The 71,005-nt window shown below is 48.3% G+C and overlaps 6 protein-coding genes and 1 non-coding gene across 7 annotated transcripts; 6 read left to right on the plus strand and 1 right to left on the minus strand.

Moving 5' to 3' along the window:
- Positions 1-1,201: 1,201 nt before the first annotated feature.
- LOC126543615 (solute carrier family 22 member 7-like) lies at positions 1,202-3,055 on the plus strand. Its single transcript, XM_050190722.1, has one exon. The coding sequence runs from the start codon at positions 1,202-1,204 to the stop codon at positions 3,053-3,055; it is 1,854 nt and encodes a 617-aa protein (XP_050046679.1).
- A 10,381-nt stretch (positions 3,056-13,436) lies between these two features.
- On the plus strand, positions 13,437-15,275 carry LOC126543616 (solute carrier family 22 member 7-like). The gene has a single exon (XM_050190723.2). The coding sequence runs from the start codon at positions 13,437-13,439 to the stop codon at positions 15,273-15,275; it is 1,839 nt and encodes a 612-aa protein (XP_050046680.2).
- Positions 15,276-27,020: 11,745 nt separating this feature from the next.
- Positions 27,021-28,895, plus strand: LOC129388064 (solute carrier family 22 member 7-like). The gene has a single exon (XM_055078089.1). It carries the CDS (start codon positions 27,021-27,023, stop codon positions 28,893-28,895), a length of 1,875 nt encoding a protein of 624 aa, XP_054934064.1.
- A 9,280-nt stretch (positions 28,896-38,175) lies between these two features.
- On the plus strand, positions 38,176-39,411 carry LOC129388065 (solute carrier family 22 member 13-like). The gene has a single exon (XM_055078090.1). It carries the CDS (start codon positions 38,176-38,178, stop codon positions 39,409-39,411), a length of 1,236 nt encoding a protein of 411 aa, XP_054934065.1.
- Positions 39,412-51,481: 12,070 nt separating this feature from the next.
- On the plus strand, positions 51,482-53,335 carry LOC129388066 (solute carrier family 22 member 7-like). The gene has a single exon (XM_055078091.1). It carries the CDS (start codon positions 51,482-51,484, stop codon positions 53,333-53,335), a length of 1,854 nt encoding a protein of 617 aa, XP_054934066.1.
- Positions 53,336-58,485: 5,150 nt separating this feature from the next.
- LOC129388067 (solute carrier family 22 member 13-like) lies at positions 58,486-60,324 on the plus strand. The gene has a single exon (XM_055078092.1). The coding sequence runs from the start codon at positions 58,486-58,488 to the stop codon at positions 60,322-60,324; it is 1,839 nt and encodes a 612-aa protein (XP_054934067.1).
- An 8,288-nt stretch (positions 60,325-68,612) lies between these two features.
- Positions 68,613-68,705, minus strand: TRNAY-GUA (transfer RNA tyrosine (anticodon GUA)). The gene is made up of 2 exons: positions 68,669-68,705; positions 68,613-68,648 (listed from the first exon to the last, which is right to left on the minus strand). It is a non-coding gene; the product is annotated as a tRNA-Tyr (tRNA).
- Between the last annotated feature and the right edge of the window lie 2,300 nt (positions 68,706-71,005).

The raw sequence follows: 71,005 nt of genomic DNA on the forward strand, positions 1-71,005 counted from the left end.
TACCAGACCTTCAGTGCGTAATGAAATGTCTAATGGACATAGCAACAACTCATCTTTAAGGTTAATTTTTGTGCTGTAAACCTCAATGCAGTACAGCAGGCCTACTAACTTCAGCTTTAATTAATCTCTCTCTCTCTGTTTCTCTCTCTCCCATCATACGGCAGACATACTGATCAAGCATGTCTGCCTGGATCAACATGAATTACGTCAGCATGGCCTTTCCTTTTCCCACTTTACCCTGCGCAGAGTAGCAGGCCCCAGGCAAAGCTTTACCGAACGTCTTCTCTGCTATCTCACATTAGGAATGTTCCCTCATCCCTCTTGGCTGCTGGGTATGTGTAGGTATGTGTAGTAGGCCGCTTGGGCCATTTCGTATGTGCCACTGGGTATGAATAGACATGTGCAAGAATAGACAACTTGGGCCCCTGAATATGTGCAACTGGGCATGTGTCACTGGGTATGTGCCCGAATATTCCGCTTCGCCCATTCGGTATGGGTAAATGCAAATGTGAAACTAAGTATGTGAACATCCCCCAGAATGGGTATGCGCCACTGTGCAGGTTCCCCTATAGACAAGCAAAAGAGGAGCCAAGGGGTTACTTATCGCCAGCATAAAATTTGAGGGGTCAGCTACAGAGAAGCGGAAAAGCCCGCATCAATAACAGTCGAGTGTGAAGAAAGTAGTGTAATGAATGGGGCAATAGCGCTCATTCAGTGTGGATCGTTGAGCAACAGAAACGTGAAGATGTCCTTACAAGAAAATTGAGCGAATCGACTACATAGAAGGGAAAAATCAGACAAGACCGCGTGTCCCTACACATCGCTTCAGTTCTATTCGCATGAACGTCTGCATTAATCATGAAAGGAGCTCCAACGGATATTTTTTTAGACAATCATGGGATAGTTCTTAGATAGCAGCACACCAGACTAATAGGACAGGTTACTATGATAAACATGGTAATCTAATTATTAACGGATAAAGTGAAATCAGCAATCTTTGGTCGCCAAGTAGTAAACGGAGATGCCAACGCCGTGCAAAGGCGCGCGACAACGTGACAGGTTGTATAGTGCATGCGCTGAAGCAGAAGAAGAAGAAGCCTTCTTTTCGGCAGGTCCGCACAGCTGGCGTTTAGTGAAAATCTTCAATTCCAATACTGTTCAAGACTGCTAAGCCCGGAGAGCCTCACCTGAGAACTGGGCGATGGACGTCCTTCTACCTCACCGACTGGCCGGCGCCGATCTCCGAACAAGCGAGTCGTTTGACTGCGAGGAAGCGTTTGGTCACGGCCCTTTCCAGAAGAGGATGCTCGTCCTCATTCTTCTAGGAGTCTTCTCGGTTAATTGCCATACCTTGGTGATTTCCCTTATCACCGGTGACGTCGACCATTGGTGCAAGCCGCTCGCTGGTTTCAACATCTCTGCAGCCGATTGGAAGAATGTTGCCATACCGATCGAGGCGGATGGACGCTTCAGCCGCTGCCGCGTTTACGAACGCTGCAAGCCACCCGCCCAGCACGGCGATTCCGCTGAGCCTCACAAGATCGGCGCTGTTCTAACCGGGGCCGACGAGTGGTACAACCGATGTGTACAGGACACCAGCGACACACGCGTCGTGCCCTGTAAAGAGTGGGACTACGACGTTAGATCGGCCGAGGCCAGTGCGGTGAGCTCTTGGAACATGGTGTGCGACCAACGTTTGCTGCCGGCCATCCTTGTCGCCCTGCAGAACGCCGGCGGCATAGTTTCCCTTATCCTAGCCGGAGCATTCGTAGACCACGTCGGAAGGAGAGTCATGCTACTGTCCTCCGCCGCAGCGGTAGTCACCTGCACGGTGTGCACCTTCGCGGCAACAACTTACGTGCGCTACGCTGTGCTGCGCATCCTTACCGGGGCCATTGTCGCTGTACACACGATTTTTACCTGCATCATACCGTTCGAGGTGATGACGCACGCGCACAGGCCGCAGCAAGTGCTCCTCCTGGCGGCTCTGGGCCTGACGTTATGTGAGGTTTGGAGTGTCATCATCAAACCCATGGTCATCGACTGGCGTCTGAAGCAGGTCGTGTTCCTGGCCCCGACGGCTCTCCTGCTCCCGGCTTTGTCTATTGCCCGAGAGTCGCCTCGTTGGCTCGTCACGAAAGGAAGACTGGACGCAGCCGAAGCACTCATGATGGAGGCTGCCAGTACCAACAATGTCCCACTTCCTGTCACGGCCTGTCTCGTGGAGAAGCTGAGAGAACAGATCAAGAGCCACGCAAGTCTCGATGGTGCGGACATGGAAGGCTTGGTCGACTATCGCTCCCTCCGGCGTCGAGCGTTGGCGATGTTTGCCGTTTGCTTCTCCATATCTTTTGTTTTTTACCTCGATGCCTTCTCGACGGCGCAGTACAACGAATTTTGGATCCCCTGCCTCACGGTTGTCGTCACAATGGCCACGTACGCGGGGATGCACTTCCTGATGACCGGCGTCGCCCTCGTCAAAGTTCTCAGCATCTGCTTCCTGTTGACGGGCTTCATACAATGCGCGCTGAGTGTGGCGGTGGGCGCTGGATTCGTCATGATCAGCAAGGCCTTACTCGTGCTCTCCAAGGGCGTCTCTAACGTAATTTTTGTACATTGTTTCACCTACGTCCTGGAACTCTTTCCATCGGCAGTCCGCGCCGGTGTCGCATGCTGGGCGTTCGCCTTCGGGCGTATCGCGGCCATGTGCGCGGCAATGACCATCGTCCTGAAGCCAGCCGGACACGAAGACGTGGTATTCGCCGTGGCGGGACTTTTCCTCTTCGTCTCCCTTCTCGTCATCCGCGCCCTGCCACCCACGACAGTGGTCGAAGAAGCACGAATCGTGGCCAGGCGCGCATCAGACTCCACCAGGATCTCCATGGATCACATGAAACGAACCCTCGTACAGAGGATGGTACGCAAGAAGCCCAAGACCGGAAGCATGGAGAGCTCCAAGTCATCCAGCAGGAAGAGTGGGAGGAGTGGTGGCAGCAAAACTCCTGGAAGTTCTAAAGTGTCTCGTCGATTTAAAACCGAGCAAGCGCCGGAATGAAGCCACTGGAAGCTTAGTATCAAGTGACTGGGCATGGTGTCGTGTTGGCGGCTTCGAAAAGTCGCTTCTTGGATTCGTGTCTGCTATAATTATGCTTTTAAATGTTCTTTTGCACTTAGCCCAGTGAAAAACAGGAACTTTCTTATGTTCTAACCTCCTATCTGTGTTGTCTGCACAGAGTATCCTTCTTTGTTTCGTGCGCATTTTTTCTTTTACCTGGCAAATATAATTTCCATCATTTTGTTAGATAAACATTGGCTCTTTGAAAGTTTATGTGTGCCCTCGACCGCGAGACTACTCAATCTTACCTCAGAAGTCCAGGCTGCAAATTTGGAATGGAAAAAAAGGAGCATAATTTTTTGCATTGCGAATATATACATAAACGCATGCATACCTGCTTTAATGTCCACGCGCACGTTTAATATATATGCGCACTCCACTGACCAATATTACTTGGAGTAGGGATTGCCCCGATAGAGGCGACTTTGTTCCTCGGCCTACGAAGGTAACGTGAAATTGAAGACTAGAGTCCAAACTGATTTCCACAATGGTCGGACTACCACCGCGCTATAGTTCCCCTAATTACTTAAATATGAAACTGTTGCGCACCGAGTTATGCAATGAGATGCAGTGAAGAAGGTGCGGAGCTCATGTTTGTAGCCAGGCGCTTTCGAAATTAATGAAACCACGAATGAAATGCAAGGTCCGTACGCAACCGCGTGTTGTTTAAGAAGAGTAAGCGTATTAAGCATTTTCTCCACCGGTCGCTTTTAACAACCATGGAACAATGATAAATAAGATCGTCCCCTTGTTCTTGCCTGTACGTATTGTTGCATCATGGTACATAAATAATACACGTTTTATTGCCCTATTTGCCTTTGTAACCAGTACGCTGACTACTATGGCCAACATTTTGAATACAGCGAGTGCACCGGAACATTTGTTAAATTTTCTTTCGAGACAGTCGCACCGCCAGATAGCAAACAATTAGCTGCTTCATTTGGTTTATTTATTCACTTATTTATTTAATTTATTTATTTAGTTATTTATGCGCGGATCGTTTTCTTTGGCTTTTAACCCATTTTCTGGGTCAACGGGCTTTTTCCGCTGAAGGCTCGTGGTCTCACGGTACCGTGTTGCAGTACACGTTCAACGTCGAAAGTTCTTTTGAGGGCAACTCCGGCGATATTATTTTTACTGCAACAGGGTTACGGCAATTTCATGTTCCTGAGACCTTCCTGTCTAGTATGACGTATCAGATAGTGGAATTTATTAGCAAATTGGAAACTAACTTTATATAAGCAAAACAGCGCAACAACAAAATTTACATCTGGCCGAGCATTCGAGCGAACCCCTTCATGTGACGTAAATGTTAGTCAACGAAAACGGCGAAGGGCAGAGACGCTCAGCCGATTCGTGACCGTGCCGGACCATTGCCACAAGGTCTTCGGGTGACTTGTCAGCCGCACCAGCTTTTCAGAGCTGTCTGACAGTGACAGCTCCTATTCCGATGAAATCGACAGCCATGAATCGTCGTTCGCCTTCGACATGCCGCCAAACCACCAGCGTCAAGCGCAACCCATCGCACCGCGATGCAACACAAATACCTAGGGTAAGCCCTAACCACTGATTTGATGCGGGCTGCTTGCTATCTTAGGCGTTTTACCCCCTTCTCCGGGAATGGTTTCGGTGCGCCTTTTTTCATGTTCCTGCACGCGTCATTTTTTACGCGCTAGTGCAATGTCCCCTTATACGTATAGCTCAGGATCGTCGAATCAACTACGCCGTCCTCACTCGTCTGCGCGTGACGTCATTTCCGTCATAACAAAATGCAGTCAGTAACTGAGAGGAGGCGAGGCAAGTGGTCCGAGGCGACTGATGAAATCCATTTGTGAAACATCCGTGACACTCTGCCGCCTGCTGTTATTGAAGGAATTACGGAAGTGTGCAGAGAAACACACCCGTCCGTTGACCTTTTATATGCACGGCTTCTTGTTCGAGAGCTTCGTGGTGTCCGAAGTTTTAGACGCCACGCTCCCCCTTGGCGCGCTGTTTCGCGTTTCTGCGCCGCCTGTGCTAGAATGTACTAGAAAATACTGGGAGAGTGGCGGGATCGACGCGCGAATATATGGACAGAGCGTGAAGCCCTTGCTGCGAGCAGCCGCCGGAGGCTGTGCTTGGGTGAACCCGTGGGCTTTCTCTCCTCAAATAAGCGGCGGGCATGAGATACACGCGTGCTTTCGCCATTAACGCGATAACACCGGTGACGTTAAAATCGTACGACGCTGCAAAGTAATCCTGGAGGGACTAGCCACAGGAAAGTACGCGTTTGCTTCTTACGTGATGATTTATATCTTTCCCTTCCACGAGTGCAACTTTCCCATCACATTGGTCGTGTCGCGACTCACCATTCTGAAAGCCCCGATTCAGTGTGCCACGTGACTCGTGTCTCGCGAATTCGGGAGTGACCTGGCGCTAGCCCTGCCAGCTCCAACTGCGGCATGGGTTTCCATAAGACGTGGGTTCTCCTTGTTTCGTGTGTCGTGTTGCGTGGCTGTTCAACGCTGAAGTAAATGGCTTACCCATCTGCGAAACACCTGTCGAGTGTTCCTTCGCCAGGAAGAACGGACTACCTGTCGACAAGGTCATTTTGGGGGTGACAATGAGGCGGTGATAACGAGACGGAGGTAGAGTACGCCCCTTTCGGGCCACAAAGAATAGGTAAGAGTTTGAGCTCTGGGGAAAACGGAAGAATGCGCCCCTCATTCAAACATAGTGGTATGCAGCGGCCACGTCTGATGAAGCGCTGCTGACGTCAGTTGCTTTTTCTCCGGTCAACAGAAGCGGGCTACGCTGAAGAACGCTTACCTCCAACTGAGGGAAGGGAAGAACCAAAAGTGGTCGCCTCGGAGTTTTTCAAGAACCAAGACAGCGGTTCGTCTCCTGAAGCTAATAGCACCCACCGGCCGGGGGTCCGATGATTGCTTTCATTTTATTCTCCCTTCTGGGTTATTAAAACAGCCCCGATACGCAGCTTAATATGTCATGTCATCTGAAGCCTTCACCTTGTTCTAACTAAAACGTTCCAATTGTTGCAACGCAACGTCGTCATCTCTACTTGGTCGCCTTGTACGTCTGGCTAATGGCACGTTTAGCTGTGACCCCTACCATTTAATCAACGCCGGATGGGTATCCACCATCCCAACAATCCACATTCGTTGCGCGCGCAGTTATTCGTAAGTGGGATATTATAAAAGAGTGATCAGTGGTCTGATCAACGTGAGGCATGACGTAATGTATGATGGGAGAAATTGGGACGACGAGCACAACCAGCCCAACGTAGCAGATGTGTTTATAGCGAGCGTCTAGTTCACGTTGTCACTTGGCCCTTCATTTTTTTTTTCTCTCTCTTTTCGTCAGGACCGAAACACCGCTATAATGCAGCCCTAAGTGCCGCTTAGGTGTCATAAATGCGTTTGCTAATTAAAGGAAACACCCTATCGACGTTGTTAAAAAAAGCTTGTAGAAGCTAGACCGATCGTTTGAAATTGAATTTTTGAAAGTGCTGCCCTATGAGTTACGCTGGTGCATTGAAGCAAGGTTGAACAGATTGCCGAAGTGGCAATGTCCGAAATTCTTGGGTATGCTTTGAGCCAGCTCTTTGATCAGCTGTATTGGGATTTCCATCTGGTCCTACTGTCGTGGTAGAGATGTCTCATCTCTTCTGTTTATGTAAAAGCTTTCTAACTTAATTTTTTAATCGCTCGGGCTTCTCTGTTCCTGGAGCTGGTTCAGCCTGAACTACGATTTGTTGCTTGTCGAAGTTATCACCAATAACCTGTTGTCCATGTTATCGCCGAACCTTGTGCATTCACACTGTATTCGCGAGACGAATAGGTTTGCCAATTCTGGAAGGTACGCAAGGCACGAGCGATTGTACCCACTGAGTGTGTATCCGAAAAGACATGTTGGCCCATTCCGTATGTGTAATGGGCACGTAGCACTGGGTATTTAAAAAAATAGACAATATGGGCCACTGCAATTAGCATTCTTTCAGAACTAAAGGCATTCTTCAGTATGTCTGCCTGGATCGAACATCCTTTGCGTCAACTTGGTCTTTACTCTTCTTACCATTCCCTTCGCAGAGTAGCAGGACACACACAAAGCTTTTCCTGCCGGCCTCTCTGCTTTCTCACATTAGGAATGTTCCCTCATCCCTCTTGGCCCCTAGGTATGTGCGCCATTTTGTTATGTCTCCGAATAGGTAATGTTGGAGTAGACCGCTTGAGACATTGGGTATGTGCCCCTAGTTATGTGCAAGAATAGAGAACTTGGGTCACTGAATATGTGCAACTGGGCATGTGTCACTGGGTATGTGCCCGAATAGTCCGCTTTGTCCATTCGGTATGTGCAAATGCAAATGTGAAACCAAGTATGTGAACATCCTCCACAATGGGTATGTGCCACTGAGTAGGTGCCCCGATAGGCAAGCAAAAGAAGAGCCAAGGTGCTACATATCGGCATCATAAAATTTTAGAAGTCAACAACAGGGGAGGGAAAAAGCCAGAATAAAGAACAGCCGCGCGTGAAGAAAGTGGTGAAATGACCCGAATAGGACAATAGCGCGCATTGAGCGTGGGTGGTTGAGCAGCAAAAAAGTGAAGATGTCCGTACCAGAAAATTGAGCGAAATCGACTACATAGAAGGGAAGAATGCAACAAGACAGTCTGTCCCTACCTGGCTTCAGTGTTATTCGCATGAACGCCTGCACTGATCATGACAGGAGCTCACCGAATATTCTTTTTAAAGAAAATCACGGATTAACATTAAGATAAGAGCACACCAGACTAGTAGGACAGGTTCCTAGGATAATTATGGTAATCGCTTTATTAAAGGATGAAGCGAAATAAACTATTTTTGGTTCGCCAAGTATAAAGCGGAGATGCAAACGCTGTACAAAGGCGCGCGACACTATGATAGACTGTGAAGTGCGCGAGCTGATGAAGAAGAAGAAGTACTAAGTTCGGCGCTCCTGCCGTCTCCTGCCGTCTCCTGCCTGTCTTCCTGCTCGCTCGCTGCGGCTTCTGTCACTTGGCCAGGTTTTGGGTGATATTAGGCTTTACTAATCCTATTTATTGAGCTCTCACTAATTCTAACGCCACCTTCATCCTAGGCTGATGTCCATAAACTCCCCAGGCAGGGGTTTTTCCCCATGGGCGGCCTCTATTCCAACGGGTGAATTACCTCTAGATTTGTTCATCCGCAGTGGTGTGAGCAACATCCCGGTGGCTCTGGTTCCTTCAAATGGAGGCTTTATACGTCTGACCAACCCCCATGCGATCCAGAAATCTCTGCAAGCTGCTACCTCTTCATACCAGACCATCACGGAAGTGAGGCAGTTCGGCCGCGGAGGTATCGTGTGTCGATCGCCAGACCAGTCCTGTGTCGCGGATTTGCTAAAGTGCTCATCATTCGCGTCATTACCGGTGAGTGCCTTCATCCCTGCTCACCTCGCCTGCACTAAGGGAATAGTCAGAGGTGTCGATGCTGATCTTTCTCCCGCTGAAACACTTGAGAGATTGTCTGGGACTGGAGTAATCGCTGTTTACCGATGCAATCGAGTTGTAGACAATAAGCGGGTCCCAACAGAATCAGTGATAGCAACTTTTGCTGGAACTTCCTGCCCGTCAGAGCTAAAGGTGTGGCCCCTTGTGTTCAGAGTTGAACCCCTGGCGTCGCGTCCGATTCAATGCCGCAATTGCTGGAGATACGGCCATAGTATGGCAGGGTGTAAATCAAGACAGCGTTGTTGCGCATGTGGGGGAGAACACGCTCAAAATGATTGTAATGCCCAAGAAGAGCGATGCTGTCTCTGTGATGGAAATCATCCAGCCAATTATTTAAACTGTTCTGTTAGGGCTCAAGAATTACAGGTGATTGAAATAATTGATCGTCGACGCTGCTCTAGGATGGAGGCCGTAAACATTGTGAAAGAAAGGGCATCTGGCTATGCGGGGACAATAGGTAGACAAAATCTTACCACGGACCGATCACTTACTGCAACTATAGAGGCCGCTGTGGAAAAGGCAGTTGCTAAAGCTATGGAAAGGTTGGCAATGAGCCTTGGTGAATGTATCTCACAAGCCGTTTCTAGCCATTTATCTCATTTGATGCAAACTACCTGCCCAGCTCCTGCACCAACGCTAACAGTTGATCCTGAGCACCAAACTAACCATGAAAGATCAGACGCCAGTCCTTGCAATCATGATATTGGACTTTCACCTCCCTCTTCCGCGGGCCCTACAACTTGTCATCTGATTAATACAGATTTGGAGATGACAGAGGTTGAACAAAATGCTCGAGCATATAAAAGAACCATGTCTTCTATTAGTGAAGACTCCTCCCCCGGTCCTCACTCAAAAGCTAAGAAAAGTCAGTCCAGTGTTGTGCTAAAGGATAACATTCTACAGAAGGCCGTTTCGACTGCGGCACTTTCCAAAACATAGGATCACTAAAAGTGCTTCAGTGGAACTGCCGCTCTTTATACTCGGCATCAGTAGATTTAACTTGTTTAACTTCTCAATTTAATCCTGATTTAATTATGTTACAAGAAACGTGGCTAAATCCTGAGAAATCTTTTCAACTGAAATTCTACAGGTCATTCCGATTAGACCGTCCTACAAGAGGTGGCGGATTACTTACACTTATCTCATCTAAATTTTGCCATAAGGCTAAAATTTCATTTCAAGTTTGTACTCCAGAGTGTGAAATCCTAGCGATAGAACTGGTTCTCCCGGGATGTTGTCCTTTTACCGTAGTTAATGCATATTTTCCATCTGGCGTACAGGACACTAGCACACTGGATAGTGTTATTAACTCTTGTGGACGTGAAATTCTAATCTCAGGTGATTTCAATTCTCACCATATCTCATGGGGTTTAAGAACAGATTTGTGCGGCACCCGATTGTGGAACTGGTCGTTGGACAATCGACTCACGTGTGCAAACTCCGGATCTATTACGTTTGTTAGAGGCCGATCTTACTCTTCACTAGATCTTACATTCTCTGGCCCAAGTCTCTCCGTAACTTCTTGGTCGACTATTGATTGTTCGACAAGCAGTGATCACCTTCCAATAGTATTTGACGTTGCACGTCCGGTAACATTTATAAGTGACCAGGTTCGAACTTTCATAAATTACAACATTTTTAAAAAATGCTTACGAAATGTTCTTTCATCTCTGTCTGATGCACCTACAGAACAAAAAACCACGATTATCTGTTCCGCTTTGGAAAGTTCTCAAAAGAAGGCTCAATTTGAGATTACATTGAATAAAAGAAATTCTTACAGTCCTTGGTGGAATGAAGAATGCACTCGAGACTACAGAAAGAGAAAAGCTGCTTGGAAAAAATTATTGCATAACCAGAGTCCCCAAAATTGGAGTGACTATAAATTTTTTCGGGCTGTCTTTAAGCATACAGTTTCTAAAGCCAAAGATGAATTCGACTGTAAGCATTTTGATTTCTTGTCTAACAATAAAAATAAGCGTGCATTGTTCCGTTTTCTCCGCGGTAGAAAAGTTCTTCCGCGTCAAATTAATATCGACTCTATAATCTTAAGTAGCGATGAAATGAAACAATCACTAGAAGAAATCGCGAAGGGATTAGAAATTAGATTTTCTTCTTTCTTGCCAGGTTGTTCTCGCTTAGGAAGGGCATCAGATGATTTTACAGAAATCTCCATGTTAGAATTGGCTGAGATCGTGGAGCGACTTCCAGATTCAGCTCCCGGTGTGGATGGGGTAACATCTACTATGATCAGAATTTTATTTAAGGAAGCTCCTGATGACCTTTTAGCTATTGTAAATTACTCAATTCGCTTCTCATGGATTCCGTCTGCGTGGAAAATTGCTAAAATCATCCCTATTCTTAAAAATCATGGGGAAGGATATACAATAGATAACATTAGGCCATTTGCACTAACCTCAAATTTGGTTAAATTAATTGAAAGAATTCTATATGCCCGCATGATTAAATTTATACAGAACAAGGACTTGCTTAGCCCCTGCCAAATTGGATTCCGACCATCATGTTCAATTTGGCATGCTCACGTGGATCTAGAAAGCAGAATAAAATTAGCACGGCGACAGAGGCAAATAGGTGCTCTTGTGACATTAGACATTTCCAAAGCCTACGACAGTGTAGAACACTTAATTTTATTAGATATATTGCGAAATCTAGAGATTCCAAATTACTTTTCAAACTGGATTGGTGAATTTTTAAATGGAAGAACATTTTACTGCAGTCTGAGAGGCGTTTCCTCGAGTATATATAATCAATCGCGAGGTGTTCCACAAGGAGCTGTCACTTCCCCGTTACTATTTAATATTCTGATGTGTTCCATTTCTCTACATCAAGAAGTACACACATACGTATACGCGGATGACATTGCTTTCTTTGCATCAGACGGTGATATTCACTCTCTATATTATCGACTACAAAACTACCTCAACGCCATAGAAACCTGGTTAAACAAAATTCGCCTTTCACTTAACGTTAGAAAATGCTCGATATTGGTTTTCCCTCTTAACACTCCAGTTAATATATCGATATCCTATCGCCTCGAGACTATACCTAAAGTGGAGTCGGTGAAATACTTAGGTGTAGTATATGACGGTTCCCTCAGCTGGCTCGGCCATATTGACCATATAGTTAAAAAAGGAGTGCGAGCAGTTGGTATGCTACGTAAGCTGTGCAATAGTCGGTCCGGAATGCGGAGAGATCCACTTTTAATAATATACAAAATGTATGTACGGCCCATTTTAGAATTTGGATGTGTTTTATTTTCTGGTGCTCCAGCTTATAAATTACGTCCCCTTGTTCTACTTGAGCGGGAAGCCCTACGACTGTGTTGCGGGTTACCGAAATATGTTGCCAATAACATATTACACCAAGAAGTCAGGTTGCCCTCAATATTGTGTAGATTTCGGTTACTGACGGTGCAAACAGTATTAAAATTGTATGAATCCCCTATTACAAGATTGAAATGCATATTCATATCCGAGCCTGCACTTTTCTTCGGAGTACATTGGCATCGTTTTCATACACCACAGGTGGTCTTCGCACAAACATTGATAAATCCCTTAAATGTACGTCTCTGGGAGGTACCGCCTATTTGTGATGTGCGAGAGAACCTACAGATTATATATGATGACATCTACCGAAATAATGCAAAACATCTCCCTTATAATATATTAAACGGCTTATTACAGGACCATTTATTGAGTTTATCTATAAGTACGGTCATTGCGACAGACGCCTCACAGTGTGAAGAAAAATCTGGAATTGGCATTTTCTCTCCTGCTCTAGACTGGTCATTTGCAATCAGGATTCCGGACTTCTATTCCGTATTTTTGGCTGAATTTCTAGCGGTAGTTCTAGCCTTACGCAAACTAAATTTTTCAACATCGGCGGTAGTAATTATAACAGATTCTTTATCCTTATGTTCCTCGCTCACAGCAAATGGTGTCACTAACCTTTTACGTACATTTCATTTTCTAGTGCCTGCCCACATAAATTTAATTAGATTGGTTTGGGTGCCTGGACATAAAGGATTAGTCATGAACGAAATGGCTGACAGTCTCGCGAGAGAGGCCCTCAGTGGCCCTGTATTACCATTACTTCCTACAATAGCTTACCTGACGACCACAAGATTCAGGAGATACACAATTACTCAAGACTTTTTGAACCCAGCTGTAGCTAATTTTTCAGAATATCGACACCTCCTATTCCCTTGGCCCAAAAATTCCTTTCACACCAGAAAAACTGAAGTCATCTTTACCCGATTACGTTGTCGAATACCAAAATTAAACTTCTATCGTCACAGGGCTGGTCTGGTGCCCTCCCCTCTGTGCCCAGTCTGTGGAGAAGATGAAACAATAGATCATTTTTTCATATTCTGCCGCCGTTTCACTTCCTTAAGAAAAAATCTAGAATCAAGTTTTACACATCTTGGTTTGAGCTTTTCAATTATAAATATCCTTTCCCTAGGAGCCTCCTCTCTTGGAAAGTGCCACAGGGATATTTGCTCAACCGTGGAGGATTTTATAAGTTCTACAAAGAGATTGTCTTGAATTCTTAAACATTTTATTTTTGTTCATTTTCTCCAGTTAGCTTTACCAATTTCAGTCTTTTAATAAAGATAGCCTAATTTCACCCAAATCTTGGCCAATCCCCCACAGTGGGTGTGCGCCATCGCATAAGGAGTACCATACCATACCTACCATTCGGCCCCTCCGCACCGCTAGCTCTCGTCTCTTTGAATCGTCTCTTTGGATACCGCACAACACTACTGAACCCGAAGAGCGACATCTGAGAACCAGGCGATGGACGTCATCCTCCCCCAGCGACTGGCCGGCGCCGATCTCCGAACAAGCGAGTCTTTTGACTGCGAGGAAGCCTTTGGTCACGGCCCTTTTCAGACAAGGATGCTCGTTCTCGTTCTCCTGGGACTTTTCTCGGTTAATTGCCAAGCAATCGTGATACCCCTTGTCACAGGTGACATCGATCATTGGTGCAAGCCGCTCGCCGGTTTCAACATCTCTGGAGCCGATTGGAAGAATATTGCCATACCGATCGAGGCCAATGGACGCTTCAGTCGCTGCCGTGTTTATGAACGCTGCAAGCCGCCCGCTGACCACATCGATTCCGCTGAGCATCGCAAGAGCGGCGCTGTTCTAACCGGGGCCGACGAGTGGTACAGCCGATGCTTCCAGGACACCAGCGACCTACGCGACGTGCCCTGTGAAGAGTGGGACTACGATGTTCGGACGGCCAAGGCCAGTGCGGTGAGCTCTTGGAACATGGTGTGCGACCAACGTTTGCTGCCGGCCATTCTTGTCGCCCTGCAGAACGCCGGCGCCGTTGTTTCCCTCATCCTAGCCGGAGTCTTCGTTGACTATGTCGGAAGGAGAGCCATGCTGCTGTCCTCCACCGCAGCGTTAGTGACCTGCACGGTGTGCACCTTCGCGGCCACTAATTACGTAGGCTACGCTGTAGTGCGCTTCCTTACCGGGGCCAGTGTCGCGGTACACATGATCTTTACTTGCCTCATACCGTTCGAGGTGATGACGCACGCGCACAGGCCGCAGCAAGTGCTCCTCCTGGCGGTTCTGGGCATGACGTTATGTGAGGTCTGGAGTGTCATCGTCAAACCGATGGTCATCGACTGGCGTCTGAAGCAGGTGATGTTCCTGGCCCCGACGGCTCTCCTGCTCCCGGCTTTGTCTACCGCCCGAGAGTCGCCCCGATGGCTCGTCGCGAAAGGAAGACTGGACGCGGCGGAAGCACTAATGATGGAGGCTGCCGAAACCAACAATGTCCCACTTCCTGTCACGGCCTGTCTCGTGGAGAAGCTGAGAGAACAGATAAAGAACCACGCAAGTCGCGAAGGTGCGGACATGGAAGACTTGGTCGACTATCGCTCCCTCCGGCGTCGAGCGTTGGCCATGTTTGCCGTTTGCTTCTCCATGTCTTTTACATTTTACCTCGGCGCCTTTTCGATGGCGTCGTATAACGAATTTTGGATCCCGTGCTTCACGGTTGTCATCACACTGGCGACGTACGCGGGGATGCACTTCCTGATTACCGGCGTCGCACTCGTCAGAGTGCTCAGCGTGTGCTTCCTCTTGACGGGCTCCATACAATGCGCGCTGAGTGTGGCGGTGGGCGGTGGATACGTCACGATCACAAAGACCTTACTCGTCCTGTCCAAGGGTGTCTCTAACGTAGTCCTTGTACACTGTTACACCTACGTCCTGGAACTCTTTCCATCGGCAGTGCGAGCCGGTGTCTTCTGCTGGGCGTTTGCCTTCGGGCGTGTCGCGACCGTGTGCGCGGCAATGACCCTCGTCCTGAAGCCAGCCGGACACGAAGACCTGATGTTCGCCATTGCGGGACTTTTCCTCTTCGTCTCCCTTCTCGTCATCCGCGTCCTGCCACGCACGACAGTGGTGGAAGAAGCACGAATCGGGGCAAGGCGAGCTTCAGACTTCTCCAGGATGGCCATGGATCACATGAAACGAACCCTCGTACAGGGGATATTACGCAAGAAGTGCAAGACTGGAAGCCTTGAGAGCTCCAAGTCACCCAGCAGGAAGAGTGGGAGGACTGGTGGCAGCAAAAGTCCTGGCATTTCTAATGTGTCTCGTCGATTTCAAACCTAGCCAATGCTGAAGTGAAGCCACCGGAAGATTTGTATGAAATTACTGGGCGCGATGTCCTGTTGGCGACATCAAAAACTCGTTTCTTGAGTTCGTATCTATTATAATTATGGATTCAAATATTCTTTTGCACTCATAACATCGAAAAGCACGAACTCAATGTTCTAACTTATATTCCTTTCCGCTTCGACGGCACAGAGTATTTTTGTGTGTTTCGTGAGCGTTTTTTATATCTGGCAAATATAATTTTATCCTTTGGACAGCTAAAGCATTGGCCCTTTGAAAGTTGATGTGTGTGTTTGACCACGAGACTACTGAAACTTACTTCAGAATTCCAGGCTGCACGTTGGGAATGGAAAAAAGCATGATTTTTTTTCATTGCTAATATACACGTAAACGCATGCACACATGATATAATCACCACGCGCACATATATATGCGTAATACCCTGACCAAAATTACGTGGACTAGGGATTCCCCGATAAAGGCGACTTTGTTCCTCGGCCTACGAATGTAACTAACTTCAAATTGAAGACTACAGTCCGAAATGATTTCAACAATGGTCGGACTACCACCGCGCCAGAGTTCCCCTAATAAGTTAAATATAAAACTAATGTGCACCGAGCCATGCAATGAGAGAGAGAAACAACTTTATTTAGTCGCCTGTAGAACGACACCATGACTAAACGGCGCCGCGACGTGGGCCCGGAGGTCTTGTCAGCGGGTGGTCTCTACTCAACTCCAGCGCGTGTTACCCCCGCGGTCTGTCGCCCTGAGGGGGACAGACCCGTCGGTTTCGCTCGTCCTTTGTAATTAAAGAGCCGCCGAGACCTGCTAGACGGCTCAGGTTTGGATTTCGTGGTAGTAGCATTCCGCCGCAGCCGCGAGTCACGGCGAAATCGTTGAACTTGTCGAAACTTCGTCGGGGAACTTGGAGCAATACCATAGGATGTGCGTCAGGGTGGCCCTCTCCCGCTGGCACAGGCAGCACACATCACTCATATACTTTCGGGTACACATGATTCATTAACACTGGCGTGGGTAAGGAACCAGTTTGTAATTGTCTGAACAACACCACCTCCGCTCGGTTCAGCCCCGGGTGCGGGAATTGGAAAGTCCTTCGAGCCAGACGGTGAAACTGTTTCAGTTCGTTGAACGTCGTCATGCGGTCCTTGGCACTACACCGTGTTGGACGGTCGGTTGCAGCAGCGCGGTTGGTTAGCGCTCGCGCCAATACGTGTGCCGTCTCCTTGTGGTTATCGTGCTGCTACGACGCATCGTGGTCCGCTTGCGCCGGGAACCACTTGATTTTAACATACCTATTCTCTCGTTGCAGGTCAGTCGAACACAGAACGCGCACAGCCTCACCACAAACTTTGCCCTTCGCATAATTCCGCACTGCACTTCGCGAATCACACAACACCGTTTGGCACCCGGGGTCGGCAATAGCCAGGGCAATGGCCACCTCCTCCGCCTGACACGCCTCTCGGACTCGTAAGCTCGCCGCTGTCCTCGTCGAGCCGGACGACGCCTCGATGACGGTAGCTACGAACGCCGCGCTGTCTCCCTGGTATTCTGCCGCATCCATGAACCTTGCGTGCTCGTCCTTGGCGTGAAAGTCGATGAAGGCCTTGGCCATCGCCGCTCTTCTCTCTTCTTTAAACTCCGGGTTCATGTACCCGAATACGGCGTCGTGTCCCGTCCATGAAAGGAAGGTCGCTACTCGCCATTTTCGCCCCGTGCGTGAAGCCCAAATATTGAAGTATGAGCCTGCCGGCTTCGGTTATAGAGAGCCGCTGCAGCTGGGCGGGCCGTTGAGCTTCCACAATTTCCTCGAGGGTATTGTGTACCCCCAGGCTCAGGAGCTTGTTGGTGTTCGTACACTCGAATAGAGTGAGCGCCGCCTTGTAAGCTCGTCGTACCAGGGCATTGATCTTATTCTTTTCACACTGCAACCAGTTGTGAAAGGCTGCAACGTAGGTGACGTGGCTGACTACGAAGGAGTGCACAAGCCTAATTAAGCTTTCCTTCTTCATCCCGGCCTTGTGGTTGGCGACCCGTCTGATGAGACGTATTGGGTTTGTAATCTTGGCTGTAAGGCGGGAAATGGTCTCACCGTTGCCCCGTCGCTTGTCTATAATCAGGCCGAGCACCCGGATTTTGTCGACCTCCGGGATCACTTGGCCGTTCCTCGACACGATCTTGATGGCCTCGTAATCCCTCGCTTCACTCTTGTTAAGTCTGACGTACTTCGGTGGTAGCACCGGCAGTTCTGACTTGCTCGGTGATGAGATCAAACCGGAACCGTTTAGCTGATCTTCGATCGCGTCGACGGCTTCTTGCGGCGTGCTCTCATTGTGCAATACAATGCAATGCTCCTAATGCAATGCTTCATTGCATCTCATTGCATATCATGCAATGAGATGCAATGAAGAAGGCGCGAAGCTAATTTTCAAAGAGGGCAGAAATAAATACCGCAGTTTCCCCCGAAAGACGAAAGGTCGAGACGTCTATACGAAGTATGGATAATTGTTCTATCGTCCACATAAATGTGTCGGAATTTTTTGTAATTAAATTAACAAACATGGTGTCACGCGCGTACAGGCAAACGTGAACACAAATCGGTTCGATGACGGCGGACACTCGCTACCAACACTGTCGCGTGAGGAATCGCGGCAGCAGCCGGGAGCGAGTTGCCTGTCGTACTGCATCTCGCTTCAACGCGAACTAATGCCGAGAACACATCGCACATGCCTAAAGCGGCCAGCTACCCGCACGCGCAGTCCCGATTTACATCTTCACTTTCCACAGCTGCGGTCGTAGTAGCGTGAGCCATCGCTCCTAGATCACGACGCCGACTGTGAGCTATTCGGCGAGAACGCACGAGCAGCAGCAGCAGCAGACAGCCACGGTCAGCAGGAGATGCGCAAGGAAGGGGGTGGAGGGAGGCGATGCTGTAACGAAAGCTTCACTTTAAAAGAACTGTTGTTTGTCCAGCCATATGCGAACTAGCGATATATGAGTTTCCCCTCTGGGCGCAAGCTCTACAGCCGACCACTCTTACAGCTGAACGGTCGAAGGAACATCGACCTCCACAGTAAGCTATGTGGAGAGATATTACCACACTCAACCATATTATCTGGGACTGCTGGAAGGACCCTCCCCCCTACTCTCTCATGGCTCCTCCCTCTACGCCGTGACCAGCCAGGAGGATCAGCTCCAGGGCGTGAACCGAGCCGGGGAGGTGGCTGGCAGGCAAGATCTGACAGGCTACCCTCCCCCCTTGAACGACACCTTTTGCCGAATAAAATTTTGCCTACCTACTGTTGTCCCCGTACAACCAGCCCGGATTCCAAATCTACAAGATGCAGAATTCATCCTGCGAACGCCCTTTGGACAAACGCGTGGCTGCGCCGAAAGGCACAGCGCCTTAACGCTCCCTTGACAAGTCAAGATGCTGCGCCGCCAGGCAGCGGCGTCCTGTGGAGCAGCATCGGCAATCGACATGTCCAAACGTGCAACAAAGCACTAGACAGCCCGGCACCGTATTTCCTTCTCCCTGGAGGTCACCGCGCGCGGCAAACTTGAAGCGCGTGGCCAGCGCGGTCGCTGGTTGGACCCCTCGGACGACCGTCGAGTGCTGGCTTTATATTGGGCCGTTTGAGTGACAATCGTTTCTCGGAGCTTTATATAAGACCCAACGCCGCCGCCTGCATGGAGAACCGAATCCACCGAACCACCGTGAGCCGAGTGCAGCGCTCGAGTAGAGTGAGATGTTTTACGCGTTGGAGTCTCGCCGGACGTCGCCGTGCGGGAACAGTCGCGGTTGCTGTTAGCTCTCGGGCCCCGTGCCCATCCGATCTTGTCCTCTATAATGACCTGTATATAATGTATAAAGTCCCTTTTGTTATTCTCACCGACGCCTGACTCGGAGTCTTCGCTACCGACTAGAGACCTGGCAACGCTCTGTCACGTAACGGGTGACAAGCGCTACGGGAACACCTCAAAGTCGCAACACTACCGACCTGGCAACCAAAGTGAAATTAAATGTATAAATAGACAACCAGGAGCCATCAAAAAGAAAGTGAGAGAAGCAGAGACAATGGATTGGATGAAAAAAAATGGAAACAACAAGGACCATGGAGATTTACAAGAATCCTCATCATCAGCCTGGTTACGCCGACCGCAGGGCAAAGGCCTCTCCCATACTTCTCCAAAAACCCCGGTCATGTACTAATGCACTACCCCGGTCATGTACTCGAGGCGCAGGGAAGGCGGGCGTGGGCTGCAAAGAAAGCTTCGTTTTAAATCAACTGTTGATTGTCCAGCCGTAATCGAACTAGCGATATATGAATGTCCCCTCTGGGTGCAAGCCCTACAGCCCACTACTCTTCTAGCTGAGCGGTCGAAGGAACATCGACCTCCACTGTAAGCTATGTGGAGAGATCGCTACACTAAACCGTATTATCTGGGGCTGCAGGAAGGACCCCCTCCCCCCACCCCACTCTCTCATGGCCGCTCCCTCCTCACCGGGACTAGCCAGGAGGGTCAGCTACGGGCCATGAACAGAGCCGGGGAGGTGGCTGGAAGGCAAAACCTGACAGGCTACCTCCCCCCTTGAACGAATCTTTGGCCAATAGTTTTACCTACCTACCAACCTGGCGACCAAATTGAAATTGAAAGTGTAAATAGACAACCAGGAGCCATCAAAAAGAAAGTGAGAGAAGCAGAGACAATGGATTGGATGAACAAAATGCAAACAGCAAGGACCATGGAGATTTACAAGAATCATCATCTTCAGCCTGGTTACGCCCACCGCAGGGCAAAAGCCTCTCCCATACCTCTCCAACAACCCCGGTCATGTACTAATTGTGGCCATGTTGTCCCTGCAAACTTCTTAATCTCATCCGCCCACCTAACTTCCTGCCGCCCGCTGCTACGCTTCCCTTCCCTTGGAATCCAGTCCGTAACCCTTAATGACAATCGGTTATCTTCCCTCCTCATTACATGTCCTGCCCATGCCCATTTCTTTTTCTTGATCTCAACTAAGATGTCCTTAACTCGTGTTTGTTCCCTCACCCAATCTCCTCTTTTCTTATCCCTTAACGTTACACCCATCCTTCTTCTTTCCATAGCTCGTTGCGTCGTCCTCAATTTAAGCAGAACCCTTCTCGTAAGCCTCCAGGTTTTTGCCCCATACGTGAGTACTGGTAAGACACAGCTGTTATATACTTTTCTCCTGGGGGTAGCGGCAATCTGCTGTTCATGATTTCAGAATGCCTGCCAAACGCACCCCAGCCCATTCTTATTCTTCTGATTATTTCAGCCTCATGATCCGCATCCGTGGTCACTACCCGCCCTAAGTAGATGTATTCCCTTACCGCTTCCAGTGCCTCGCTACTTATCGTAAACTGCTGTTCTCTTCGGAGACTGTTAAACATTACTTTAGTTTCTGCAGATTAATTTTTAGACCCACCCTTCTGCTTTCCCTCTCCAGGTCAGTGAGCATGCATTGCAGTTGGTCACCTGAGTTACTAAGCAAGGCAATATCATCAGCGAATCGCAAGTTACTAAGGTATTCTCCATTAACTCTTATCCCCAATTCTTCCCAATGCAGGTCTCTGAATACCTCCTGTAAACACGCTGTGAATAGCATCGGAGAGATCGTATCTCCCTGCCTGACGCCTTTCTTTATTGAGATTTTGTTGCTTTCTTTATGGAGGACTACGGTGGCTGTGGAGCCGCTATAGATATTACTCAGTATATTTACATACGGCTCGTCTACACCCTGATTACGCAATGCCTCCATGACAGCTGAGGTTTCGACTGAATCAAACGCTTTCTCGTAATCAATGAAAGCTATATACAAAGGTTGGTTATATTCCGCTTATTTTTCTATCACCTGATTGATAGTGTGAATATGGTCTATTGTTGAGTAGCCTTTACGGAATCCTGCCTGGTCCTTTGGTTGACGGAAGTCTAAGGTGTTCCTGATTCTATTTGCAATTACCTTAGTAAATACTTTGTAGGCAACGGACAGCAAACTGATCGGTCTATAATTTTTCAAGTCTTTGGCGTCCCCTTTCTTATGGATTAGGATTATGTTAGCGTTTTTCCAAGATTCCGGTACGCTCGAAATCATGAGGCATTGCGTATACAGGGTGGCCAGTTTCTCTAGAACAATCTGCCCACCATCCTTCAACAAATCTGCTGTTACCTGATCCTCCCCAGCTGCCTTCCCCCTTTGCATAGTTCCCAAGGCTTTCTTTACTTCTTCCGGTGTTACCTGTGGGATTTCGAATTCCTCTAGACTATTCTCTCTTCCATTATCGTCGTGGGTGCCACTGGTACTGTATAAATCTCTATAGAACTCCTCAGCCACTTGAACCATCTCATCTATACTAGTAATGATATTGCCGGCTTTGTCTCTTAACGCAGACATCTGATTCTTGCCAATTCCTAGTTTCTTCTTCACTGCTTTTAGGCTTCCTCCGTTCCTGAGAGCATGTTCAATTCTATCCATATTATGCTTCCTTATGTCAGCTGTCTTACGCTTGTTGATTAACTTCGAAAGTTCTGCCAGTTCTATTCTAGCTGTAGGGTTAGAGGCTTTCATACATTGGGGTTTCTTGATCAGATCTTTCGTTTCCTGCGATAGCTTACTGGTATCCTGTCTAACGGAGTTACCACCGACTTCTATTGCACAATCCTTAATGATGCCCACAAGATTACCGTTCATTGCTTCAACACTAAGGTCCTCTTCCTGAGTTAAAGCCGAATACCTGTTCTGTAGCTTGATCTGGAATTCCTCTATTTTCCCTCTTACCGCTAACTCATTGATCGACTTCTTATGTACTAGTTTCTTCCGTTCCCTCCTCAAGTCTAGGCTAATTCGAGTTCTTACCATCCTATGGTCACTGCAGCGTACCTTGCTGAGCACGTCCACATCTTGTATGATGCCAGGATTAGCGCAGAGTATGAAGTCTAATTCATTTCTAGTCTCGCCGTTCGGGCTCCTCCACGTCCACATTCGGCTATCTCGCTTGCGGAAGAAGGTATTCATTATCCGCATATTATTCTATTCCGCAAACTCTACTAATAGCTCTCCCCTGCTATTCCTAGTGCCTATGCCATATTCCCCCACTGCCTTGTCACCAGCCTGCTTCTTGCCTACCTTGGCATTGAAGTCGCCCATCAGTATACTGTATTTTGTTTTGACTTTACCCAACGCCGATTCCACGTCTTCATAGAAGCTTTCGACTTCCTGGTCATCATGACTGGATGTAGGGGCGTAGACCTGTACAACCTTCTTATTAAGTTTCACAACAAGACCTGCCACTCTCTCGTTAATGCTATAGAATTCCTGTATGTTACCAGCTGTGTTCTTATTAATCAGGAATCCGACTCCTAGTTCTCGTCTCTCCGCTAAGCCCCGGTAGCACAGGACGTGCCCGCTTTTTAGCACTGTATGTGCTTCTTTCGGCCTCCTAACTTCACTGAGCCCTATTATATCCCATTTGCTGCCCTCTAATTCCTCCAATAGCACTGCTAGACTCGCCTCACTAGATAACGTTCTAGCGTTAAACGTTGCCAGGTTCATATTCCAATTCCAATTTTTCTCGTATATGCAAATTCCAGTTTTCTCGTATATGCAAATTAAAATCCGCCGCTATCACATCTGTAAGTTGTGTGTTTGTCGTACTTTGCGAATTTTCTGACGCATTTTACTTTGAGAAATCTAATCAGTTAAGTAACGCCACTGCGCCACGTGGAGGGCCTGCGTGGTTCGAGGGGATTTTTCTCTCACAGACAACGCCGCCAACGCCGACATCGGATTCTCTCCGACACGGGGCCCTAATGCTATCACGTCAATAATTTGGGGCAGTATGTTCTATTATATTCCATTACATTTTAACCGAAGTACTCAACTTCTCCCAGAATAAGAAAAAAATTCATTCGAGGTGCTGCGTATCGATCCCAGTACCTTTCGCATGCTAAGCGAGCGCTCCGGACAAGGAATACCGGTAACGTAACGCTTTTTTACTACGTACCGCTTTCAGCTAAAATCTACGTCAAGCGGAGAGACCGGAGACTCCCGGAGGCAACCGGCTCCCATTGGAACGACGTGCTGCATTCGAATCACTTCTATCGGCGAGAGATGTCAGTGGCAGCTGTAGTTCGGACGAAGCTTGCTCACCTATGGAGACGTTTGCAAACATTGGCGGGTAATTCCATGCAGCGAAAAGAAGGCTTTTCCTTCGTGTGGTCACTTAAGGGCGCGGTCCAAATCTTGTCCCTATTTGAAGTTTCCCGACGAATACAGGGATTAATTAATATAAAAATAATTATTAAATAAATAATAAATAATTAATTAACAATTTATTAATTGACTGGTTGATTTATTTATTTATTTATTTATTTATTTATTTATTTATTTGTTTATTGTGTTTATGGTCAAAAGCATCAAACAGGCTTAGAGGTATATGCGTGGTTGTTTGCGAGGTTGATTTGCCGGGTTTTCCTGCAACTAAATTTCAGTACCCGAGCGTTTCCCCATTCCTCCTCATCGAAATGCGGTGCCGCCGCAGGCCCGAACGGAACTCGCTACATCTTTCTCAACAGCAGAACGACCACCATATATATACCATATATAGCCACTAGGCAGCCGAGCCGGTCACTGAGTGTCGTTTTCAAACGGCTTATCACCCAAAACACGTCATTTGATGCAAGCGCATTGCAAGTGTGTGTGTTCTTGCCAGTCGGTGTCAGTGGACACCTCAAAGCGTCTTTCTCGTCCAGTGATATACCTTAGACTCACGCAACCATCCAGTCTCTGGGTGAGTAGGAGACAGGCTTCTGTTAAATTTCTCTAACGCTCACCCACGTCAGCTCCCCCCCCCCCCCTGCCTGACTCGTCCTTATCGCAATTTTGTCGTGGAATACGAGCACAGGACCACTAAAACAATGCAAGAAACTCTGCGACACTTCGCAATAGAGAGGTCGAGCAAAATAAACGATTGAAATACTCATTGAAGTTGCGCGAAATACTGCACTGCCTTCATTCTTTTCTTATTAAAACCGGAATCAATAGGATTCACCTGTTATTTGTTTTATTTTATTCATTCGTTTATTCATTCATTTATTTATTTATTTGTTTACCATAAGGTTCCGGGGGCTCGATAGAGAGGAGTGGGCAGTATATAAGTAGTCATTAGCAAACATCTCGAATGCTTTCGGCGTAGGTGATTACAGCAACGAAGGCAGCAAGGTGGCTCCAGTCGTAGGCAATTGGTGGTACTAATGCGTGAAAGTAAGCGCTGATGTGGCATGGCCTTACCAGTACCAGATCTCTAGTGCGAGATGAAATGTCAGATGGACGTAGGAACAACTCTACTTTAAGGTCAATTTTAGTGCAGTAAATCTCACTGCAGTACAGAAAGCCTAACATCTTCAGCTACCATTAATATCGCTCTATCTCTTTCTCTCTACCTTTATCTCTCTCTCTATCTATCTATCTATCTCTCTCTCTCTCTTTACGTTCGCAACAGTACATTACCCGCTGCGGTGCCTTAGCGGATATATCGTTACGCGTGGTGTGATAGCTAGAGCATGGCGGTGCTTTGCTGAGGGACGTGGGTTCCACACGAACTGTCGCGGACACATCACCAGCACGATAGAGGCTCTTTCTGAATTTGTAGCCATCTAAGGCATGTAGATACATATTTCCGCTCATTCACGCAAGCTTGTGCCTTTGGACATTGTCGCGCATACCTGGTTGTGATATTTCGAGGGACCGCAATTCACCCGCTGGAATATTGAGGTTACCGCTCAGCGCAGGACGCGCGTCCATACATCCATTGCAACTTTGTCTAATGTTATCGATGATTTTATATGTTGTCTATGTTATCGCTGAACCTTGTGTATCCACACTGTATTCGCGATACGAATAGGTTTGCGGATTCTGGAAGGTACGAAAGGCACCAGCGTTTGTACCGAACGAGTATGTATCCGAATAGACAAATTGGCCCGTTTAGTATGTGTAATGGGCATGTACCACTGTAAGTCGTAAGTTTGGTGAGTTCCCCTCGGTCAGTGTGAGACTGCGGGCCAGGAGTACAAGCTTACAAGAGTACAAGAGTACAAGGAGTTGCCTTCACAAAAGCATACTCTACATTAATTGCAGTGACCGACAGTGCAGCATGCGAGGTCTCTGGCACGGAAGAAAACATCGACCACCTGCTGGGCCACTGTCCACGATATGCCCCAGAGAGACAAGAACTTGCCAAAGCTTTCCAAAAACTAGACAATCGGCCACTTTCTGTACAGGTGCTGCTGGAACACCGCCCCCATCGCCCATCGGCCCATGAAGCGGTAAAGGCGCTCTTGTGCTTCTTAAGGACTACGGGCTTGTGCGACCATCTGTGACTATCGATGCAATTTCAGCAAGACCACACGCGTCAGCGAACTCACCGCAATTTCCTTCTTTCCTTCCCTCCTCTCTCGCCCTGTGATCTTTGTTTTCCACTTTCCCATTGCCCCGGTGTAGAGTAGCCAACCAGACGTTATTCTGGTTAACCTCCCACTCTTCTGCTTTTCTCTTTCCTCCTTTCCTTCCCATGTACCACTGGGTATCTGCAAGAATAGACAACATGGGCCCCTGTAAAGTGTAATTTAAATGCAATCAGCATTCTTTGAGAACTTCAGGCACTTTTCAGTATGTCGGCCTGGATCTAACATCATTTACGCCAACTTGGCCTTTCTCTCTTCTCACATTTCCCTGCAAAAAGTAGCAGGCCACAGACAAAGCTTTTCCGACCGGCCTCTCTGCTTTCTCACATTAGGAATGTTCCCCTATCCCTCTTGGCCGCTGGGTATGTGCGCCATTTTGTTCTGTCTACGAATAGGTAACGTTGGAGTAGACCACTTGGGACATTGGGTATGTGCCAGTAGTTATGTGCAAGAATAGACTTGGGTCACTGAATAGGTGCAACTGGGAAAGTGTCACTTGGTATGTGCCCGAATATTCCACTTCGCCCATTCGGTATGTGCAAGTCCAAATTTGAAACTAACTATGTGAACGTCCTCCAGAGTGGGTATGTGCCACTGAGTAGGCGCCCCAATAGACAAGTAAAAGAAGAGCGAAGGTGTTACATATCGACATCATAAAATTTTAGTAGTCAACTACAGAGAAGTGGAAAAGTCAGCGTCAAGATTAGCCGAGCGTGAATAGGTGAAATGAACCGAATGGAGCAATAGCGCGCATTCAGTGTGGATCGTTGAGCAAAAGAAAGTGCAGATGTCCGAAGCGGAAAATTGATCTAATCGACTAGAAAGAAGGAAAAACTTGACAAAACAGTGGGTCTCTACATTGCTTCAGTGTTATTCACATGAACGCCTCCATTAATCATGACAGGAGTTCCACCGGGTATTTTCTTTAAGAAACTCATGGGATAGCCTTTAGATAGGAGCACACCAGACTAGTAGGACAGGTACTAGGGTAAACATGGAAATCGCATTATTAAACGACTAAGCGAAATGTACTATTTTTTGTTCACCAAGTAGCAAGTGGGAATGCCAACGCCGTACAAAGGCCCCCGACACTGTGACAGAGTGTGCAATGCGCGCGTTGGGGAAGAAGAAGAAGTATTCGTTTCGGCAGGTCCACACAGCTAGCTCTCGTCAGGAATCCTTTCTTCCGAGACTGTCCAGGACTACTAAACCAGAAGAGCAAGACCTCAGAACCAGGCGATGGACGTCCTTCTACCCCACCGACTGGCCGGCGCCGATCTCCGAACAAGCGAGTCCTTTGACTGCGAGGAAGCGTTTGGTCACGGCCCTTTCCAGAAGAGGATGCTCGTCCTCATCCTTCTAGGAGCCTTCTCGGCTAATTGCCAAACCGTGGTGATTTCCCTCGCCACCGGTGACGTCGACCATTGGTGCAAGCCGCTCGCCGGTTTCAACATCTCTGCAGCCGATTGGAAGAATATTGCCATACAGATCGAGGCCGATGGACGCTTCAGCCGCTGCCGCATTTACGAACGCTGCAAGCCACCCGCTGAACACGGCGATTTCGCTGAGCCTCCCAAGATCGGCGGTGTTCTAACCGGGACCGACGAGTGGCACAGCCGATGCTTCCAAAACACCAGCGACCCACGCGACGTGCCCTGTGAAGAGCGGGACTACGACGTCAGGTTGGCCGAGGCCAGTGCGGTGAGCTCTTGGAACATGGTGTGCGACCAACGTTTTCTGCCGACCATTCTTGTCGCCCTGCAGAACGCCGGCGCCCTAGTTTCCCTTATCCTAGCCGCAGCCTTCGTAGACTACGTCGGCAGGAGAGTCATGCTACTGTCCTCCGCGACAGCGGTAGTCACCTGCACGGTGTTTACCTTCGCGGCGACAAATTACGTCCGCTACGCTGTGGTGCGCTTCCTTACCGGGGCCATTGTCGCGGTACACACGATTTTTACCTGCCTCATACCGTTCGAGGTGATGACGCACGCCCACAGGCCGCAGCAAGTGCTCCTCCTCGCGGCTCTGGGCCTGGCGTTATGTGAGGTTTGGAGTGTCATCATCAAACCCATGGTCATCGACTGGCGTCTGAAGCAGGTCATGTTCCTAGCCCCAACGGCTCTCCTGCTCCCGGCTTTGTCTACCGCCCGAGAGTCGCCTCGTTGGCTCGTCGCGAAAGGGAGACTGGAAGCGGCCGAAGCAGTCATGATGCAGGCTGCCGAAACCAACAGTACCCCGCTTCCTGTCACGGCCTGTCTCGTGGCGAAGCTGAGAGAACAGATCAATAACCACGCAAGTCGCGATGGTGGTGACATGGAAGTCTTGGTCGACTATCGCTCCCTCCGGCGTCGAGCGTTGGCGATGTTTGCCGTTTGCTTCTCCATATCTTTTGTTTTTTACCTCGATGCCTTCTCGACGGCGCAGTACAACGAATTTTGGATCCCCTGCCTCACGGCTGTCATCACGCTGGCCGTGTACGTGGGGATGCACTTCCTGATGACCGGCGTCGCCCTTGTCAGAGTGCTCAGCGTGTGCTTCCTGTTTACGGGCACCATACGATCCGCGCTGAGCGTGGCGGTGGGCGCTGGATTCGTCATGATCACCAAGATCTTACTCGTCCTGTCCAAGGACGTCTCTAACGTAATGTTTCTACACTGTTTCACCTACGTGCTGGAACTCTTTCCATCGGCAGTGCGCGCCGGTGTCGCCTGGTGGGCGTTTGGCTTCGGACGTGTCGCGGACATGTGCGCGACAATGACCCTCGTCGTGAAGCCAGCGGGGCACGAAGACGTGGTGTTCGCCATTGCGGGACTTTTCCTCTTCGTCTCCTTGCTCGTCATCCGGCTCCTTCCGCGGACGAAAGTGGTGGAATACGCACGAATCGTGGCCATTCGTGCATCAAACTCTACCAGGATGTCCATGGATCACATGAAACGAACCCTAATACAGAGGATAGTACGCAAGAAGTCCAAGACCAGAAGCCTGGAAAGCTCCAAGTCATCCAGCAGGAAGAGTGGGAAGAGTGGTGGCAGCAAAAGTCCGGGCAATTTAATGTTTCTCGTCGGCTTCAAACCGAGCGAATGCTGGAATGAACCCACCGCAACCTTAATATGAAATGACTGGGCATGATGTCCTGTTGGACAAAATCCCAAAGAAAACTCAGCCCAAGGAAAAGCTCAAACTTTCTTATATTCTAACCTCCTATCTGTTCTGTCTTCACAGAGTATTTTTGCATTTTATGCGTGTTTTCTTTTTGCCTCGCAAATATCGTTTTTTCATCTTCATAGATATACATTGGCTCTTTGAAAGTTGATGTGTGTGCTATACCGCGAGACTGCTGAAACTTGCCTCAGAATTACAGGCTGCAGGTGGAGAATGCAAAAAGACAGGAGCGTGATTTTTTGCGTTGCTAATTTATATATAAACGCATACATACATGCTTTAATGACCACACTCCCATATAATATTGTAACGTAGATTGGAGACGGAGTGTTACAAAATAGACGTTTCTCTTGAATGGCCGGCCAGAAGAAGAACGGGCAGCTTACGCACTTCATCGTCTTTCATGGCGGCGACCTTAGCGCGCGCCGTGTGTGTGTGTGTGTGTGTGTGTGTGTAGTGACTTTTGAAGGAGAGGAAGAGAGATGTGCAGTGCCGTAACTGTCTCTCAGTGGAGGACACCTCAACAGCACTGCACAGGGAAAGGGGAGTGGGGAGAAATAGATAAGGGAGAGAAGGAAAAGAAGGCGGAAAGAAATAACAAGAAGGGTGAAGAAGCAATGCGGGGCTTACAGCCGCGCTCTCAGCTGCGTGTCACAGCAAAAGTAAAGTAGGGCAGGAAGCACTTTCTTGACAGTGGAAGGGTGGGCTGCCGGAAAGAGAAGTGCTCCCTCCGAGTCACAGGGCAGTCCCACACGACGGTATGACGCCAATAGCGCAGTGCGCTCAACATCGAAGGCCGGGCAGCGGAGCAGAAGGTGCTCAAGCGTCTCCCCCTCGCCGCAGCCCAAGCACGCGGGGCTGCCTCTTCCGTGCAGTCTGTGCATTCTGGCGGCCGTGTTGTAGCAGCCGACGCGCAGCCGAAGGAGAAAACGAGCGGTCCCAGCGGGAGAGACACGCGTGGGGGAAGAGGCGAGGGGGCGTACCTGCAGCAACGCGCGGATCCGGCTGCTGCGCGCCGAGAATGCGCAGTATCGCCGTCTTGGCCAAGTCGAAACGAGTGACGGAGCTGGCGAGGGGCAAGCCGGAGGCAACCGGTTCCCACTGGGACGACGTGCTGCATTCGAATCACTTTTATCAGATAGAGATGTCAGTGAGAGCTATATGTCGGACGAAGCTTAGTAACCGGTGGAGAAGTTTGCAAACATTTGCGGGTAATTCCATGCAGCAGAAAGAAGGCTTGCCCTTCGTGTGGTCACTTAAGGGCGTGGTCCAAATCTTGTCCCCAGTTGAAGTTTTCCAAAGAATACTGGGATTGATTGATTGATTGATTGATTGATTGATTGATTGATTGATTGATTGATTGATTGATTGATTGATTGATTGATTGATTGATTGATTGATTGATTGATTGATTGTGTTTACGGCCAAAAGCATCAAACAGGCTGCGAGGTATACGCGTGGTTGTTTGCGAGGTTGATTTGCCGGGTTTTCATGCAACTAAATTTCAGTACCCGAGCGTTTTCCCATTCCTCCTCATCGCAAAGCGGTGCCGCCGCAGTCTCGAACGGAACTCGCGACATCTTTTTAAACAGCAGAACAACTACCATATATATACCATATATTGCCACTAGGCTGTCGAGAGGCTCAACGAGTGTCGTTTTGAAACGGCTTATCACCCAAAACGCGTCATTTGCTACAGGCGCATTGCAAGTGTGTGCGTTCTTGCCAGTCGGCGCCACTGCACACCTCAAAGCACCCAGTGCTATACCTTAGACTCACGCTACCATCCAATCTCTGGGTGTGTAGGAAGCAGGCTTTTGTTAAATTTCTGACGCTCACCCACGTCAGCTCCCTCCCCTCGCCAGACTCGTCCTTATCACAATTTTGCCGTGGAATACGAGCACAGGACCACTTAAACTATGCAAGAAACTCTGCGACACTTCGCAATAGCGAGGTCGAGGAAATTAAACGATTCAAATACTCATTGAAGTTGCGCGAAATACCGCACTGCCTTCATTCTTTTTTTATTAAAACCTGAATCAATAGCATTCGCCTCTTATTTCTTTTATTTTATTCATTCATTCATTTATTAATTCATTCATTTGTTTATTTCCTAGCTTTAAAGTTCCGGAGATTTGATGGAGACGAAAGGGGAGTATATAAGTAGTCATTAGCAAACATCTTGAAAGTTTTCGGCGTAGATGATGACAGCAACGAAGACAGGAGGGTGGCTCCAGTCGTCGGTGGTCGGTGGTACTAATGCGTGAAAGTAAACGCCGATGTCGCATGGCCTTACCAGTACCAGATCTTTAGTGCGAGATGAAATGTCAGATGGACGTAGGAACAACTCTACGTTAAGGTCAATTTTAGTGCAGTAAATCTCAGTGTAGTACAGAAGGCCTAACATCTTCAGCTGCCATTAATCTCTCTCTATCTCTTTCTCTCGATCTCTATCTCTCTCTCTCTCTTTCTTTTTACGTTCTCATCAGTACATTGCCCGCTACGGTGGCTTAGCGGATATGTCGTTACGCTTGGTGTGATAGCTAGAGCATGGCGGTGCTGTGCTGAGGGACGTGGGTTCTACACGATCTGTTACGGACAAATCCCCAGCACGATAGAGGTTCTTTCGGAATTTGTAGCCATCTAAGGCATGAAGACAGGGGCGTAGCCGGGGGGGGGGGGGCATATGGGGCTTCAGCCCCCCCCCCCCCTTGAATTTCCTTCGTGCTGTCATGCCCCGCCGACTAAAGCAACCTCGGCGCCGGAAATCATGCTCGATTTTGTCCAGAGTGTCCTTTTCACTCTCGAAAAGGCATTTCAGCACAAACATTACGACATTGGGGTGAAATTCGCGGCAACGCCAGTGCACCGGGAGTAACATCGTAACGCCCCCCCTCCCCCCTCCCAAGGAGCTCCATACGAGCAGTTTCAAAGGCGTTTTGATGGCTAGCGAGCTTGTCGCTGCATCTCGCGGAGGACGTGGAATCTACGGAGCGCTTGGATTTCAATTCTGAAACTTTATGTGTATAATGTTATCATAACATTTTTATGCGAAAGGTGCATTGAAAGTTCCAAAGTCGTGCTTTAGATTTTAAATTCCGGAACTTTGAGGGTTTAATGTTATAAACATTTCACGCCAAAGGTGCGTTAAGTTTTCTAAAGTCGTACCTCGGACCATACAATGAGACAGAGCAAATCAACACACTATCAGACAAATTTGCTAAGTACGCAGCGAGGTCCGATGAGTCGAAGCGTTGTAGGAGTTCATTTGTGCCATTATGCCACAGAAAAGAATATCAACATGTTTTTCACCTGCGCCAAAGCATCCATGTCAAGACACTAAACCCAGCGAAGGTAACTACGTTCTTATTCATTTTTCGACTTTTACTTTTATTCGCGAATACACATTTAGCCTCTTCACTTTTCTTGTTCTCGTTACCCGCGGGCTGCCAGAGCCAGCCAGAGCGCATGCGTTTTTCTCGTGTTGCCCCGACCACCGCGCGGCGCACTTCGGTGCGTATTCGTTTGTCCGACCGAGTGGCTTTTTGCCTGGCAGAGTTTTGGACGCTTTCTGGCTAGCAGACGAGTAAAAGAAACAATGGTCCCTCGCCACCATCACAGTGGGGACACGACGGATTGCAACGCGTTCGCTTGAGCGCAATCTGTCCGGAAAGTCCTGTCTCGCCGGTGTAGGATGCCGAGGAGTATGCGTATGGTTCTCTGTGGGTCAAGCGTCTCACGTTTTCTTCGATATTCATTCGGTAGCCACATGAGGTGCCCAAAGATGGCATTCGATTGTGGCCAACATGCTTTCCTTCGCGTCTTTTTTTTTTTTCATTTTGGTGCCTGCGCCCCACAAAGAAAAATAAAGACATATTTGCGGCGCAGCGCAATGACGCATGGTGAAAGTTCGATTTCGTTATTTCTCTTGCGGCGGATAAAGGGGCCATGGGACGCTTCAGTTGCCGGGTACTCTTATTATATTATTGCGATAGCAGTTATATGGAAGCTCCAGGCGCATTCCTGCCGTCGCCGTCGAACTCATGTTCTCTATGAAGTTCAAAGGCGATAACATCGTGACCGTCCTCGGCATGTTGCATGTGCGAGTGAAAGCAAAATGGGGTGGGGGGGCGGCATAGGTGAGCCGACGATGGTTGCTCAGTCTTGTGTGTGCAAGGGAGAAAATAGGGGAGGAAGCACGCCGCCTTCCGTCGCGCGCGATGCATCGGGGGATTGGAGGCAGGAGGGGGCGGTGATCTTTGAATCTGTCGTTGCGCAACATGCTTATTTGCCTTGGTTGACGCATCATATATAGTGACTTTTGCTTATATACGTAGGTTTATTGGATAGTTATACGTATATTTAAATATTTAATTGCGAGGTTTTGTGTATATGTGCAGTGAACTTTGTTTCCAGTTACACATTTTTATCATTTATCAAGGTGTATCTTCGCATTTGTGTATTCCATTGTATCTTCGTATTTCTAATGTACGTAGGCGAGTCAAATGAAAGTGAGCCAACTCACCTTGCGCAATATTGACTCGGTTCATTATCCGCGACGCATGCGCGAGGCACAGAGGCATCTCTCATTTACAAAAGTGACACGCACGTGTGAGGATCAAGGTTCTTTAATGCTCTCATACACTAGGTTGAACATGGTCGCGTCACGTAATGGACATTCCAAAGTTGAACGGTGGGGTGTCGTGAGGTTCGTGACAAATGATGTTTCCCAAAAAGAAATTAGTTGCCGTATGGCTGCCGTGTACGTTCAATATTGCATTTCATCGGCCACTGTAAAGCGTTGGAGCAAACGGTTCAAAGAAGGACGGGAAAGTTGCGAGGATGATCCAAGACCGCGCCATAGCCACCGTGCAATAGCCTCCAACACAATTGCAAAGGCTGATTAGAAAAGAAAGGATGATAAGCATCGAAGAATTTGCAGGGCGTGTGAACATCGGTCACGGTTCGGGACCTACAATAATTTATGAACAACTCGGTTATCAGCTCTTGTGTGCGCAATGGACGTCCAATATTTTGAACCACCGCTAGAATATGGAGAAGTTCGGCGCTGCCTTCACTCATCTAATCCGGTATCATGATGAGGGTGACGACTTTTTGTCTGCAATTGTGACCGGGGACGAATCATGGTGGCACTACTACGAGCCTGAAACACGACGGCAAAGCTTACTGTGGAAACATTTGAATTCACTACCCCTAAGGAAAGCAAAGGCCGTCATTTCTGTCGGAAAGGTGTTGTTGACTTCTTTTTTTCGATCGTCAGGGGCCATTATTCATCGAATCTGCTAAGCCTGCAGAGCCTATCAATCGTTTGCCATGTTATGCGACGTTGGATCGGCTGCGTGTCACAATCAAGAACAAACACCGTGGAAAATTGAGGAGTGGGGTCATCTTGCTCCATGACAATGCCCGTCCCCACGTCGCTGGTGTGGTTAATACAAAACTGGCAAAGTTCAAGTGGGAAACGCTGCAACATCCGCCATACAGCCCAGACCTCTTGGCTTGCGACTTCCACATTTTGGAGCATTAAAAAAACATCTCAAGGGAACCATATTTATGTCGTACAATTACGTGAAATAGTCAGAGACATTTTGAAGCAACAACCCAAGGAGTTTTATTAGAATCATGATACTAGTTAGTCAGTGGGACAAATGTCTAAATGCTCATGGAGGCTACTTTTAAATAAAGTACCCTGTTTGTTATATATTCGCATTGGCTCACTTTCATTTCCCTCGCCTTCATACATTTTGCAGAACTTCTGCTTTCTATATATTCCCTCTGCTTAGACCATAATTTTGGTGCAATTACTCACCATACACGACCAGTGACAGCTGCTTCTGCACAACACATTTAAACAAAGGAAAGCGTCATTGAGATTTTTCCCTGGTCGTTGCATATGTAGAAAAATGTAAACAAGCTTCTTGAATGACAGAGAAAGAGAGAGCTGCAACTGAGAGAAAGGCAGGGAGGCTTATAAAGTTTTATAAAAATATTTGTCCGCATCGTGTTCATTTCATGGCCTTTACATTTTTCATATCGGCGACATACACTGCTTTGCTGGTTTGAAACTGATATAGCTCTAAAGTTCGTGTGATATTTGCTTTACGTATTAAATATAGAGAAAACATGGAAGCATTGATATCAGTTATTTCCGGCACAATTTTTCAGACATACGTGTATATTCTCTTATGACCAAATACACATTTTACTCGTCCTTACAGTGCGTCGCGTTCAAGATGTCGTTTGCAGTATCTTTGGCAATGGCAACGCACTTATAATTTGTGTTTAATGTATGTGATCCCTGGAAATATTCTATAAGGAGGAGACCGAGCTTCATCGGCCCATAAAGCGGCGAAGGCGCTTTTCTGCTTCATAAGGACGACGGGCTTGTGTGATCATCTGTGACTACTAAGGCAATTTCAGTAAGACCACACGCGTCAGCGAACTCACCGCAATTTCCTTCTTTCCTTCCCTCCTCTCTCTTCCTGTGATCTTTGTTTTCCCCTTTCCCATTGCCCCGGTGTAGAGTAGTCAACCAGACGTTATTCTGGTTAACCTCCCACTCTTCTGCTTTTCTCTTTCGTCCTTTCCTTCCCATGTACCACTAGGTATCTGCTAGAATAGACAACATAGGCCACTGTAAAGTGTAATTTGAATGCAATGAGCATTCTCTGAGAACTTCAGGCACTTTTCAGTATGTCGGCCTGGATCTAACATCATTTACGCCAACTTGACCTTTCCTCTTCTCACATTTCCCTGCAAGAAGTAGGAGGCCACAGACAAAGCTTTTCCGACCGGCCTCTCTGCTTTCTCACATTAGGAATGTTCCCCTATCCCTGTTGGCCGCTGGGTATGTGCGCCATTTTGTTCTGTCTACGAATAGGTAATGTTGGAGTAGACCACTTGGGACATTGGGTATGTGCCAGTAGTTATGTGCAAGAATAGACAACTTGAGTCACTGAATATGTGCAACTGGGCATGAGTCACTTGGTATGTGCCCGAATATTCCGCTTCGCCCATTCGGTATGTGCAAATGCGAATTTGAAACTAAGTATGTGAACGTCCTCCAGAATGGGTCTGTGCCTATGTGTACATGCGCGGATATACAAGCCAGGAGGTATGTTTACAGGAGGCATTCAGAGACCTGGATTGGGAAGAATTGGGGATAAAAATTAATGGAGAATACCTTAGTAACTTGCGATTCGCTGATGATATTGCCTTGCTTAGTAACTCAGGGGACCAATTGCAACGCATGCTCACTGACCTGGAGAGGCAAAACAGAAGAGTGGGTCTAAAAATTAATCTGCAGAAAACTAAAGTAATGTTTAACAGTCTCGGAAGAGAACAGCAATTTACAATAGGCAGCGAGGCACTGGAAGTCGTAAGGGAATACATCTACTTAGGGCAGGTAGTGACGGCGGATCCGGATCATGAGACGGAAATAATCAGAAGAATAAGAATGGGCTGGGGTGCGTTTGGCAGACATTCTCAGATCATGAACAGCAGGTTGCCATTATCCCTCAAAAGAAAAGTGTATAATAGCTGTGTCTTACCAGTACTCACCTACGGGGCAGAAACCTGGAGGCTTACGAAAAGGATTCTACTCAAATTGAGGACGACGCAACGAGCTATGGAAAGAAGAATGATAGGTGTAGCGTTAAGGGATAAGAAAAGAGCAGATTGGGTGAGGGAACAAACGCGAGTTAATGACATCTTAGTTGAAATCAAGAAAAAGAAATGGGCATGGGCAGGACATGTAATGAGGAGGGAAGATAACCGATGGTCATTAAGGGTTACGGACTGGATCCCAAGGGAAGGGAAGCGTAGCAGGGGGCGGCAGAAAGTTAGGTGGGCGGATGAGATTAAGAAGTTTGCAGGGACGGCATGGCCGCAATTAGTACATGACCGGGGTTGTTGGAGAAGTATGGGAGAGGCCTTTGCCCTGCAGTGGGCGTAACCAGGCTGATGATGATGATGATACGAGCCAAACAAGAACCAAAGTGTTACATATCGACAGCATAAAATTTTAGAAGTCCACTACAGAGAAGTGGAAAAGTCAGCGTCAAGATCAGCCGAGCGTGAAGAAAGTGGCGAAATTAACCGAATGGAGCAATAGCGTGCACTCAGTGTGGATCGTTGAGCAACAAAAAAGTGCAGATGTCCGAACCGGAAAATTGATCGAATCGACTAGAAAGAAGGGAAAATTTGACAAAATGGTGTCTCTCTACATTGCGTCACTGTTATTCGCATGAACGCTTGCATTAATCATGACAGGAGTTCCACCGGGTATTTTTTAAAGAAACTCATGGGATAGCCTTTAGATAGGAGCACACTAGACTAGTAGGACAGGTTACTAGGATAAACATGGAAGTCGCATTATTAAACGACGAAGCGAAATGAACTATTTTTTGTTCGCCAAGTAGCAAGCGGAAATGCCAACGCTGTACACTGTGACAGAGTGTGCAATGCGCGCGTTGGGGAAGAAGAAGAAGTATTCGTTTCGGCAGGTCCGCACAGCTAGCCCTCGTCAGGAATCCTTTCTTCCGAGACTGTCCAGGACTACTAAACCAGAAGAGCAAGACCTCAGAACCAGGCGATGGACATCTTTCTCCCCCACCGACTCGCGGGCGCCGATCTCCGAACAAGCGAGTCGTTTGACTGCCAGGATGCTTTTGGTTACGGCCCTTTCCAGAGGAGGATGCTCTTTCTCATTCTTTTCGGACTCTTCTCGGCTCATTGCCAAACCGTGATGATTTCCCACGTCACCGATGACGTCGACCATTGGTGCAAGCCACAAGCCGGTTTCAACATCTCTGCAGCCGATTGGAAGACTATTGCCATACCGGTCGAGGCCGACGGACGCTTCAGCCGCTGCCGCATTTACGAACGCTGCATGGCACCCGCTGAACACGGCGATTCCGCTGAGCATCGCAACATCGGCGCTATTCTAACCGGGGCCGACGAGTGGTACAACCGATGTGTATAGGACACCAGCGACGCACGCGTCGTGCCCTGTGAAGAGTGGGACTACGACGTTAGGACGCCCGAGGCAAGTGCGGTGAGCTCTTGGAACATGGTGTGCGACCAACGTTTGCTTCCGGCCACCCTTGTCGCCCTGCACAACGCCGGCGCCGTTGTTTCCCTTATACTGGCCGGAGCCTTCGTAGACCACGTCGGCAGGAGAGTCATACTACTGTACTCCGCCGCAGCGGTAATGACCTGCATGGTGTGCACCTTCGCGGCGACAAATTACGTGCGCTACGCTGCGGTGCGCTTCCTTGCCGGGGCCAGTGTCGCGGTACACACGATTTTTACCTGCCTCATACCGTTCGAGGTGATGACGCACGCGCACAGGCCGCAGCAAGTGCTCCTCGTGGCGGCTCTGGGCCTGGCGTTATGTGAGGTTTGGAGTGTCATCATCAAACCCATGGTCATCAACTGGCGTCTGAAGCAGGTCATGTTCCTGGCCCCGACAGCTCTCCTGCTCCCGGCTTTGTCTACCGCCCGAGAGTCGCCTCGTTGGCTCGTCGCGAAAGGAAGACTGGACGCGGCCGAAGCAGTCATGATGCAGGCTGCCGAAACCAACAATACCCCACTTCCTGTCACTGCCTGTCTCGTGGAGAAACTGAGAGAACAGATGAAGAACCACGCAAGTCGCGATGGTTCGGACACGGAAGACTTGGTCGACTATCGCTCCCTCCGGCGTCGAGCGTTGGCCATGTTTGCCGTTTGCTTCTCCATATCTTTTGTTTTCTACCTCGACGTCTTCTCGACAGCGCAGTATAACGAATTTTGGATCCCATGCCTCACGGTTGTCGTCACACTCACGACATACGCGGGGATGCACTTCCTGATGACCGGCGTCGCACTCGTCAGAGTGCTCAGCGTCTGCTTCCTATTGACAGGCTCCATACAATGCGCGCTGAGTGTGACGGTCGGTGCTGGATACGTCACGATCAGCAAGACCTTACTCGTCCTGTCCAAGGGCGTCTCAAACGTAATCCTTATACACTGTTTCACCTACGTCCTGGAACTCTTTCCATCCGCAGTGCGCGCCGGTGTCGCCTGCTGGGCATTCGCCTTCGGGCGTGTCGCGGCCATGTGCGCGACAATGACCCTCATCCTGAAGCCAGCTGGACACGAAGACCTGGTGTTCGCCGTTGCGGGACTTTTCCTCTTCGTCTCCTTGCTCGTCATCCGGCTCCTTCCACGGACGACAGTGGTGGAAGAAGCACGAATCGTGTCCAGACACTCTTCATACTTCACCAGGATGTCCATGAATTACATGAAACTAACCCTCGTACAGAGGATATTACGCAATAAGTCCAAGACCGGAAGCGTGGAGAGCTCCAAGTCATCCAGCAAGAAGAGCGGGAAAAGTGGTGGCAGCAAAAGTCCTGGAAGTTTTAAAGAGTCTCGTCGATTTCGAACCGAGGAAATCATGGAATGAAGCCACCGGAAGCTTAGCATGAAATGACTGGGCGCGATGTCCTGTTGGCGACATCAAAATATAGCTTCTTGAGTTCGTATCTGCTATATTTACGATTTTAAATGTTCATTTGCACTCAGCCCAAAGAAAAGCACAAACTTATGTTCTAACTTCCTATCTGTTTTGACGGTACAGAGTATTTCTGTGTGTTTCGTGAGCATTCGTTTTTACCTGACAAATATATTTTATCCTTTGGATAGCTAAAGCACTGGCCCTTTGAAAGTTGATGTGTGTTTTTGACCACGAGACTACTGAAACTTAATCAGAATTCCAGGCTGCACTTTGGGAATGGGAAAAAAGGACCATGATTTTTTCCATTGCGAATATATACATAAACTCATGCACAGATGTTTTAATGACTACGCGCACGTATAGTACATATGCATGCCCCCCTGACCAAAAGTACTGGGAATAGGGACTTCCCGATAAAGGAGACTTTGTTCCTCGGTCTACAAATGTAACTTCAAATTGAAGACTACAGACCAAAGTGATTTCCACAGTGGTCGGACTACCACTGCGCCAGAGTTCCCCTAGTAAGTTAACTATGAAACTATAGTGCACCGAGCCATGCATGCAATGAGATGCAATGAAGAAGGCGCGAAGCTAATCTTCAAAGGGGCAGAAATAAATGCCGCCGTTTCTCCCGCAAGACGAAACGAAAGGTCGAGACGTCTATACAAAATATGGATAGTTGCTCTATCGGCCACATAAATAAGCTGTATCGGGCCTGGCAACCCGGGTCCTCAAGCTTGGACACCATGCTGTGTAAGCCTGTCAGCCGGGAGGCTGATATAAAGGCGCAAGCGTCCAATAAATCGGATTGTTACTCTTCAGCGCCGCGTAAAATAATTGACGCCATAAATATTTCGACCACATAAGGTTCCTTAACGTGTAGCTAACGAGCGTTTTTCCCTTCGCCCCGTTCAACTGCTGTCTCCGCGATGGCGATCAAACCCGCGACATAGAGCTCACCAGCCCAACGACCAGAGCCAGAAAGCTGTACCGCAACGAGAATGGCCAATCTGTGAGTGTGGCATCTCCATAACCTTTACAATACGAAAGTTTCTTCTAATGTATAGACGTGTAGCAGTAAGCACAATATGCGGCAGTTTTCAGTTGCATTGCATACAGAAATTCACCGTGACCTTCTGAGAAAACATCAGGATATATAGTTAACGAAAATCCTCTTGGAAGAAAGCAGCCCCCTTTAAGCCGATGCAAATTTACACTGCTCACTGTTGATTGCTGCACTATTGATTATCTACACGGAAGAAATTGTTATTGCTTAAAGAGTAGACGCTAATATCAAGGGTGGTTATAGTAATTACAGTAAACCGCAATTGCTGCTCTGCCTTCCTTCTCGAACATGTCAGAAATTGTCTCTTAATTCTTTAAGCAGGGAAGGCTCAGTCGCTCTAGTCAAGGGTTTCCCGGGGGGCACATGCCTTTAACCTAAAGTGTCTCCACGTGATTTGCACGCACTACCGCTTGCGAACAGTACACTGGGCCTATCCTGAAGGCATCGCACTGGGTGACATTGTTTGCGCAGGTTACTCAATATCAAGGAAGCAAAGGGCACTCAATGAACCCCATTATTGTTAATTAGGTATTTAAAATGTGTTCTGTGACGTTTTGAGGCTCCTCGTATGCATTCTGTCATATTGTGCGGCAGTAGTAATTATACTCCGGTCGCAGAAATGTGGGGAAAATGTTATGCGGATCCCACGCATCCCGGGAGTCAGTGGACAGTAACTTCATTTTTTTTTTTCTGACGTGGCTGCTGGCATTCTTGTTAAATCTGTTGACATTATACGTCGCTACAGTAATGTATATGATAGGTTACATTATGTAGACACTGTGATTATGTATTTTACGCTCAGTCATGCACGTTATCAAATTTATTGCAATCTCATCCTTTGACGTCTACGGTATTTCCGTTGCACAAACAAGGTGTTTCAGCGAACACTTTCAGAAATTGTTAAAGGTTTCCTGTGGCAGATAATACAATTCTGGTTCATTAGGTAGTGTAGTCGAACTGGCGGACACTACTTGCAGAAGAAATTGAAATGCATAATGGACTAATTAACATTCACTGAATAAGTTTTAACTAATAACTTTACCTTCCATATTGCAATTTACAGATTATAGCCGTGGAGTTTGCAAGGCGGGTCCAATTGGAACGAATTTACAGGATGACATAATTTTCAAGATATTAATTCCCCATCTTTACGGAGAAATGCATTGGCATTCCATTTACATTCTTATCAAGACGCGTCGTTTCATGCATTCAGGCAAAAACGATCTGGATGCGGACCTCTTGAAAAGGTTGTCATCATGATAATTCGTTGCAAGTGGATCTGCTTTGCGAACAACACGGCTAGAAAGTGGAAAATACAACTTGGGCCATAAGGTAATTAGTTCAAATCTTAGTTAGTGCCTTTTTAATTACTCTAATATGCATATACTTTTTTTGCACGTAATGTTTGCCTCTTTCAGTAGACCAACTCATGAGCTAGAATTGTGCTATATCTGCCACAGGGAACCTTTACAAATTGTTGAAAGTGTTCTCTGAAACACGTGGTATAACGGGCGACAGCATTTCTGCTGAAAGCGCCTATGTTTGCTCGACACGAATAGATTTTTATTTTGACTGTTACACAACGTTAAACAAAAGTCTGCAAGGTTATCAATAAAGAAAACAAATACGCTCAATCAGTCGAGCCGGATTCGAACCAGCGACCTATGGATGTCCTCTTCGGATGAAACCTCTACAGTGCGCCGCTCTAAAAACTCAGCTATCGACGGCACGGTGAGAACGCGTCTACCGGCTTGTCTGGACTGCACAACAACGTCGCCGAGTAACGGCATAATTCAGGCCTGGCACGTGGCACGCAGTGCGAAGGTGTCTCTTGAGTCGCAGCGTTTGTGCTTGAGCAGAAAAGAGCGATTGTGCGCCTTCTATGCGTCTTCCTTCCTTTGTATTCGAGGCGTGTTGTCGCTAACTGCAAAAACCACACGATTAAACGTAGCATAAACGCGAGTGTTGGCTGAGTTTCATCAACGAGTGCCTCGTTCTCACTATGGATGATTGACCAAGAATATAGGATCATTCTTGAATATAATTAGTCGAATCTAAAAAGAAACCCTAACATGAAATTTCGAATATATCAAGACAAGAGAATGAGTTTACATTTTAAAATATTCGAGAATTTACAGAGGAAGTCGTCCTGATTTAGTTATGAACCTCACTACATCTGCAACAACATCCGTACAGTAATGTCCTTGAGAGGAGGCTTTCAAATATCGAATATAGGGAACGGCTAGATTCGATCCAGCACCGTGAGATCGTCCCACTGAAGTATGCTTTCTTAATCGAGAGAAAGGGCGGCATGACAAGAAGTATTCTACCGTCTCATCCTCACCACAATAAGGAGGAGGGCGCTAGACCAGATATATGCAGAGAATAGATTAATGAAGATATTCGACAGATGAATTTGGTAAATAGGCGACAGTTTTGATTACTGTCGTCTTCCTCCTCCGTTCCTTCTAAATCTGCAATGAAAAACGCTAACTTGAAAAACGCTAAAAAGAAGAACGCACGCGTCATCCATCTATACACCCATAATGGTTGCCACTGTATACACAAAAGCGCAACGAGGATGGACGAGGCAAATTTAGGAATGCTTGCTTAATGCTTGCTTTCACGGAAATGAGTCCTGCTCCTGTTGAACAACAGCTGGAAGCTTTAGCGGAAAAATCTCAAGAAAAAGTGGATTATACTGGTTTTGTATAGATGTCACTCACCGCCCCAAGCTGGGACTACCAGCCCAGATCCAAAAAGTCAATCCTGGAGTTTTGTTCCAGCCACTCCAATTTGATCAAGAATGGTATTGCTCTCTCGAGCCTAAGGAACGCTTTGTGGAAGTCGTGCCTCCACAAAGTAGACGACAGCATGTCAGGGCAAGTAGCCCGACTCCAGATGGCGGCGTTCCCACTTTCCGTCATATCTTCGTGGGGAAAGAAAATTGCCCGAACGACTAAAGAAGCAGGCAGCGAGAAAGGGCGCACGTGAAGATATAGAGGGACTGAGAAAGAAAAGCTGGCCGTCATCCCTTATGCCCATTGCCTTTCGCATAGGTTGAAAAAGTTAGCGTATGGCTATGGCGCGGATGTCATTTTGGCTACGGAGAACAAGGTCGCCACCATTTCTTCAGCCGTGCGCAGACGTAGTGGAAGATCAAGCAGCTCCACTACAGATGTAAGCGATCGGTCTGGTTGCAGTGTTAATCACGCAAACGATTTCGTTTTATGCTCAACTTCAATGGTGTACTCTGTGTCTTTCTGGTGGGACAAAACGTATGTGGGCCAAAATTTCCGTTGTCTAAACGTTAGGCTGAAGAAGCGTTCGAATTCCGCAAGAGAGATTACGCACTCACATCTTGCAATGCATGTAAGAGACTGCAATTCACGAGGCAAATGGACACCCAAGTTTGAAAATACAATAGTCCTTTATAAGCAAAAAGACCGAACAACGAAAGAAGTTGTAGAGGCCCGCTAAATAAATAAAATGGGGGCAGGGTGTGTCAATCATGCTTCCATAGCGCTTCATGACACTGAAATATCTTGTCTTGATAGGGCCTAACACGTGGCAATTTTATTGGCGTGCTAACACCGATTTATATTCATCTTTCTCGAATTTTTTTGTTAATTTTTCTGCTTTTATGTCGTTTGATGATATCTGATGACATAGGACATGTTGGGCTTATAAAGCTTTTACTTTACGAATAAACGTTCAGTTGCAAGTACGTGCCATGTTCCGTCTTTTCTTGTGCCTCAACTTGTGCCCCATGCAGTAATTCGCACTCTAAATTTAGCCGTGCTTCGATACCAACTCACCCATTTTTCACTTTTGATCAGTTGCATGCAGTCGTGAGCAACAGTTAGGTGACCAATGATGTCAAGAAAGATGACTTTTTAGAGCGCAGCTCTTTGGCGTCCGTTCCTGGGTTTCGCGTCGTCGTCGGCGTTGTCGTCGGCCTCGTAACCAGCTCCGCCCCCCTTTCATCCCCCCAGCGCTAGCAGCGACCGACTGATACCGCTGGATGCCGCTGACGCCGCTAGAGAGTCAAGATAACGTGACTGCATAGAACACCGTCGCCGCCATGCAGAAAGAGGAGGAAAGGGTCCCCCCCCCCCTGTTCTTGTGTGGCGGATAGGGTGCTCTTCAGTTGCCGACGCGCCGGTTATTTCACGTAGGCCCCGGCACGTCGACGAATACGTGACCACCTTCCCACGGCTAGACCTGGTTCTTAGCGCTGCGGAAGCGAGGGTATCATATTGTTTGTGTCGGCATCGGCGGCGTTGTCCCTGAAACCAACTCCGCAGCTGGGGTTGACTCACTATCGGCGTCAGCGGCATCAGTCAGTCGCTGCTATCTCTTCCCTCCTCCCTTTATCGTGTTGTCCGCTTGCTGCGCGCGCTTCTGCCCCCATCGTTTGCCGCTGGGTGTACACGCCGCCCCCCTCCCCCCTCTTCCTGCGAGTCTCCGGTTGTCAAAGCGCCGGCTCGAACTTAATTCCTTTCTTCGCTCCTCCTCCAATGCAACCCCTGTGCGGTGGCAATCAGAGAGCCAGATCGGTGGCGGCGGATCTGTATATGTGCACCGCCCGAGCCGAAATTGCCGCTGCCGTTCGCCCTGTGCGGTGGCAATCAGAGAGCCAGATCGGTGGCGGCGGATCTGTATATGTGCACCGCCGGAGCCGAAATTGCCGCTGCCGTTCGCCACTGCGAAATTATCTGCCAGTTCTTTCTGAGCCATGAGCGAGACGACCGATGGAAGTCCTCCGTCTGCTGCTGCTGCTGCTGCTGCTAAACGAGCTGCCAGAGCAGAGGCCCAGCGCCGTCGCCGTCAGAATCCAGAGGTGCGTGCCGCCGAAGCAGAAGCTTACCGTCGCCGCCGTCGAGATGATCCAGGAGTACGCGTCGCCGAAGCAGAGGCTAAGCGCCGCCGCCGAGAAGACCCTGCCGTTCGCGCCGCCGAAGCGGAGGCATATAGATCTCGTCTTTGAGAATCAAGCATTGGTGTACCAAGTCGAACATATATCAGTCTATTTCTCCGACCACAAAGCTTCCTTCATGACTGTCAAGAACTGTTAGTGGAGTCTTTGTTAAAGGAATACGTGTGAAAAATAAAAAAAAAATTCTGTGATAGCGCATACATGTGTTGCTCGATTTCTTTGCCTCAATCTATCGAAAAGGTGAAACAGCTTATTTGCTGCGCTCAAATTTCGCATTAGGAAGTAACGTAATCGTCGGTAATTTTTTTCTTTGCCGCATAGATTGGCCAGCTGAGGATGTTGCACAGCCTATGTGTCTGTTCGTCCATTGGAATTGAAGGAATTCCATGTTGCAGAGCTGCGCTAGGAGAGATTTATGGGTTTTTTTTTTTTCTGCTCCGGCGGTGGGAATGCCATCTGTTGCTGTACCATTGTATTCAATTCAAGCGCAACGCGCGAGACGTGGCCGGAGCTACGCTCCATGAATAAAAAGTGAAGTGGGTGTCCCGGTTGCCGCAATGCGCACACCCCCTCCGTTCCGTCGCCTGGTTATTACACAGAGCCATAATACACTGGCCCGCCGAGCAGCTATCACTTCATCGGGACAAGCAAAAGAAGAGAAAACGAGAGTAGTATGGACTCTAGACCAGAGGTTCCGCAGTGGTGAAGCAAATTGCGCTAAGGGAGAAGGACGTCCGCGGAGGAGAGCCTCTTTGTCACATTTGACCCATCCAAAATGTCCCCAGAGAGATATCTTGGGACTTCCTGCTGTGGAATCTTGCCTTTGCGTCACCACAAAATATGGGGCTTTGCGTAAATACTAAGGAGGAACGACGACAACGTGAGCACTTCACACTCGATGACCGCGGACATTCGCTGTCAAAACGCTGCATTAAGGCAGCAGAAGCGAGCGAAGTGACCATCGTGCTGCCTATCCCTTCGACGCCAACTGTGCGGTGAGAACACAGTGTACACAAAGCTACGAACCGTCGCCCCAAGTAGAATGTGCCCCCAAACCGGACCGCTTTCAAGATAAAGCCCGCGCGACCACGTGGTCGAAGTACAACGCCCCCCTCCCTGCGCCGCCGCCGTGCGCCCGACGGAACTCGACGCGCTTCCTCCCCTTGCGCACGCGATATTGAGACGCCGTCGTCGGCTCGCCGCCGCACGCTTTCACTCGCACATACAGCGTACGGCGCGCGAAGACGGTGTTATCACGAGACGAACGCGGTACGTATGCACCGCACAACAAACCGGTAGCAACTGACAGAGCAAGTCAACCCAGCGTGACTCCGGCTACCTTCCTCTTCCGCGACGCTTCGCCTCGTCTCTCTATCCCCACTTCGCTCAGCGTTACCTAAACATTCCTCTGAGTGGAGTCATTGTGCACTGCGTACAGCGTGCTCAATTCCTGCTTGCCCCGGCGCAGGATTCTCTTCACCTACGGGCGCCTTGCTCATTCGCTTGCTTCCCGGTATCAGACAGACACCACCGATTTCACAAGCTGGCAAGTTCCGCTTGCGCATAGAAAACCGCGCCGTGGGAGACACTACGATGGTACCGCTGGCGGGGTGGCACCGTTGAGTACGGCATGGTGGCAGTGTGGTAAGGAGAGCGTCCTCGCGTTCTTCGCTCCCGCCAGCCAGCGATTTGAGGCGCTGTCGTTGGGACGTTGCGCCTTGGTCACAGCGTCTGTGATCGGAGGCGGTAGCTGACGCTGCAAGGGTTTCCGAATGCGTTTCTTGAGGAAGTGGCACTCGAAGCACCGGTTGCCATGGCTTCCGCGTACAGGTAAGGCATGGTGGCAAAAAGGAGCGCCGCCCACAACAGTGTTCAGTATATTGCCGCAAATAACCACCTCCCTCCACCTGCTTAACGTGTTCTTGAAAAGTGCTTGGGCTTGGTTCTTATATTTTTCTTCGTTATCCATTAATAGCAAACGTTTAGGCAGCGCAACTTCAGGCATATATGCGTGTCAGTCATTGTGTTCAGAGTGTTAGATTACCGATTTTAATTCTCAGATTTCAGTGTTGTGGTTGTCCATAGTGCTCATTAAATTTGAGAAGAAACGAGCAGACAAACCGGAGCCAGCGTGCAGGCCCAGGCGCCCTCGTCGTTCACTTGCTTCGCGGCTTCAGACAGACACCGCCGATTTCACGACCTGGCCAGTTAAGCTCGCGCGCTAAATGCGTGCAAAGTGCTGTGCTGTTGGTGCTGAAAACTGGCACGTAGCAGTTTCGGCCTTTCCTATTGTATGCCCATAGGCTAGAAATATTTTCCTGTTGAAAAGGTTATGCAGATCCCACACTCACACATTCACCCTTCTCGTTGCTGAGGCTTTCTAGCTCTGGTTGCTCGCGCTGATGAGCTCTATGTCACGGGTTTGATCCCCGTCACGGAGATAGCAGTTAAATGGCGTGGATAGTGAAAAACGCTCGTTAGCTTCACGTTAAGGTACCTTATGTGGTCGAAATAATGCTGTAGTCATTTATTTTAGTCCTTGCTTCGCAATCCCTGGTTTTGGGGCGTAATACCACAACATTTCGTAATAATATCCCTCGTTGCAGTGGACACGTGTTTTGAGCGTTTCGCTGTAGCGAGGAACATGATTAGTTATTCCTTATACTCGCAAGGAATTGAAGCTCGAAACCACAAATACTTACTCGATTGCTTTCTCGGTAAGTCTTAAAAAGAGAAAAAATTGGAGGATGCTTAAGCTTCACCTTTAGGAGTGCAACGCGACAGCATTCGAAGATCCCGAACTGCTACTCACGCTTCCAAGCAACTGCAGCTTATATAACCGCAATGTTTACCGGGAAACGCTGGTGGTGAACGCCACGCACTAAGGCGAACTCTCTGGTAGAAACACGGCCTGTTGCGTGGGCCGATACTGGAGGTTGTGCACAGCCGCGCGAAATCTCAAACGGCAGCTCGATAAAAGGTCTGTGTACGCGTTTCCGTATAATAAAATTAATTTCTCTCGTATACTCAAATGAAAATCCGACGCTATCATGTCTGTAGGTTGCGTGTCAGTCGTACTTTACTAATTTTCTGACGCATTTTACTCAGAGATATTCAATCAGTTCAATAACGCCTCGCGCCACGCGGAGGACCTGTGTGGTTCGAGAGTAGTTTTCTCTCATAGACAACACCGCCGGTGCTGACAGCCGATTTTCTGAAACAGAGGCCCTTAACGCTATGACATCAAAATTTTGTGGCAGTATATCCTTGGATATTCCATTACATTTTAACCGAATAAGGCAATTTCTCTCCGAATTAGAAAAAAAAATGCATTGCAGGTCCTGGGTATCGATCAAAGTACCTCTCGCACGCTAAGCGAACGAGCGCTCTACCATCCGAGCTACACCGCCGACAAGCAATACCGGTAACGTAACAGCTTTACACTCCGTACCGCTTTTCGCGTAAAACTACGTCGAGCGGAGAGACCGGAGACTTCCGGAGGCAACCGGTTCGCACTTTAATGACGTGCTACATTCGAATCGCTTTTACGGGCGAGAGATATCAGTGAGAGATGCGGACCGGATGAAGCTTACTCACCTATGAAGAAATTTGCAAACATTTGCACGTAAGTCCATGCAGCGAAACGGAGGCTTCATTCGTGTGGCCACTTAAAGGCGCGGTCCAAATCTTCTTCCGATGCGTAAGTTTCCCAACGAATACTTATTGATTGATTAATTGATTGATTGATTGATTGATTGATATTTTGATTGATTGATATTTTGATTGATTGATTGATTGATTGATTGATTGATTGATTGATTGATTGATTGATTGATTGATTGATTGATTGATTGATTGGTTGATTGATTGATTGATTGATTGATTGATTGATTGATTCTGTTTACAGCCAAAAGAATCAAACGGACTACGTGTATACGCGTAGTGATGGACTGGACAATAAGAGTCACTTGCTGGGTTTTCATGCACCTACTTATCGGTACACGAGCGTTTTCGCATTCCACCCCCTCGCAAACAGTGCCGTTGCAGACCCGAATGGAACTCGCGGCCTCTTTCTCAACAGCACAACGACTACCATACATAGCCACTAGGCCTCCGAGCCGGTCACCTAGTGTCACTTTGAAACGGCTTATCAACCAAAACACGTCATTTGCTTCGGACGCATTGGACGTGTGTGTGCTCTTGCCGGTCCGCGCAAGTGGACACCTCAAACCGTCTTTTTCGCACGGGTCGATACCTTAGACTCACGCGACCATCCAATCTATGGGTGAGAAGGAGGAAGGTTAGCGTTGAATTTTGCTGTCGGTCACCAAGTTCAGCTCCCCCTACCCGGCTGGCTCCTCCTTATCACGAGTCTGCCTTGGAATACGAGCGCAAGACCACTTAACCAATTCAAGAAACTCTGCGACACTTCGCAAAAGCGAGGTCGAAGAAATTAAACGATTCAAATACTCATTAGAGTTGCACGAAATACCGCACTGCCTTCATTCTTTCCTTATTAAAACCTGAATCAATACGATTCCCCTCTTAATTTTTTTAATATTTATTCATTATTTTATTCATTCATTCATTTATTTATTTGCATACTCTAAAGGCCCGGAGCCACGATAAAGAGAAGTGGTGAGTAAATACGTAGTAATTGGCAAACATCTCGGAAAGCTTTCGGCGTAGCTGATGAAACCGACGAAGACACGAAGGTGGCTCCAGTCGTCGGCGGCCGGTGGTACTAATGCGTGAAAGTAAGCGCTGATGTCGCATGGTCTTCCACTACCAGACCTTCAGTGCGTAATGAAATGTCTAATGGACATAGCAACAACTCATCTTTAACGTAAATTTTTGTGCTGTAAACCTCAATGCAGTACAGCAGGCCTACTAACGTCAGCTTTAATTAATCTCTCTCTCTCTCTGTTTCTCTCTCTCCCATCATGCGGCAGACATACTGATCAAGCATGTCTGCCTGTATCAACATGAATTACGTCAGCATGGCCTTTCCTTTTCCCACTTTACCCTGCGCAGAGTAGCAGGCCCCAGGCAAAGCTTTACCGAACGTCTTCTCTGCTATCTCACATTAGGAATGTTCCCTCATCCCTCTTGGCTGCGGGGTATGTGTGCGATTTCGTTCTGTCTCCGAATAGGTAATTTGCGAGTAGGCCGCTTGGGCCATTTCGTATGTGCCACTGGGTATGAATAGACATGTGCAAGAATAGACAACTTGGGCCCCTGAATATGTGCAACTGGGCATGTGTCACTGGGTATGTGCCCGAATATTCCGCTTCGCCCATTTGGTATGGGTAAATGCAAATGTGAAACTAAGTATGTGAACATCCCCCAGAATGGGTATGCGCCACTGTGCAGGTTCCCGGATAGACAAGCAAAAGAGGAGCCAAGGGGTTATTTATCGCCAGCATAAAATTTGAGGGGTCAGCTACAGAGAAGCGGAAAAGCCCGCATCAATAACAGTCGAGTGTGAAGAAAGTCGTGTAATGAATGGGGCAATAGCGCTCATTCAGTGTGGATCGTTGAGCAACAGAAACGTGAAGATGTCCTTACAAGAAAATTGAGCGAATCGACTACATAGAAGGGAAAAATCAGACAAGACCGCGTGTCCCTACACATCGCTTCAGTTCTATTCGCATGAACGTCTGCATTAATCATGAAAGGAGCTCCAACGGATATTTTTTTAGACAATCATGGGATAGTTCTTAGATAGCAGCACACCAGACTAATAGGACAGGTTACTATGATAAACATGGTAATCTAATTATTAACGGATAAAGTGAAATCAGCAATCTTTGGTCGCCAAGTAGTAAACGGAGATGCCAACGCCGTGCAAAGGCGCGCGACAACGTGACAGGTTGTATAGTGCATGCGCTGAAGCAGAAGAAGAAGAAGCCTTCTTTTCGGCAGGTCCGCACAGCTGGCGTTTAGTGAAAATCTTCAATTCCAATACTGTTCAAGACTGCTAAGCCCGGAGAGCCTCACCTGAGAACTGGGCGATGGACGTCCTTCTACCCCACCGACTGGCCGGCGCCGATCTCCGAACAAGCGAGTCGTTTGACTGCGAGGAAGCGTTTGGTCACGGCCCTTTCCAGAAGAGGATGCTCGTCCTCATTCTTCTAGGAGTCTTCTCGGTTAATTGCCATACCTTGGTGATTTCCCTTATCACCGGTGACGTCGACCATTGGTGCAAGCCGCTCGCTGGTTTCAACATCTCTGCAGCCGATTGGAAGAATGTTGCCATACCGATCGAGGCCGATGGACGCTTCAGCCGCTGCCGCGTTTACGAACGCTGCAAGCCACCCGCCCAGCACGGCGATTCCGCTGAGCCTCACAAGATCGGCGCTGTTCTAACCGGGGCCGACGAGTGGTACAACCGATGTGTACAGGACACCAGCGACACACGCGTCGTGCCCTGTAAAGAGTGGGACTACGACGTTAGATCGGCCGAGGCCAGTGCGGTGAGCTCTTGGAACATGGTGTGCGACCAACGTTTGCTGCCGGCCATCCTTGTCGCCCTGCAGAACGCCGGCGGCATAGTTTCCCTTATCCTAGCCGGAGCCTTCGTAGACTACGTCGGAAGGAGAGTCATGCTACTGTCCTCCGCCGCAGCGGTAGTCACCTGCACGGTGTGCACCTTCGCGGCAACAACTTACGTGCGCTACGCTGTGCTGCGCATCCTTACCGGGGCCATTGTCGCTGTACACACGATTTTTACCTGCATCATACCGTTCGAGGTGATGACGCACGCGCACAGGCCGCAGCAAGTGCTCCTCCTGGCGGCTCTGGGCCTGACGTTATGTGAGGTTTGGAGTGTCATCATCAAACCCATGGTCATCGACTGGCGTCTGAAGCAGGTCGTGTTCCTGGCCCCGACGGCTCTCCTGCTCCCGGCTTTGTCTATTGCCCGAGAGTCGCCTCGTTGGCTCGTCGCGAAAGGAAGACTGGACGCGGCCGAAGCACTCATGATGGAGGCTGCCGGTACCAACAATGTCCCACTTCCTGTCACGGCCTGTCTCGTGGAGAAGCTGAGAGAACAGATCAAGAGCCACGCAAGTCGCGATGGTGCGGACATGGAAGGCTTGGTCGACTATCGCTCCCTCCGGCGTCGAGCGTTGGCGATGTTTGCCGTTTGCTTCTCCATATCTTTTGTTTTTTACCTCGATGCATTCTCGACGGCGCAGTACAACGAATTTTGGATCCCCTGCCTCACGGTTGTCGTCACAATGGCCACGTACGCGGGGATGCACTTCCTGATGACCGGCGTCGCCCTCGTCAAAGTTCTCAGCATCTGCTTCCTGTTGACGGGCTTCATACAATGCGCGCTGAGTGTGGCGGTGGGCGCTGGATTCGTCATGATCAGCAAGGCCTTACTCGTGCTCTCCAAGGGCGTCTCTAACGTAATTTTTGTACATTGTTTCACCTACGTCCTGGAACTCTTTCCATCGGCAGTCCGCGCCGGTGTCGCATGTTGGGCGTTCGCCTTCGGGCGTATCGCGGCCATGTGCGCGGCAATGACCATCGTCCTGAAGCCAGCCGGACACGAAGACGTGGTATTCGCCGTGGCGGGACTTTTCCTCTTCGTCTCCCTTCTCGTCATCCGCGCCCTGCCACCCACGACAGTGGTCGAAGAAGCACGAATCGTGGCCAGGCGCGCATCAGACTCCACCAGGATCTCCATGGATCACATGAAACGAACCCTCGTACAGAGGATGGTACGCAAGAAGCCCAAGACCGGAAGCATGGAGAGCTCCAAGTCATCCAGCAGGAAGAGTGGGAGGAGTGGTGGCAGCAAAACTCCTGGAAGTTCTAAAGTGTCTCGTCGATTTAAAACCGAGCAAGCGCCGGAATGAAGCCACTGGAAGCTTAGTATCAAGTGACTGGGCATGGTGTCGTGTTGGCGGCCTCGAAAAGTCGCTTCTTGGATTCGTGTCTGCTATAATTATGCTTTTAAATGTTCTTTTGCACTTAGCCCAGTGAAAAACAGGAACTTTCTTATGTTCTAACCTCCTATCTGTGTTGTCTGCACAGAGTATCCTTGTGTGTTTCGTGCGCATTTTTTTTTTACCTGGCAAATATAATTTCCATCATTTTGTTAGATAAGCATTGGCTCTTTGAAAGTTTATGTGTGCCCTTGACCGCGAGACTACTCAATCTTACCTCAGAAGTCCAGGCTGCAAATTTGGAATGGAAAAAAAAGGAGCATAATCTTTTGCATTGCGAATATATACATAAACGCATGCATACCTGCTTTAATGTCCACGCGCACGTTTAATATATATGCGCACTCCACTGACCAATATTACTTGGAGTAGGGATTGCCCCGATAGAGGCGACATTGTTCCTCGGCCTACCAAGGTAACTTGAAATTGAAGACTAGAGTCCAAACTGATTTCCACAATGGTCGGACTACCACCGCGCTATAGTTCCCCTACTAACTTAAATATGAAACTGTTGCGCACCGAGTTATGCAATGAGATGCAGTGAAGAAGGTGCGGAGCTCATGTTTGTCGCCAGGCGCTTTCGAAATTAATGAAACCCCGAATGAAATGCAAGGTCCGTACGCAACCGCGTGTTGTTTAAGAAGAGTAAGCGTATTAAGCATTTTCTCCACCGGTCGCTTTTAACAACCATGGAACAATGATAAATAAGATCGTCCCCTTGTTCTTGCCTGTATGTATTGTTGCATCACGGTACATAAATAATGCACGTTTTATTGCCCCATTTGCCTTTGTAACCAGTACGCTGACTACTATGGCCAACATTTTGAATACAGCGAGTGCACCGGAACTTTTGTTAAATTTTCTTTCGAGACAGTCGCACCGCCGGATAGCAAACAATTAGCTGCTTCATTTGGTTTATTTATTCACTTATTTATTTAATTTATTTATGTAGTTATTTATGCGCGGATCGTTTTTTTTTTTTTTTTTGCTTTTAACCCATTTTCTGGGTCAACGGGCTTTTTCCGCTGAAGGCTCGTTGTCTCACGGTACCGTGTTGCAGTACACGTTCAACGTCGAAAGTTCTTTTGAGGGCAACTCCGGCGATAATATTTTTACTGCAACAGGGTTACGGCAATTTCATGTTCCTGAGACCTTCCTGTCTAGTATGACGTATCAGATAGTGGAATTTATCAGCAAATTGGAAACTAAGTTTATGTAAGCAGAACAGCGCAACAACAAAATTTACATCTGGCCGAGCATTCGAGCGAACCCCTTCATGTGACGTAAATGTTAGTCAACGAAAACGGCGAAGGGCAGAGACGCTCAGCCGATTCGTGACCGTGCCGGACCATTGCCACAAGGTCTTCGGGTGACAATGTCAGCCGCACCAGCTTTTCGGAGCTGTCTGACAGTGACAGCTCCTATTCCGATGAAATCGACAGCCATGAATCGTCGTTCGCCTTCGACATGCCGCCAAACCGCCAGCGTCAAGCGCAACCCATCTCACCGCGATGCAACACAAATACCTAGGGTAAGCCCTAACCACTGATTTGATGCGGGCTGCTTGCTATCTTAGGCGTTTTACCCCCTTCTCCGGGAATGGTTTCGATGCGCCTTTTTTCATGTTCCTGCACGCGTTATTTTTTACGCGCTAGTGCAATGTCCCCTTATACGTATAGCTCAGGATCGTCGAATCAACTACGCCGTCCTCACTCGTCTGCGCGTGACGTCATTTCCGTCATAACAAAATGCAGTCAGTAACTGAGAGGAGGCGAGGCAAGTGGTCCGAGGCGACTGATGAAATCGATTTGTGAAACATCCGTGACACTCTGCCGCCTGCTGTTATTGAAGGAATTACGGAAGTGTGCAGAGAAACGCACCCGTCCGTTGCCCTTTTACATGCACGGCTTCTTGTTCGAGAGCTTCGTGGTGTCCGAAGTTTTAGACGCCACGCTCCCCCTTGGCGCACTGTTTCGCGTTTCTGCGCCGCCTGGGCTAGAATGTACTAGAAAATACTGGGAGAGTGGCGGGATCGACGCGCGAATATATGGACAGAGCGTGAAGCCTTTGCTGCGAGCAGCCGCCGGAGGCTGTGCTTGGGTGAACCCGTGGGCTTTCTCCCCTCAAATAAGCGGCGGGCATGAGATACACGCGTGCTTTCGCCATTAACGCGATAACACCGGTGACGTTAAAATCGTACGACGCTGCAAAGTAATCCTGGAGGGACTAGCCACGGGAAAGTACGCGTTTGCGTCTTACGTGATGATTTATATCTTTCCCTTCCACGAGTGCAACTTTCCCATCACATTGGTCGTGTCGCGACTCACCATTCTGAAAGCCCCGATTCATTGTGCCACGTGACTCGTGTCTCGCGAATTCGGGAGTGACCTGGCGCTAGCCCTGCCAGCTCCAACTGCGGCATGGGTTTCCATAAGACGTGGGTTCTCCTTGTTTCGTGTGTCGTGTTGCCTGGCTGTTCAACGCTGAAGTAAATGGCTTACCCATCTGCGAAACACCTATCGACTGTTCCTTCGCCAGGAAGAACGGACTACCTGTCGACAAGGTCATTTTGGGGGTAACAATGAGGCGGTGATAACGAGACGGAGGTAGAGTACGCCCCTTTCGGGTCACAAAGAATAGGTAAGAGTTTGAGCTCTGGGGAAAACGGAAGAATGCGCCCCTCATTCAAACATAGTGGTATGCAGCGGCCACGTCTGATGAAGCGCTGCTGACGTCAGTTGCTTTTTCTCCGGTCAACAGAAGCGTGCTACGCTGAAGAACGCTGACCTCCAACTGAGGGAAGGGAAGAGCCAAAAGTGGTCGCCTCGGAGATTTTCAAGAACCAAGACAGCGGTTCGTCTCCTGAAGCTAATAGCACCCAGCGGCCGGGGGTCCGATGATTGCTTTCATTTTATTCTCCCTTCTGGGTTATTAAAACAGCCCCGATACGCAGCTTAATATGTCGTGTCATCTGAAGCCTTCACCTTGTTCTAACTAAAACGTTCCAATTTTTGCCACGCAACGTCGTCATCTCTACTTGGTCGCCTTGTACGTGTGGCTAATGGCACGTTTAGCTGTGACCCCTACCATTTAATCAACGCCGGATGGGTATCCACCATCCCAACAATCCACATTCGTTGCGCGCGCAGTTATACGTAAGCGGGATATTATAAAAGAGTAATCAGTGGTCTGATCAACGTGAGGCATGAGGTAATGTATGATGGGAGAAATTGGGACGACGAGCACAACCAGCCCAACGTAGCAGATGTGTTTATAGCGAGCGTCTAGTTCACGTTGTCACTTGGCCCTTCATTTTTTTTTTTCTCTCTCTTTTCGTCAGGACCGAAACACCGCTATAATGCAGCCCTAAGTGCCGCTTAGGTGTCATAAATGCGTTTGCTAATTAAAGGAAACACCCTATCGACGTTGTTAAAAAAAGCTCGTAGAAACTAGACCGATCGTTTGAAATTGAATTTTCGAAAGTGCTGCCCTATGAGTTACGCTGGTGCATTGAAGCAAGGTTGAACAGATTGCCGAAGTGGCAATGTCCGAAATTGTTGGGTATGCTTTGAGCCAGCTCTTTGATCAGCTGTATTGGGATTTCCATCTGGTCCTACTGTCGTGGTAGAGATGTCTCATCTCTTCTGTTTATGTAAAAGCTTTCTAAGTTAATTTTTTAATCGCTCGGGCTTCTCTGTTCCTGGAGCTGGTTCAGTCTGAACTACGATTTGTTGCTTGCCGAAGTTATCACCAATAACCTGTTGTCCATGTTATCGCCGAACCTTGTGCATTCACACTGTATTCGCGAGACGAATAGGTTTGCCAATTCTGGAAGGTACGCAAGGCACGAGCGATTGTACCCACTGAGTGTGTATCCGAAAAGACATGTTGGCCCATTCCGTATGTGTAATGGGCACGTAGCACTGGGTATTTTAAAAAATAGACAATATGGGCCACTGCAAAGTGGAATTTCAGTGCAATTAGCATTCTTTCAGAACTAAAGGCATTCTTCAGTATGTCTGCCTGGATCGAACATCCTTTGCGTCAACTTGGTCTTTACCCTTCTTACCTTTCCCTTCGCAGAGTAGCAGGCCACACACAAAGCTTTTCCTGCCGGCCTCTCTGCTTTCTCACATTAGGAATGTTCCCTCATCCCTCTTGGCCCCTAGGTATGTGCGCCATTTTGTTATGTCTCCGAATAGGTAATGTTGGAGTAGACCGCTTGAGACATTGGGTATGCGCCCCTAGTTGTGTGCAAGAATAGACAACTTGGGTCACTTAATATGTGCAACTGGGCATGTGTCACTGGGTATGTGCCCGAATAGTCCGCTTTGTCGATTCGGTATGTGCAAATGCAAATGTGAAACCAAGTATGTGAATGTCCTCCACAATGGGTATGTGCCACTGAGTATGTGCACCGATAGGCAAGCAAAAGAAGAGCCAAGGTGCTACATATCGGCATCATAAAATTTTAGAAGTCAACAACAGAGAAGGGAAAAAGCCAGAATAAAGAACAGCCGCGCGTGAGGAAAGTGGTGAAATGACCCGAATATGACAATAGCGCGAATTGAGCGTGGATGGTTGAGCAGCGAAAAAGTGAAGATGTCCGTACCAGAAAATTGAGCGAAATCGACTACATAGGAGGGAAGAATGCAACAAGACAGTCTGTCCCTACCTGGCTTCAGTGTTATTCGCATGAACGCCTGCATTGATCATGACAGGGGCTCACCGAATATTCTTTTTAAAGAAAATCACGGATTAACATTAAGATAAGAGCAGACCAGACTAGTAGGACAGGTTCCTAGGATAATTATGGTAATCGCTTTATTAAAGGATGAAGCGAAATGAACTATTTTTGGTTCGCCAAGTATAAAGCGGAGATGCAAACGCTGTACAAAGGCGCGCGACACTGTGATAGACTGTGAAGTGCGCGAGCTGATGAAGAAGAAGAAGTGTTCGTTTCGGCCCCTCCGCACCGCTAGCTCTCGTCTCTTTGAATCGTCTCTTTGGATACCGCACAACACTACTAAACCCGAAGAGCGACATCTGAGAACCAGGCGATGGACGTCATCCTCCCCCAGCGTCTGGCCGGCGCCGATCTCCGAACAAGCGAGTCTTTTGACTGCGAGGAAGCCTTTGGTCACGGCCCTTTTCAGACAAGGATGCTCGTTCTCGTTCTTCTGGGACTTTTCTCGGTTAATTGCCAAGCAATCGTGATCTCCCTTGTCACAGGTGACATCGATCATTGGTGCAAGCCGCTCGCCGGTTTCAACATCTCTGGAGCCGATTGGAAGAATATTGCCATACCGATCGAGGCCAATGGACGCTTCAGCCGCTGCCGTGTTTATGAACGCTGCAAGCCGCCCGCTGACCACATCGATTCCGCAGAGCATCGCAAGAGCGGCGCTGTTCTAACCGGGGCCGACGAGTGGTACAGCCGATGCTTCCAGGACACCAGCGACCTACGCGACGTCCCCTGTGAAGAGTGGGACTACGATGTTCGGACGGCCAAGGCCAGTGCAGTGAGCTCTTGGAACATGGTGTGCGACCAACGTTTGCTGCCGGCCATTCTTGTCGCCCTGCAGAACGCCGGCGCCGTTGTTTCCCTCATCCTAGCCGGAGTCTTCGTTGACTATGTCGGAAGGAGAGCCATGCTGCTGTCCTCCGCCGCAGCGTTAGCGACCTGCACGGTGTGCACCTTCGCGGCCACTAATTACGTAGGCTACGCTGTAGTGCGCTTCCTTACCGGGGCCAGTGTCGCGGTACACATGATCTTTACTTGCCTCATACCGTTCGAGGTGATGACGCACGCGCACAGGCCGCAGCAAGTGCTCCTCCTGGCGGTTCTGGGCATGACGTTATGTGAGGTCTGGAGTGTCGTCGTCAAACCGGTGGTCATCGACTGGCGTCTGAAGCAGGTGATGTTCCTGGCCCCGACGGCTCTCCTGCTCCCGGCTTTGTCTACCGCCCGAGAGTCGCCCCGATGGCTCGTCGCGAAAGGAAGACTGGACGCGGCGGAAGCACTAATGATGGAAGCTGCCGAAACCAACAATGTACCACTTCCTGTCACGGCCTGTCTCGTGGAGAAGCTGAGAGAACAGATAAAGAACCACGCAAGTCGCGAAGGTGCGGACACGGAAGACTTGGTCGACTATCGCTCCCTCCGGCGTCGAGCGTTGGCCATGTTTGCCGTTTGCTTCTCCATGTCTTTTACATTTTACCTCGGCGCCTTTTCGACGGCGTCGTATAACGAATTTTGGATCCCGTGCTTCACGGTTGTCATCACACTGGCGATGTACGCGGGGATGCACTTCCTGATCACCGGCGTCGCACTCGTCAGAGTGCTCAGCGTGTGCTTCCTCTTGACGGGCTCCATACAATGCGCGCTGAGTGTGGCGGTGGGCGGTGGATACGTCACGATCACAAAGACCTTACTCGTCCTGTCCAAGGGTGTCTCTAACGTAGTCCTTGTACACTGTTACACCTACGTCCTGGAACTCTTTCCATCGGCAGTGCGAGCCGGTGTCTTCTGCTGGGCGTTTGCCTTCGGGCGTGTCGCGACCGTGTGCGCGGCAATGACCCTCGTCCTGAAGCCAGCCGGACACGAAGACCTGATGTTCGCCATTGCGGGACTTTTCCTCTTCGTCTCCCTTCTCGTCATCCGCGTCCTGCCACGCACGACAGTGGTGGAAGAAGCACGAATCGTGGCAAGGAGCACTTCAGACTTCTCCAGGATGGCCATGGATCACATGAAACGAACCCTCGTACAGGGGATATTACGCAAGAAGTGCAAGACTGGAAGCCTGGAGAGCTCCAAGTCATCCAGCAGGAAGAGTGGGAGGACTGGTGGCAACAAAAGTCCTGGCATTTCTAATGTGTCTCGTCGATTTCAAACCTAGCCAATGCTGAAGTGAAGCCACCGGAAGATTTGTATGAAATTATTGGGCGCGATGTCCTGTTGGCGACATCAAAAACTCGTTTCTTGAGTTCGTATCTGTTATAATTATGGATTCAAATATTCTTTTGCACTCATAACAATGAAAAGCACGAACTCAATGTTCTAACTTAATTCCTTTCTGCTTCGACGGCACAGAGTATTTTTGTGTGTTTCGTGAGCGTTTTTTATATCTGGCAAATATAATTTTATCCTTTGAGCAGCTAAAGCATTGGCCCTTTGAAAGTTGATGTGTGTGTTTGACCACGAGACTACTGACACTTACTTCAGAATTCCAGGCTGCACGTTGGGAATGGAAAAAAGCATGATTTTTTTTCATTGCGAATATACACATAAACGCATGCACACATAATATAATCACCACGCGCACATATATATGCGTAATACCCTGACTAAAATTAAGTGGACTAGGGATTCCCCTATAAAGGCGACTTTGTTCCTCGGCCTACGAATATAACTAACTTCAAATTGAAGACTACAGTCCGAAATGATTTCCGCAATGGTCGGACTACCACCGCGCCAGAGTTCCCGTAGTAAGTTAAATATAAAACTAATGTGCACCGAGCCATGCAATGAGAGAGAGAAACAACTTTATTTAGTCGCCTGTAGAACGACACCATGATTAAACGGCGCCGCGACGTGGGCCCCGGAGGTCTTGTCAGCGGGTGGTCTCTACTCAACTCCAGCGCGTGTTACTCCCGCGGTCTGTCGCCCTGAGGGGGACAGACCCGTCGGTTTCGCTCGCCCTTTGTAATTAAAGAGCCGCCGAGACCTGCCAGACGGCTCAGGTTTGGATTTCGTGGTAGTAGCATTCCGCCGCAGCCGCGAGTCACGGCGGCATCGTTGAACTTGTTGAAACTTCGTCGGGGAACTTTGAGCAATACCATAGGATGTGCGTCTGGGTGGCCCTCTCCCGCTGGCACACGCAGCACACATCACACATATACTTTCGCGTACAGGTGATTCATTAACACGGGGGTGGGCAAGGAACCAGTTTGTAAATGTCTTAACAGCACCGCCTCCGCTCGGTTCAGCCCCGTGTGCGGGGGTGGGAAAGTGCTTCGAGCCAGGCCGTGAAACTGTTTAAGTTCGTTGAACGTCGTCATGCGGTCCTTGGCACTACACCGTGTTGGACGGTCGGTTGCAGCGGCGCGGTTGGTTAGCGCTCGTGCCGCTGAGTCTGCCATCTCATTGTGGTTATCGCGCTTCTACGACGTATCGTTGCCCGCGTGCGCCGGGAACCACTTGATTTTAACATACCTATTCCCTCGTTGCAGGTCAGTAGTGCAAAGAACGCGCACAGCCTCACCACAAATTTTGCCCTTGGCATAATTCCACACTGCCCTTCGCGAATCCCACAACACTGTCTGGCACCCGGGGTCGGCAATGGCCAGGGCAATGGCCACCTCCTCCTGACACGCCTCTCGGCCCCGTTAGCTCACCGCTGCCCTCGTCGCGCGCCGGACGACGCCTCGATGACTGTAGCTACGAACGCCGCGCTGTCTCCCTGATATTCTGCCGCATCCGCGAACCTTGCGTGCTCGTCCTTGGCGTGAAAGTCGATGAGGGCCTTGGCCCCCACCGCTCTTCTCGCCTTGTTAAACTCCGGGTTCATGTTTCTCGGGATGAGGTCTACCCGAATCCCGCGCCGGGTCCCGTCCGGGACAGGAACGTCGCTACTCGCCTTTTTCGCCCCGGGCGTGAAGCCGAAGTGTTGAAGTATGCGCCTGCCGGCTTCGGTCATAGAGAGCCGGTCCAACAGGGTGGTCCGTTGCGCTTCCGCAATTTCTTCAAGGGTATTGTGTACCCCCAGGCTCAGGAGCTTGTTGCTGTTCATACACTTGAATAGTCCGAGCACCGCCTTGTAAGCTCGTCGGATTAGGGCGTTGATCTTATTATTTTCACAGTGCAACCAGTTGTGCAAGGCTGCAACGTAGGTGACGTAGCTGATTACGAGTGAGTGCACAAGCCGAATCAAGCTTTCCTCCTTCATCCCGGCATTGTGGTTTGCGACCCGCCTGGTGAGACGCATTGCGTTGCTAATCTTGGCTGTGAGGCGGGAAATGGTCTCGCCGTTGCGCCGTCGCTTATGTATAATCATGCCGAGCATCCGGAATTTGTCGACCTCCGGGATCGCTTGGCCGTTCCTCGTCACGATCTTGACAGCCTCGTAGTCCCTCGCTTCGCTCTTGTTAAGTATTCTTGGTAAGTATTCTTGGTTCGCTCTTGTTAAGTTCGCTTGCTTGAACTGCTCACCAAGCAGTTCTGACTTGCTCGGTGAGCATATCAAACCGGAACCGTTCAGCTGGTCTTCGATAGCGTCGACGGCTTCTTACAGCGTGCTCTCAGTGTGCAATGCAATGCAATCCTTGTTTCTGATGCAATGAGATGCAATGAAGAAGGCGCGAAGTTCATTTCCAAAGGGTGCAGAAATAAATGCCGCAGTTTCGCTCGAAAGACGAAAGGTCGAGACGTCTGTACGAAGTTTGGATAGTTGTTCTATCGGCCACATAAATATGTCGGCATTCTTTGTAATTAAATTAACGAGCATGGTGTCACTCGCACACAGGCAAACGTGAACACAAATCGCTTCGATGACGGCGGACACTCTCTGTCAACACACTGGTGAGAGGAATCGCGGCAGCAGCCGCGAGCGAGTTGCCTTTCCTACTGCGTCTCGGTTCAACGCGAACTAAGCGGCGAGAACACATCATACGTGCATAAAGCCGCCAACCCTCGGCACGCCTAGACACTTTGCCCACCTCAGATGGCTTTCAAGGTAGGGACCACGTGGCCACGCTCAGCCGTGCCATATACCACCGCCATAGGAGTAGAGGCCTCTCTCCCGCCTCATCGCGGCATCCTAGCCTCTCCGCCAGCGGCCAGCGACCCGCACGCGCAGTCCCGATTTACACCTTTCCTTTCCACAGCTGCGGGCGAAGTAGCGTGAGCCATCGCTCCTAGATCACGTCGCCGACTGTGAGCTATTCGGCGAGAACGCACGAGCAGCAGCAGCAGTAGCAGCAGACACCGACGGTCCGCAAAAGAGGCGCAGGGAGGGCGGGCGTGTGCTCCAAAGAAAGAACCGTTGATTGTCCAGCCGTATTCGAACTACCGATATATGAATGTCCCCTCTGGGTGCAAGCTCTACAGCCCACTACTCTTCTTGCTGAATGGTCGAAGGAACATCGACCTCCACTGTAAGCTATGTAGAGAGATCGCTACGCTAAACCATATTATCCGGGGCTGCAGGAAGGAAACACCCCGCCCCCCGACTCTCTCATGGCCGCTCCCTCCTCGCCGGGACAAGTCAGGAGGATCAGCTACAGGCCGTGAACAGAGCCGGGGAGGTGACTAGAAGGCAAGACATGACAGGCTACCGTCCCCCCTTGAACGACACTTTTGTCGAATAGTTTTACCTACCTACCGACCTGGCAACCAAATTGAAATTGCAAGCGTAAATAGACAACCACGAGCCACCAGAAAGAAAGCGAGAGAAACAGAGACAATGGATTGGATGAACAAAATACAAACAACAAGAACCATGGAGATTTACAAGAATGAGAAGAAATAAATCAGAAGGGAAAATCCGTGCGACAACACCAAGGGAATTCCCTCCCGATTTGAAGAATGAGGTGATTTCCTAAGGACAAAAACATGCAGGAGCAAATTTTCGCAACTAGATGAGGCATGTGTAGGCTGCACAGCAAAATCCAGAGACCACTCAGGACATGCTAATAGAATGCGAAGGAATTCACCCAATGATACTCGCAGGTAGCTTGCACTTTCCAGAAGCGCATGGATTTAAAGTGGACGGAAGCATCAACCGGTCTGCAGTCGAGATAAGCAAGCGTCGTTAGGAGTATTGGTGGGAAAAAACCAGGGAAGAGATTGATACGACCAGATCCGTTGCAGGCATAGGTAGTGGTACAAGGTAGACAGAGAAGGTTTGAAGAAATGGACTAAGATTGAAGAGATTACACAAAAATGCTCCAATGAAAAAGCATGTACAGCATACTTTAATAATTCAATTAGGCTACCTGAATATTTGTCAATACCGCGTTTCAAAGGGGATCCTGATACGTCATAATAATCAGAGTGTTCAGGTATTTGTAGAGGAAAAACATTGATATCAAGTAGAGGAAAAGAACTAGGAAGCTTACCGCAGCTATGCGACCGGTATGTTGAGCAACATGGCGACAAAAAACGTCAAGCGGAAAGTCATAGAGGCTGAGATAATCTCATGGGTGGTAGCAATGGAAAAGAAACCTGCAGTGAATAATTACATAAAAAGAAAAAGAGAAATCAGAATAGAATCATTTTACGATAACTCAAAGGGAAGCTAATTACATTTCGTAGCGAGATCGGGATGCCTTAGACCGCGTAGTTATAAAGCGAGGTACACCAAGGAAGAAGAAGCATGCGCTTGCTGCGGAAAAGCTATTAAAACGATGGAACATGTCTTAGAACGTGCAGATATCTATCTACCCAGCTGTCGGTTTAGGTTCTGTAGGTTTAGACCTCCTCGAAGTCCTTGATTTCTGGGATAGCTGGAGGAAAGCAAACATGTGTGCAATAGGGAATAGTAAGAGGCGATTGGATGTTTGGTGGCAGAAAAGTAGAGACCACAAACAATTAACGGAGGCGTGCGGGCGTGCGTCCGCGTGCGTGCGCGTATTTCTATGTGCGTGTGTACATGCGCGTGCCTTTGTGTGTGTGTACGTGTGTGTGCGTGCGTGTACGTGCGTGTACGTGTGTATGTGCGTGTGTGGGCGTGTGTGAGCGTGTGCGTGCGTGCTGCTGCATGTGTGTATGCGTGTGCGCGTGTCGCAGAAAATTCGATGTCGGCCTCGGTGGCGTTGTCCGTGAGGGAAAAATCATCCCGAACCACGCAGGCCCTCCACGTGGCGCAGAGCCGTTAGTGTACTGATTGGATTTCTCAAAGTAAAGTGCGGCAGGAAACTCGTAAAGTACGACTTACACACAACCTACAGACTTGATACCTTCGGATATTTATTTGAATATTCGAGAAAACATAATTATGTTATGCGGAAGCTCAAACACAAACCCCTTTTTCCTGCTGCCGTTTGAGATTTCTCGCCGCTGTGCACTACCTCCGGGATCGGCCCTCGAAACAGCTCGACTTCGTGCGCAGCTTTCGCAGCCTGCGTTTCCCAGTAAACGTTACGGCGACGTGAGCTGCAGTTGCTGGGAAGAGTGGGATCAAGTCAGGGATCTTCGAACGCTGTCGCGTTTCACTCCTAAAGGCGAAGCTTAACCCTCCTCCATTTTCTTTCCTCTTTTTATAACCCAAAGAAAAAACAATCGAGTAAATAATTATGCTTTCAAGCTTGAATTCATTGTGAGTACAACCGACAATTAACCATGTTCCTCGCTACTGCGAACCCGTCAAAATGCGTGTCCAGTGCAGCGAGAAATTATATGACGGAATGTTGCCGAATTACGCCTCAAAACCACGATTTCATTGCCGAAGCGCGGCTTGAAATACTTGACTGCAGAATGATTTTGACCACATAAGGTTCCTTAACGTGCACCTAACGAGCGTTTTTCGCTTCGCCCCCGTTCATCTGCGGTCCCCGCGACGGGGTTCGAACCCATGACATAGAGCTCACCAGCGCAATGCCACAGCCGAAAAGCTGCAGAGCAACGAGAAGGGCCAATTTGCGAGTGTGATATTCGCATAACCTTTAGAATAGGAAAGTTACTTCTAGTGTGTGGGCGTACAATAGGAAGGGCCGATGTAGCTGTTTTCAGCACCAACAGCGCAGTACTTTGCGCAAGCTTTGAAGTGGTCGCACAAAACTTGATGTAATTGATTTAGTTAGTCGTCGTTGTAGTTTGTCCGCATAAAGCAGGCGTGAATGTTTACACGTAATTTCATTCTAGCGCTATATACCCCGTGGAAACTAACGCGATTAAAAAAGAATAATTGTTCGTGGCACTCGACCAATGCAGGTTCGATAGCGTTATATTAAAGTTGAACTCTAACTTTAAAAAAAGGGGGATAAATAATTTTACTACAAGGGTTCCGTTAAGAGGAGCACTACTTGATATGGACTATCAGCGTGTGATTCGGACATCTTTTGCATCTGTACGCCTTAATGAGGTTGATTATCCGTTGAGAAAATGAATAAACTCTCAGTTTTTAAAATCCGCCACGCTGATGACATCTTCGTGACATCTGGAATGTCAGTTTATATCCGCGTACTTGAATTATTTTACAAGGTAAGATTTCCCAAGAGGCAGCCAGATTCAGTTCTAGCTTACATTGAAATTACAGAGTAGGTATTTTTTATTCAGTGCCAGTTAATCCAGACCCCGCGGACGCTTGCAAAATCCATGATGTCAAAGGGATCTGTTGCAAGAATTTCAATGTGCTGGCGCCATTCCGTTCCGGCATCCTTCCTCTCTCATCAAGCATTAATGACTGACTTGGTTTGACTTTTTAACGCTGGAGCTGAAAATTTCAGATTTATTTAAGGCCAGCTCGCACAGCTTCCTATTCTGCTTCACGTTTATCTCCGAACTGGAAAAAGAGAGATACTCGGACGGAGCAACTGTCTACAGTCATTGCCTGTACCTGCACGCAGACTACACGTGTAAATTTGCATACAGAAATTTACCGTGACCTTCAGGGAACATGCCACTATATAAAGTCAATGAAAATTATCTTCGAAGCACGCAGCCTGTCTTAAGCAGATGCAAATTAGCACTACATGCTGTTGATTGCTACCCCATTGATTATTTACGCCGAAAACAAGTGTTATTGCTCAATGTGTAGACGCTAATTCATATCAAGGTTGGTTATAGTAAGCCGCAATTGCTGCTCTGCCTTCCTTCTCGCATCATGTCGGAAGTTCTCTCTGAATACTTTAAGCAAGGAAAGGCAGTAGCTTTAGCAAACTTTTTCGCAGGGAGCGCAAGTCTGTTATCTAAAGTGAGTTACCACGTGAGTGGCACGCACTATTGCATGCGAACAGTACACGGTGCCTATCCTCAAGGCGTCGCAATAGGTTGTGTTTTTTGCGCAGGTCACTCAAGGTCAAGGAGGCAAAGGGCACTCTACGAACCCCATTGGGGTTAATTCGGTATTTGAAATGTGTTCTGGGCCGTTTTGAGGCTACTGCTGTGCAGTCTGCCATGTTGGGCGGCAGTAATAATTATACTCCCGTCGCATAAATGTGGGAAAAACGTTAAGCGGATCCAACGCAACCTGGGAATCAGTGGACACATACTTATTTTTCTTTCTTTTTTTCTGACGGGGACGCCCGCATTATTGCTAAATGTGTTGACGTTATACGCCGTTACAGTAATGTACATGATAGGTGACGTTATGTATATACTGTGCGTATGTTTTTATACGCTGTGTCATCCATTAGATGAACTTCATTGAGATGTGGTCCTCTGCCTTCTACGGTTGCATTTTCTTTTCCTTGGCACCAATTCCGTGGCACAAACACGGTGTTTCAGCGAGCACTTTCAGAAATTATTTAAGGTTTTCTGTGCCAGAAAATACAATTCTTGTTCATTAGGTAGTCTACTCGAACTGGCGGACACTACTTGCACAAGAAATTGAAACGCATAATCGACTAATTAAGAGAAGCTAGCTAATTAAGTTTAACTGATTAAGTCATTGTCAATATTGCAATTTACATATTATAGCCGGGGAGTTTGCAAGGCGGATCCACTTGGAACGAATTCTCAGCATGACACCAGTTTCGAGATACTCATTCTCAAACTTTGCGGAGAAATGCATTCGCGTTCCAGTTACTTCCTTATCAAAACGTAGTTTATTTGCATTCAAGCACAAAAGTATCTGGATGACAACCTCTCGAAAAGGTTGTCATCCTGAGAATTTGTTCCAAGTGGATCCGCTTTGTGAACAACACGGCTAGAATTTGTAAATTGCAACTTGTGCAGTAAGGTAATTTGTTCAAGGCATAATTAGTTCACTTTTACATTACTTCAATATTCCTTTTTGCACATAATGCCCGCCTCTTCGAGATTACCAACTCACGAGCTAGAATTGTACTTCTCCCATAGGAAACCTTTACAAAACTTTGAAGGTGTTCTAGAAACACCTGGTATTACAGGCAACAGCATTTCTGTTCAAAGCGCCTGTGTTTGTTCGACACAAATGGATTTTTTTATTGGTGCACAACGTCAAACAAAAGTCTGCAGGATTATCAAGAAAGAAAAGAATACATAAAGTCCGTCGAGCCGGATTCGAACCAGCGACCTATGGATGTCCGCTTGGGATGAAACCTCTACAGTCCACCGCTCTACCAACTGAGCTATCGACGGCACGGTGTCAGCGCGTCTACCGGCTTGTCTGGACTGCACAGGCAGCACGCAACGTGGCCGAGTAACGAGGTAATCGAGGCCTGGCACGTGGAACACACTGCAAAGTTGTCTCTTGAGTCGCGGCGTTTGTCTTTGAGGAGAAAAGAGCGACTGCGCGCCTTCTATGCGTCTTTCCGCCTTTGTAATCAAGGCTGTCGTCGCGAACTACTAAGTGCACATGACTAAACAAAGTATAAACGCGAGTGTTGGTTGAGTTTCTTCAACGAGTGCCTCGTTCTCAATATGGATGATTGACCAAGAATATAGGATCATTCATGAATACAATTAGTCGAATCTAAAGAGAAACACTAATGATAAACTTTGAATATTTCAAATGAAGATAATAAGTTTAGATTTTAAAAATTCGAAAATTTAGCACGAAAGTCGTCCTGATTTATTTACGAACCTCGCAATAGCTGCAACATCCGTATGATACTGTCCTAGAGAGGAGGCTTTCAAATAAAGAATTTCGGGAAAGACTAGATTTGATCCAACATCGTGAAATTCTCCCACTCAAGTATGCTTTCTTAATCGAGAGAAATCGCGGCATGACAAGAAGTTTTCTATCGACTCATCTTCACGTCGATAAGGAGGAGTGCGCCGGACCAGATCTATGAAGATAATAGATTCATATAGATATTTGACCGAAGGATTTCATAAATAAGCGACATTTTTTATTACTGTCGTCTGCTTCTACAGCTTCAAAATCTTCAGTGAAAAACGCTAAATAATAAAAGCATTAGAATGATAATGTATAGGAGTGGATTTATCGGGACTTCAAGCTTTCCTAAATCCTTTTTTCCTATGGTAGTGGCTATTTAAGAGGTCATTAGGTTCTCGCTCAGGATGCCCATCCGTCTGTTTGTCATCAGGTAACTTCCCCGACATTCCGGGTATGTCGTCGATCCGTATTTAGCCTCTTTCACGTCAACTTGGTCCTTGCTCTTCTTTCTGTTATCGACTCAGAGCAGCACAGTTTTTCCGGAAGGCCTCTCTGCTTTGCTCGAATTAGAAATGTTCTCTTCTGTCCCTTGAGCCATTGGGTGTACGTGTTACCGGGTGTGTTGCCTAATAGACAACTTGGAACAACCTGGGTGAAGGGGTAGTTGCCAGATAAATCACTTAGGCCATTCGGTATCATCCTCGGCCTATCTTTTTTTTTTTCGTGTCCCCTCCAGGACGAAGGCCTCCCAGCGATCTCCAATTACCCCTTTCTTGCTCTAGATGATTCCAGCTCTCGATTGCAGATTTGCTTATTTCATCACCTGACCTTATTTCCTGCCGTCCTCGACTGCGCTTCCCTTCCCTTGGCACCCATTCTGTAACTCTCTAATGGCCCATTCGTTATCTACCCTACACCTTACATGGCCTGCTAGCTCCATCTTTTTTTCCCTTAATGTCGACTATAATATCGGCGGTCCCCTTATGCTCTCTGATTCACACTGTTCCCTTGTGGCTATTAGCGCTACACCTAACATTTTTCGTTCCATTGCTCTTCGCGCTGTCCTTAACTTTTTCGCGACTTTCTTTGTTGGCTTCCAAATTTCTGTCCCATATGCTGGCGTCGGTATAATGCAATGATTGCACGCTTTTCTACGATAGTGGTAAGCTCCCAGTCAGGATTTCGTAATGCCTGCCGTATCAACTACAACCCATCTCTATTCTGTAAATTTCCTTATCATGATGAGAAGTATTAGTAATTAGTAATTGACCAAGGTAAACAAACTCCTGCAGAGACTCGAGAGGCTGAGTGGAGATGATGAATTATTGTCCTCTTTCCAGGCTATTGAACATTACCTTTATCTTCTGCATATCAATCTTCAACTCCACGTTTAAATTGTCTTGGTTAACGTACTCAATAGCTTGTTGTAGTCCGTCCCCTGTGTCTGAACAGGACAATACTACCTACAAACCGAAAGTTGCAGAGATATTCGTGTTGATCCTCACTCCTGAGCCATCCAATTGTAGTAGCTTGATACTTCTAAGCATGCCGTGAATAGCATTGGAGAGATTGTGGCTCCTTGAGTGAGCCCTCTCCTTATAGGTATCTGCAACTGCAAATGTAAAGCTCGACACGTGAACATTCTTGGTGAATCTTCCATTATGGGTATGCGCCACTGGGTAGTTGCCCTAATAGCCATGCAGAAAAAGAGACGGGAAAGGAAGTCGGCAACATATAATTGAAGAAGTCAGCTACAGAGGAGTGCAAAAGCCGACGTCAAGAACAGCTTAATGTGGAGGAAGGAGTGTAATACACCCAG

The sequence above is a fragment of the Dermacentor andersoni genome, chromosome 10 (genome assembly GCF_023375885.2).
Source record: "Dermacentor andersoni chromosome 10, qqDerAnde1_hic_scaffold, whole genome shotgun sequence".
Classification (NCBI taxonomy): Eukaryota; Metazoa; Arthropoda; class Arachnida; order Ixodida; family Ixodidae; genus Dermacentor; species Dermacentor andersoni.

What these genes read in the sequence shown, in the direction of transcription:
- LOC126543615 (XM_050190722.1), top strand. Translation starts at nt 1,202, where the DNA reads ATGGACGTCCTTCTACCTCACCGACTGGCCGGCGCCGATCTCCGAACA.
- LOC126543616 (XM_050190723.2), top strand. Translation starts at nt 13,437, where the DNA reads ATGGACGTCATCCTCCCCCAGCGACTGGCCGGCGCCGATCTCCGAACA.
- LOC129388064 (XM_055078089.1), top strand. Translation starts at nt 27,021, where the DNA reads ATGGACGTCCTTCTACCCCACCGACTGGCCGGCGCCGATCTCCGAACA.
- LOC129388065 (XM_055078090.1), top strand. Translation starts at nt 38,176, where the DNA reads ATGACCTGCATGGTGTGCACCTTCGCGGCGACAAATTACGTGCGCTAC.
- LOC129388066 (XM_055078091.1), top strand. Translation starts at nt 51,482, where the DNA reads ATGGACGTCCTTCTACCCCACCGACTGGCCGGCGCCGATCTCCGAACA.
- LOC129388067 (XM_055078092.1), top strand. Translation starts at nt 58,486, where the DNA reads ATGGACGTCATCCTCCCCCAGCGTCTGGCCGGCGCCGATCTCCGAACA.